At 45.0% G+C, this 72,089-nt stretch overlaps 2 protein-coding genes and 1 long non-coding RNA gene across 7 annotated transcripts; 1 reads left to right on the forward strand and 2 right to left on the reverse strand.

Annotated features, from left to right (window-relative positions):
* The first annotated feature begins 7,410 nt into the window (after positions 1-7,410).
* On the forward strand, positions 7,411-11,995 carry LOC127301086 (aspartate carbamoyltransferase, chloroplastic). The gene is made up of 5 exons (XM_051331300.2): positions 7,411-7,914; positions 9,393-9,532; positions 10,575-10,748; positions 10,853-11,089; positions 11,629-11,995. The coding sequence occupies exons 1-5, from the start codon at positions 7,506-7,508 to the stop codon at positions 11,734-11,736; spliced, it is 1,068 nt and encodes a 355-aa protein (XP_051187260.1). The 5' UTR covers positions 7,411-7,505; the 3' UTR covers positions 11,737-11,995.
* A 6,281-nt stretch (positions 11,996-18,276) lies between these two features.
* Positions 18,277-19,813, reverse strand: LOC127298079 (transcription factor MYB36). The gene is made up of 3 exons (XM_051328051.2): positions 19,472-19,813; positions 19,226-19,355; positions 18,277-19,117 (listed from the first exon to the last, which is right to left on the reverse strand). Exons 1-3 carry the CDS (start codon positions 19,605-19,607, stop codon positions 18,472-18,474), a joined length of 912 nt encoding a protein of 303 aa, XP_051184011.1. The 5' UTR covers positions 19,608-19,813; the 3' UTR covers positions 18,277-18,471.
* Positions 19,814-26,296: 6,483 nt separating this feature from the next.
* LOC127301087 (uncharacterized) lies at positions 26,297-51,287 on the reverse strand. Of its 5 annotated transcripts, none has more exons than XR_007851844.2 (4): positions 50,572-51,287; positions 47,135-48,048; positions 28,477-28,569; positions 26,297-28,395 (listed from the first exon to the last, which is right to left on the reverse strand). It is a non-coding gene; the product is annotated as an uncharacterized lncRNA (long non-coding RNA). The 5 variants fall into 5 exon arrangements; XR_007851843.2 differs by having other exon boundaries at positions 26,299-28,569; positions 47,135-47,254; positions 47,563-48,048; XR_007851842.2 differs by having other exon boundaries at positions 26,298-28,569.
* Positions 51,288-72,089: the final 20,802 nt, after the last annotated feature.

Genomic DNA, 72,089 nt, shown 5'->3' on the forward strand with positions numbered 1-72,089 from the left:
TCCTATGTCTTCTGCGCCATCAACTGCCGAAGCTTTTGCTGCCGAAGCTTGGGCTACCGAAGTTTGTGCTGCCGAAGCTTCAAGGGCGAGGTCGGCTAACTTCTTCTTTGCTCCTCTGACGTGTTCTTCTTCCTTGTTACCGCGCGACGATGTCTTTGACGGAAGGTTAGCAACTTCCTGCCTCAGGCCAAACTTAGCAGCAATCCTCTGAAAGTCCCGATCACAATTGTTCGAGCGTGAGAAACTTCCATAGACTGTAATGTTTGTCCCGTTGTTCCCAGGCATTTTCAGCTTGAGGTATGCATAGTGCGGTACAACCATGAACTTGGCATAAGCTGGTCTCCCGAGTATAGCGTGATACTGTGATTCCCAGTTCACAACTTCGAACTCGATCTTTTCCTTCCTGAAATTGTCGGGTTTGCCAAAGACGACATTCAGGTAAACTTTGCCAAGAGAGTACGCCGGTAAAGTGGGGAGGATCCCATGAAAGCGAGTGTCTGATTCTTCTAGCATTCTCATGGTGATCCCCATACTCTTGATTGTGTCGAGGAATATCAGATTGAGTCCACTTCCACCATCCATGAAGACTTTGTTCATCTTGAATCCTCCGACTTGCGCCTCCACTACGAGGGCAGCGTGTCCTGGTTTTGGTATAGTCATCGGGTGATCTGCTCGGCTGAACGTGATGTTCTGAGACGACCACTCGACATACTCAGGGATGTTCGCCATGATGCTTTCTGCCAGGTTGATTTCTCGAGTGAGCTTCTTCATTTCTCTTCTTGAAACACTTGTCCTATGGATCATGCTCATCTGCCCACGTGGTGGTGGAAATGCCTCGTTGGGTTGATGAGGTTGAGCCTGCTGGACCTGATGTTGTGGTGGAGGTGGTGGTGGTGGTGGCGGTAGTCATGGCTTCGGCCCTTTCGCCGGATGAGTTTGTGCATGTCAATGAACTGCCGACAGTCCCTGAGCAGGTGGCTTGACTTCATTTTGCCATCCTTGGAATCGGTATACGAGTGCAAGTAACAGGGAGCGTTGATCTGCTCAGCGTAGGGTAGTTCGGGAGTCCTCTGTTGTCGTGGTTTATAATTGCCACGGTTCCCAGAGTTATTCCGATTACCGTCCTGTCGATCATCTCGTCTGTCGTCATACCGATCGTCCTGCCGATCAGAATACCCTGCAGCTACCAGGTTGTTGTCGTCATAGCTGCGGTTCTTCCTTCTCTTGTTGCGATCCCTTCGACCACCCGAGTCATGCTTCGGCTGGTCATCGTCTTCGTCATCAACTTCATGGCCGCGGCTTTCGAACGTTGTCCTCGCCATCGGCCCAGCTGTTGGCGATTTCCATTAACTTGGTTATGGTTTTCGGCTTCTTGCGTCCGAGTTCTTCTATGTAGCTTTCACGTCGGATGCTGGCGCTGAAGGCGTCGATTGCTCTGTCGACAGATACGTCTTCTGCAGCATTCAGGAGTTTGGTGAATCTCCCGATGTATGAGCGCATCGACTCCTTCTGCTTTTGCTGGCAGTGCCGTAACTCTTCGATCCCGACGGGCCTTTTGTATGTTGCTTGGAAGTTAGCAACGAAGGCTTCTACTAGGTCGTCCCATGATTTGATGGAACCCTTCGGCAGACCTCTTAACCAGGCTCGCGCTGAATCCTTTAGGTAAAGCTGCAAGCACTGCATTGCTGCTATCTGGTTCCCCTTTTGCAGAATCACAGTCTGCAGATAGTCATCTATCCAGGACCTGGGCTCCTGCTGCCCATCGTATTTGGCAGCGTCAGTAGGCGTGGGTTTGAACTTTCTGGGAGGCATTGCCTCACGGATTTTGTAACTCAAACAGTCAGCTCCCCTAAGCTCGCCGTCGTTCTCCTGACTCTCATCGAGTCGCTGTCGTATTCCTCCCGAGCGGCACGTCGTCGTCTTGCCTTGTCGATCCTGCTCTGGGTGATTTCATCCCGAGCATCTCTCGCATGATGCTTCGAGCCACTAGCTTGCAATGTGGTCTTTTCCTTTCTCGGGACCAGATTGTCTCCCAATATTGCGAGACTTTCTAGGGCACCTCGATGGGCTTGAGCCATGGAACCTTCAGGGCACTGATTGATGAGGTATGCAGCGAGGTTGGCGGTTGCTCCCGCGACGGTTTTCGGCCGTGGCACGCCCGCGGTGTCCGTGGTCATAAAGGACTTGGTCAGGTTCGATGTTATTTCTCTGGCATCGTCTTCCGAGAGCCTGGACATTCTTGATCGATGTTTGCCTGGACCGTGGGTACTTCGAGAGGCACTTCCTTGCGAGCCCCTTCGTCGCTCGCTGGATCGGTCTGCCGCAGACAAGCGTCTCTCGAGGGTGGCTTGTTCCTTGGACAGTCGCTCCCGATTTTTCTCCAATATGGAGCGGTAAGCATTGAGAGTGCCAACCGTGGTTCTTGCCGGAAGTGGCGTGTTGTTAAGCACGGCTGCCTTGGCTGCTGCCCACTCCTCCTCTGCGATGGTGTGGTCGCTGTTGTTGTTGCTGGCGCTGTTCTCAAAACTAGCTCGCCTGCTGGAACGGGGGGTGCGATCTCCGTCTCCCCTGTTAGCAACATAAACTTGGTGTGGCGCCGCTCTTCGGGTGACTCCTCGGGCGATGCTGTCGATGCTGTCCTCTCCCGATGAATACTGGGCATTGCAGATGAACGGTGTGTCGCTCGATCCCAGCCCGTGCCTGTGTCGCAGTTCAAGCAGTAGTACGAGGTTAGCTCCGAAGATGCGGGATTGTCAGATCCAACCGACATGGACGATGCTGAACGGGGAGTCGAGGGCGCGGGCGAACTCGGCGGGCTTGTCAGGCCAGCCGAAAGGTCGAGTGATGACGATGCGCTTGGGCTCGTCGATCTGGAGATGGGCGATTCCAGCAGCCGAAGGATTCCTTCCGAGTTGACGTTGTAGTGGACGCTCCCGAAGGTCATCTCCATGTTGCCTTGCAGATTGGAGAAGGTCGAGCGAGACGAGTCGCTGTGCGGGGTGAATTCATAGGAGCCGAAACGAATCGGGCTTCCCAGATGAGGCGATGATGGTGTTGATGAAGCTGCTGATGACATGACGGGTTCCACCGATGTCCGATCTTGTGCCGACAGGGTTCCCACAGACGGCGCCAATTGTCGAGGGTACTCCTCGGCAATGCCCTCCGTTTGGGGCTTAGGGTTGACGGAATCCTGCAAGCTGACACGAGACATCGGTTCACAAACAAGCGGGGAGAGCGATTTACCCAGGTTCGGGGCCCTCGATGAGGTAAAACCCTTATGTCCTGCCTGTCTGTTCTTGATTATGAAGATAATGGGTTACAATGGGGTGCCGAATAGTTCGGCTGAGATCTCGTCGAGAGGCTAAGTGCTGCGGTGACCTAGCTCTAGACTTTTGGTGGCTATGGCTGCTAAGATTGGTTGTGTCCCTCGGCAGCCCCTCTCCTGGCCTTTATATAGGAGGCCAGGTCTCAAGAGGTCTAACCGAGTACGACTAGGTTTACAGCAATTTCAGATCTATTCTTCCCTTGTTCGGCTGCTTCCTTGTCTTGCCCGTCAAGGATTCCTCTGGTGCGCCGCCCAGGTGGCCCATCTCGCCTCCGAGTGTCTTCATGGGCCTCCAGTTAGTCAATACAGGATAGGGCAATGTCGGTTACCCGAAGGGTAATACCCACGTCATCAACATTAGATCTACCATTAACAAGCATAGACATAATAACATCAATCTTATCACTCAAGGAGGAGGTTTCTTCAACAGAATTTACCTTCTTACCTTGTGGAGTCCTTTCAGTGTGCCATTCAGAGTAATTGATCATCAAGAAGCTTTGTTGCGGCGCCCAAAGTGATGGACATAAAAGTACCTCCAGCAGCTGAATCCAATAGGTTCCGCGAAGAAAAATTCAATCCTACATAAAAGGTTTGGATGATCATCCAAGTAGTCAGTCTATGGGTAGGGCAATTCTTTACCAAAGATTTCATTCTTTTCCATGCTTGGGCAACATGTTCATTATCCAATTGCTTAAAATTCATTATGCTACTTCTCAAAGATATAATTTTAGCAGGAGGATAATATCTACCAATAAAAGCATCCTTACATTTAGTCCATGAATCAATACTATTTTTAGGCAAAGATAGCAACCAGTCTTTAGCTCTTCCTCTTAAGGAGAAAGGAAACAATTTTAGTTTTATAATGTCACCATCTAAATCCTTATACTTTTGCATTTCACAAAGTTTAACAAAATTATTAAGATGGGCAGCAGCATCATCAGAACTAACACCAGAAAATTGCTCTCTCATGACAAGATTTAGTAAAGCAGGTTTAATTTCATAAAATTCTGTCAGAAAGCAGTGAAGCAATAGGTGTGCATAGGAAATCATTATTATTTGTGCTAGTGAAGTCACACAACTTAGTGTTCTCAGGAGTACCCATTTTAGCAGTAGTAAAAATAAGTAAAGCAAACTAAATTAAATACAGTAAATGCAAGTAACTATTTTTTTGTGTTTTTGATATAAAGAAAGCAAACAAGACAGAAAATAAAATAAAGTAAAGCAAGACAATAAACAAAGTAAAGAGATTGGATGTGGGAGACTCCCCTTGCAGCGTGTCTTGATCTCCCTGGCAACGGTGCCAGAAAACAGTCTTGATGACGCGTCAAGCACACGTCCGTTGGGAACCCCAAGAGGAAGGTGTGATGCGTACAGCAACAAGTTTTCCCTCAGTAAGAAACCAAGGTTATCGAACCAGTAGGAGATGAAGGTCATGTGAAGGTTGTTGGTGGAGGAGTGTAGTGCGGCGCAACACCAGGGATTCCGGCGCCAACGTGAAACCTGCACAACACAATCAAAATACTTTGCCCCAACTTAACAGTGAGATTGTCAATCTCACCGGCTTGCTGTAAACAAATGATTAAACGTATGGTGTGGAGAATGATGTTTGTTTGCGAAGAACAGTAGAGAACAATGATGGCAATAGATTGTATTCAAATGTAAAAAATGGACCGGGGTCCACAGTTCACTAGTGGTGTCTCTCCAATAAGAAATAGCATGTTGGGTGAATAAATTACAGTTGGGAAATTGACAAATAGAGAGGGCATAACAATGCACATACATATCATGATGACTAATATGAGATTTACTTAGGGCATTACGACAAATAACATAGACCGCTATCCAGCATGCATCTATGCCTAAAAAGTCCACCTTCGGGTTAGCATTCGCACCCCTTCCAGTATTAAGTTACAAATAACAGACAATTGTATTAAGTACTGTGCGTAATGTAAACAATACAAATATCCTTAGACAAAGCATTGTTGTTTTATCCCTAGTGGCAACAACACATCCATAACCTTAGAACTTTCTGTCACTGTCCCAGATTCCATGGAGGCATGAACCCATTATCGAGCATAAATACTCTCTCTTGGAGTCACAAGTATCAACTTGGCCAGAGCCTCTACTAGCAACGGAGAGCATGCAAGATCATAAAAAACACATATATGATAGATTGATAATCAACTTGACATAGTATTCCATATTCATCGGATCCCAACAAACACAACATGTAGCATTACAAATAGATGATCTTGATCATGATAGACAGCTCACAAGATCTAAACATGATAGCACAAGAGGAGAAGACAACCATCTAGCTACTGCTATGGACCCATAGTCCAAGGATGAACTACTCACACATCAGTCCGGAGGCGATCATGGTGATGTAGAGTCCTCCGGGTGATGATTCCCCTCTCTGGCAGGGTGCCGGAGGCGATCTTCTGAATCCCCCGAGATGGGATTGGCGGCGGCGGCGTCTCTGGAACTTTTATCGTATCGTGGCTCTCGGTAATAGGGTTTTCGCGACGGAGAGTTTAAGTAGGCGGAAGGGCAGAGTTGGGAGGCGCAAGGGCAGAGTTGGGAGGCGCACGAGGGGCCCACACCCTAGGGCGGCGCGGACCCCTTCCTGGCCGCGCCGCCTGGTGGTGTCGCCACCTCGTGGCCCCACTCCGTATCTCCTTCGGTCTTCTGGAAAGCTCCGTGGAAAATAAGACCGTGGGCTTTTGTTTCGTCCAATTCCGAGAATATTTTCTGTGTAGGATTTCTGAAACCAAAAACAGCAGAAAACAGGAACTGGCGCTTCGGCATCTTGTTAATAGGTTAGTGCCGGAAAATGCATATAAATGATATAAAGTGTATATAAAACATGTGAGTATTGTCATAAAACTAGCATGGAACATAAGAAATTATAGATACGTTTGAGACTATCACACCCCTAGTTTTTTCGAGGATAGTAACTAAATTCAACTAATTTGAGGAACGCTGCAGACCAGTTAGGCCTTGGTGAGGGAACAAACCAATCTAGCTGATCGTACAAAAGACTTTTGAAAAATATGAATACGAATCGAGCCCATATATCGTCTCCTACGAAATTTATGTCGAAGAAATGCATTTCATAGGATCCGGCGATTAGATTCCTCTGTTCGAAAGAGCTTGTAGTGAATCATGCACCCTAAATCTCACTTTACACCTTTGTTTTCCTTCCTATACCCTTAAGATCCTATATGCTGAGGATATTGCATTTGGGTGATTCACAACAAATGAACACATGAATTAGGGTGAAAGGTTGATAGAAAGAGAAGTTTGTTGGACCTCGCAAAGGAAAATATACAAAAGTAAAATTTGAATTTGGGTTAGATTTGGCATGAGTTCTAATGAGGTAATTCCGCAAGAAAGGAAAACTTACAACCTTTATCCCATCATGAGTGTTGTGGATTTGTCTAGGTTCGCATGTATCTACATGCTAGGTTTGGGCGTATCTACATACTTAGATACATACGAATCCTGATAATTTGGAGTCAATTATTATGGAATGGAGTATGTCTATATATATATATATATATATATATATATATATATATATATATATACATACCTAAGGTATACATACCTAAGATATGCATACTTAAGTGATACATACCTAAGGTATTGCATACCTAAGGTGTACGTACACTGATACGTGTATATATATGTTAGGTATGTGTAAGTTGCATGTGTGTATGTTAAGTATGTAAATGTTAGGTATGTGTAACTTGTATGTGTATATGCTAGGTATGTAAACCTTAGGTATGTGTAATTTAGACACGTACACTTCAGGTATGTACGAAATACACGTTTGGTACCCGGACACCATGGTGCCCCAATTGAGCAAAATGAATCTAGATAATTCAGAGCCAATTATTATGGAATGGAGCATGTCTATTTTTTTTTTAAGATACACTCTGCCTGGAGTCCTATAATAATCATTTTGCTAATACGGAGTAGAAAATTATCCTTGGCCACACTGTATTTGGTCCGGCCAGTCGCGGTCGGTAGATCCATTCTGACGTTGAAATAGCAGTCATCGGGAGGTCCAAGCTCAGGCGACACCCGACCGGAGGAACAATCCAAAGCCCGCCCCGCACGGACGGACAAAACTCCTAAAACCTTACTAAACCCTAGCTCCCGCTCCCCCCATCCCATGGCGGCCGCCCGGGCCACGCTCCCCCACCCCCTCCTCCCCACCCCCTCATGGAGGCCGCAGCTCAAGCCCTTCCCATCCATTCCCCGCCGCGCGGTCGCCGCCTTCGCCGCGCCGCCGCTCACGGCTTCCCTGCGCCTCGGCGACGTGATCGAGGCGCAGCAGTTCGACCGGCCGGCGCTCAACGAGATCTTCGAGGTGGCGCGGGAGATGGAGGCCGTGGAGCGGGCCTCCCACGGCTCCCGGAGCCGCGTCCTCGAGGGCTACCTCATGGCCACGCTCTTCTACGAGCCCTCCACCCGCACGCGCCTCTCCTTCGAGGCAGCCATGCGCCGCCTCGGCGGGGAGGTGCTCACCACCGAGAACGCACGCGAGTTCTCCTCCGCCGCCAAGGGCGAGACCCTCGAAGGTGAGCTCACTGAAAATATCTCGGTGCCGGGTGACCTTCACTTGGAACGGAAAAAAAACTGAAATCTTGGCTATAATTGGAGCGATTTGGGGAACTGGATGAGGGTGGGTGGTGGTTGAGCACATGACAGTAAATGAGGTACTAATTTCAATTTTCTGCCTTACGGGAGAACATTGGTTTTGACTTTGGAAATTTGAGATCCTAACTAGGCACTACCGCACTAGTCGTGCAACAACCGTAACTTGTAGAAAATTATGAATCTTTGGGGATCTGGGATTATCTGGAAATGGGTCTCATTGGGTGAGCTGGTTCTTACTTGTTAGTTCAGTTGCATCGCGGAACAGGTTGTGACATTGAGTATCGAAGTAGAAATCTTGTTTCATTTTGTGTACTGTTAGTATCCGTACTTCCAGTTTTGGATGTGAAAGCAGCTGTAGGAGCAACTAGTTGCAAATTTAAAATCTTTTGATGGTTTAAGGTTTTCTCAGGAATATTTAAGGTGGTCACTGTCAGTTTCTTGGATCTGCAAAATCTCTGGGTAGTCTATGACTTGAAGGTAAAACGGACAGGAGTTCTCTGTCATTTAGGGTGATGCCATCAAGAAAGGTCGCAATCAGGAGTATCTGGCTTTCGAGCATTGTTATTTATCCGCTGAAAAAGTCTACTTTCCTCCCCTAAATTATTTGGTTGGGGTGAAGTATATTGATTGAATTTTTTGTGTGTAAAATATGATTATTTTGCGATCTGCAAAAGAAAAGTAATATGTTTTTTTAGCCCACAGATGATTAACCACACAACCTATATGTATGATTTTTTAAATATATTTTTTAGGAGCTTTTGTCTTCCGAGAAATCGGCTAGGGGTAACCAGTAAAGCACTCCAAGCTATGATAGTTTAAGGGGTTAATTGAGCCAAAAACAAATTGAGGGGTGAAATTGAGCAAACCTAGTCGTTTGGGGTAGTAAAGTGGACCTTTTCATTTATAAGATGTGATGTGGTGAATGATCTACAGGATGGTGTGGAATGCTTATAACAATTATTATGGACCGTGTTAGGGAGGTTGCTAAATACTATCAGTTGACTGCTGTTTGGTGTTGTTGCTTCACTAGTTACCCCTCAATTCTGATGTTATAAAGACTGGGCCACCCTGACTACTGGTTGGCTACCTTGTTGCTTGTTTGTGTCGTTGCATCACTAGTTATTCCTTCAATTCCAATGTTTTAAAGATAGGGCCACCCTAAAGACTTCAATGATAGTGAATCATGCATATTTATCTTGATTGCAATGCCTACTGGCTTTCATGTAGCAACCACATAGTTGATAGATAATAAAACAGTAATCTGTTATGTTGTAAAAAGAGCATTTCTCAGATACCTCCAGAAAAAATATTTAAGTTCTTACTCTTACCAACGTGATTTGAAATTGTGCTTGTTTTTAACCGAACATTAGGTTACTAACGCCGTGTAACCATACTGCAGATACCATAAGAACTGTTGAAGGCTATTCTGATATTATCGTTCTGAGACATTTTGAAAGTGGAGCTGCCAGGAGAGCAGCTGCTACTGCAGACATTCCAGTTATTAATGCAGGTGATGGGCCAGGGCAGCATCCAACTCAGGTAAATATTATATTGGGGAAACATTATCCACATGCTTGGAATAACAAAGTTCTTGGGACAGAGAAATAGCAACTCTTCTTAAGGTTAGGTGCGTAAAACTGTATTTTAATAAATAATGGTGTAGTCAGGCAGTCAATATTCACCGTGCTACATATTTGTTCATGTGGAACTGTGAACCATGTGACGACATTCCTTTTTTTTGGCAGTTTAAGTTGATCAGTTATTGTCAATTCATATACTACTGTAGATTGCGATTCAAATATGTTTTTGCCATTAAGCTTTCCTTGGGGCATCGGTTGATGAATGATGCTTCATGGTCCATGATGATGGCAAGTTTTTTGATATTTCTGTGCAGAATTTTTTCATCTGTGTCGGTGTTAGTCCTTAGTATTTATGCCCTCCCAGTTAGGCATAGCATTGGAAGAATAATTGCAGAAAATGACATAGACCAGTCATGAATATAACTCTTTGAAATAACTTACTGCCATGTACTTTTGAAGCCTTGTGTGTAAATTGAGAACATTATGTTGGCACCATCATGCAGGAATTTTTGTCTAACATACTTGTGTTCGTCTTTTTCATTTTTATGCTGTATTTTGACTTGGTATATGTATTAAGGAGGAGGTTATTTGGCTGGGAAAAGCAGAGGTTGACAGTCATAAATTCATAATACCCTGTATTGATGTGTAATGAATACGAGAGAGGAAAATTACTCAGAAATGTTGTTTTGAGAGGGAAAAATACATTGTGAAAAAGAGAGGAAACATCATTAAACTCGCCTGCACGCCTTATATTATGAAATCGTATCTATATTCCCTGCTAGTTGGGACAGAATTCAGCAGAGTTTCACCTCATTGTTTGTGCCTATCTATCCGCACACACACAGACCTCTTTATATGCTGGATCATAATTGGTTTGTGCTCATGTGCTCTTTGCTTTTTAGCTGATACTTATAGAGTAGGTGGAATCTGTTTTCTGTTGTTACATCATGCTGAAGTATCAGTGGTGCATTTGTAATTGATATGTTCATTCTTTCGTTCAGGCTCTGTTGGATGTATACACAATAGAAAGAGAAATTGGTAGGCTAGATGGAATCAAGCTTGGTTTGGTTGGAGACCTTGCTAATGGAAGAACTGTCCGTTCTCTGGCATATTTGATCTCTAAATACCAGAATGTTAAGATATACTTTGTATCTCCGGATGTTGTAAAAATGAAGGTACTACTGTCCCGAATAAATATCGCCTGTGGTCTTTCTTTCGAATTCATGTAGTCTGATGTAGTAATAAATAGATTGATGTTCGCATTTCTGCTGTTTCGAAGGATGATATCAAGGAGCACTTAACTTCGCAAGGTGTTGAATGGGAAGAAAGTTCCAATTTGTTGGAGGTGGCATCCAAGTGCGATGTCATTTATCAAACACGCATTCAAAAAGAAAGATTTGGTGAGAGGATTGATCAATATGAGGCTGCTCGTGGAAAATATATTGTGGATAAGAAGGTTTTAAGTGTGATGCCAAAGCATGCTGTCATCATGCATCCCCTTCCAAGGCTTGACGAGGTTAGCAATTATCCTTTCAAAACACCAAAGAACTGAGTTTGTTTCTTATTGGTGCCACCTTGTCCAAATATCACAACATCAGTAGAAAGAGTTTTAGGTTGTTGATTGCTTAGTCCAACATTTAAGAAGCTTTTGAATTGGTGTGCTGAAGCTATCTGTTTTGGCTAGTTAGTAGTTACCATGCCAATTGGTATGGCTTGGTGTAGGCAGATGTTACTGTTAGTTCTCCTTGAGTATGTGAGTGTACTGGTCCAATTACCTATGTCCAATCCATTGGGGAATAGGTTAGCCAGAAGTGGTTCCTGAATCCAGTTGCCGTGAGATCAGCTGGAGATGTTTGTGACATCTTGAAAGTTGTGAGATACAATAGTACACTAATATCTTATCAGAATTGGTAGTAGACTAGTAGTTGATATGTTCTTGGTTGGCTGTGTGCAATTTCCTAGCAATACTTGGGCCTAATACCAGCCAAGATTTGTTCCTCGCTCTCGTGGTCAGATTGAAATATAATGAGATGCATTTTCTTTTTCGTTTTGCAGATCACTGTAGATGTTGATAGTGATCCAAGGGCTGCATATTTTAGGCAGGCTAAGAATGGGCTCTACATAAGGATGGCACTGCTTAAACTTCTGCTTGTTGGTCGGTGACGGTTTTCCTAGTGCCTGAGCTAGTGGCGTGTCGAAGGATCATAAATACACCCTTAACTATCTGGCTCCAAATTCAACTGCGCTGTGCTGTACTAGGCATAAAAGGTTGGATCCTTGCTAGAATAAAGCCATGTTTTCATGCGTAATCTCCAAAGTGAACATTATCTGTTATAAATGTGGTTTGAATGAAGTGTGTCTGCGCGGCCTTTGGCCTGGGAAAAATATCCTGCTATTTATGCTATAAGTTCACTTCTGACCATGTTCCGCTGAGTAGCAATATTCATGTGCATGACATTCACATTGTGTTTTTGGCTGCCGAAGATTGATATAGCTTTTACCCTTGAAAAGAGTGCTTCCTCTTTTGGCTGCATGGTCAAGATCAATAAACTATCATCTGAAAGCTGTTTTAAGTACTCCTTTGACTGCGTCCAGATTCTCCTAGGACTTACTGAAATGCTCTAAGACCCATGCATTGTGATGCTGTTGCACATGTCAGATACTGGCATAATTACTGTCTTCCGATTTAACAGTAATAGTAATCCAGCTTCGGCAGTACGTTCTTGCATGTGTCGTGAACGATACTAGAACGTGCTCCCATGGATTCTATGTTGACTCTTTCTTTATGTTGGTGATACGTCATACGCGGTTGTGTCAGGTCGACTCAATACGCTGGAAGGAGCATATTCCTGGTCAGCGTGCTGACATAGGCACCACAGAACCGGTCCACACGCACAATCCATGCCGATCTTCCGTGATGAAGCTGGGCCTTCAATCCTTCAGGTCTTGACTAGCAGAAGTGCCCGTGCGTTGCACCGGAACAAAATGAGTTCTATATAGACATGTGTTGCAAAAGAGAAAAAAAAAATCCATGTCTTATTATTAGTCCCATTGTGGTTATCAACCGATCTCGTCGCGTGGTACCTCGTTGAGGACCCCGACCCTCCAAGGAAGTGTAGCCTATAGCCCTGGCAATATATCTTTTCTTTTGATTTTTTGTTCCACACTTTCTCTTCGGGTTCGCCTTATTCCTCTTGCCCAAAGGACAGATAAGCCCATCTCCTTCCATTTAGCTTTCATTCAATTAGGTAACCGACAATTCTTAGTTTAATTAGATCACACCCCGTTGTCGATGCCCCTGCCCTGGCCGCCCCATCCATAGTCAGGAGGTGCACACAGAAATGCAGCCATGGCTGGCCGGCAGCTTCAGCTCGAAATCGCACCTAATTGTGGAGTTCCCGGGAGCCCGATGTGTGTGTAGGAAGAGCCAGCTTTAGGAGCTCGGACGGCCGGTAGAGCGGAGCCGCTAGACACACATCGAGCCGCGTGAGTACCCGGGGTCGTGCGCACCTTGGGCCATGGTGTCCAGATCGCCGAAAAAAAAACTTACAAGCAGACTTGAACATACGAATAGTCCCCTATATCATGAAACCAAAAGAAAAAATAATCAAGATTTGAACACGCAACACATGAAATACCCTATTTTGTTTTGTTATTTTATTATAACGTTTTATAAAGGCCCCTTCCATATTATTATTTTACATAGAACTAAAATAATAATATTTTTTGGATATGTTGTATTTAAAAAAACATTACAAAATTTGCAAATTTTTGGATACGTTTTTTTCCTTTCCCCCAAACACCCTTTGCTTCCTTTGTTTGCTTTTCTATAAACAAATCGGTGGAAAAAAGAAAGGTAGAAAGAAAAAACAGAATGCATAGAAAGGCCAGCTCCCGTAGGCCGGACCTGCCCAAGGGCCCAAGTAAATCCTCTTCCGATCTGCTGCCCTAGAGAGTCAGCACGAGACCCCGTTCACTCCTTTTCTCAGGCGCCGCACACCCACTCTGTTCGTCCCCTTCCGAATTTCCTCCGCCCATCGTTCCGCTCCAAAGATCGGTCCCGAGCTCGCTGCCCGCGACTCGAAGCAGGCTTCATCCGTCGGAGAATCGAGCGCTCCCCATGGCTCCACCCATCTCTTTTCCTCCAATCTCCCCGACTTGGAGCAGGGGATGGCGCCTCTCCGTGGTCGTATCAGCTTCCTCTACCGGAGATCTAGGAGCCGCTCCCCACGCCGGCCTTCCCTCTCTTTTTTTCCCGCTTGACCGCCTCTCCGCTTGATCTAGTAGATTTTTCCTCCGGTCTTGGCCAGTTGGCCTGCGGCTCTTTCGTTGTGTGCCGGTTCGGGCTCGATTCTCTTTTCATTGGACAATCCAGCTAATTGCTTCCTTAGGATTTCTGTTCTTGTTCTCGGAGGCGGCTTGTTGATTCCAGAAATCTTACGTATATAAACCGGCGAGGCAAGTTATAATGGAGCGAGGTGGGACTATCCAACACACAGAATCCACCCGTATCATGTTTTGGTCGTGCATCATACCTATTATGATCGAGATTGTAGATTGAGACTTGGGCCAGGCCTTTTTTTTTTGCGCTCGGCAGGTAGTAGCGAGGCGGAAGGCTCGGGATGTGCGGGCGGCCTGCAAAAGCAACGAACCGGGTGGCAATTGCCGATAAATACTAAAACATTATACTCCTTTCGTTCCAAAATGTAAGGCTCCTAAGGTTTAGCCAAAAGTCAATATCTTCTAAGTTTGATCAAGTTTATACGAAAAAATATATATTGAGAAACTATATTTTCTGGTGGGTGAATGTATTGATATTACGTTTTCCCAGCAGAGTCCAAGCAGAATGAGGTAAAATCTCCAAACTCCATCTTGTCCTCAAAGTTCCGTGGAGCACTCTCTAATAATTAATCAGCCAGATAATTTCAGAAATAAATTGCAAGTGTAGAATTCACTGCATTACGTTTTCCCAACAGAGTCCAAGCAGAATGAGGTAAAAAAGCTCCAAACTCCATCTTGTCCTCAAAGTTCCGTGGAGCACTCTCTAATCAATAATCAGACAGATAATTTCAGAAATATAAATGGCATGGGATGCTAAACACGAGTATTCGTTCCAGTCCTCCCACCACCACTCTCTCTCTCTCTGCTCACGCGAGGAGAGGCCCGAGTCCCCGTCGCCCTCCTTCGGTCCTTTTGCTCCTCGATCCCGTCCTTACCACACCGTGAGGAGAGCGACGTCGCCTCCCCGTCTCCTGGCCGCGCGTCCATGTCTCCTCCTCCGCTCCGCGGCGCTCGACTCCACGACGCTCCCCGGCCTCAGGCGTCCGTACACCTTCCTGTAACATTCCTTAACCCCCGCTTGTCCCCAGCCTCGCGCGTGAACGCACTACCCCGCAATTACCCGCAGAAACATCTCGCCGGGGCAGGGCGGATTCCCCGCCGAAACATCTCGCGACCACCTCCATGCACGGCGGGTACGGAAGCTCCAGGCCGGTTGATGTACGCGCAGGCGAGGTCGAGGATGGCCTAGAGGAGGAGGCAGGGACATGGCGCCGGGTCGCAGAGGTGGTCAAGGACGCGCGGTCGACGGCGGTCGAGCCTCTAGGCCAAGCTCATGGAGGCGCGGAGGCACGCACGAGGACGAGTAGGTGAACGGCGCCACACGGAGGTTGGGGGTTGGGGGGGGGGCAGGTGACGGCACGGCTTGGCGCGGCCGCGGGCGTCCAGAAGGTGGTCATGGACGGGCGGAGCAGCGACTGACGGTGACTTGAGCTCGTGGAGGAAGCGGGTCGAGGCGGTTAGCGGCGCAGAGCAGGGAGGAGGTGGAGCTCGGACGCGGGCCGTCGGGACGGAGACGAGCGGCGTGCGCCTCGTGCCTGCGGGGAGGAGCGGCAGCTGGGACTCGGCAGGGGAGAGGCGCCCGGCCGGGGAATGGACGTCGGAGGCTCGCCGGCCGGCGGCGCGGTAGGCAGAGGCGAGCGGGCGCCGTTCGTGCTGGAATCTGGATCGATAGCAACGTGTGGGCCGGCGTTGCCACGGGATAAATTTATTTAATGACCCACCACTTATTTAAAAGGTTAATTAAAATGGCCTATCTCGCACGCACTATTATTTAACTAAATCCTATCCATTCGAAGAAAACCCTCTCGCTCGCCCTCCAAGAACTCTATCTACGATCGTCTAACCTCCTCGCTAGCTCTCGCCCGATCCGTTACTTCTCGCCTCGCTCCCCACCACCAATGTTTATTGTGCTGCCCTCCCACGGATCAAGTTAATTAAAGTGGCCTATCTCGCACGCACTATTATTTAACTAAATCCTATCCATTCGAAGAAAACCCTCTCGCTCGCCCTCCAAGAACTCTATCTACGATCGTCTAACCTCCTCGCTAGCTCTCGCCCGATCCGTTACTTCTCGCCTCGCTCCCCACCACCAATGTTTATTGTGCTGCCCTCCCACGGATCAAGTTAATTAAAGTGGCCTATCTCGCACGCACTATTATTTAACAAAATCCTATCCATTCGAAGAAAACCCTCTCGCTCGCCCTCCAAGAACTCTATCTACGATCGTCTAACCTCCTCGCTAGCTCTCGCCCGATCCGTTACTTCTCGCCTCGCTCCCCACTACCAATGTTTATTGTGCTGCCCTCCCACGGATCAAGTTAATTAAAGTGGCCTATCTCGCAAGCACTATTATTTAACAAAATCCTATCCATTCGAAGAAAACCCTCTCGCTCGCCCTCCAAGAACTCTATCTACGATCGTCTAACCTCCTCGCTAGCTCTCGCCCGATCCGTTACTTCTCGCCTCGCTCCCCACCACCAATGTTTATTGTGCTGCCCTCCCACGGATCCTGCACCGAGTTGCTTCCGAAGTGGTTCCTCCATCGTGCGGGTGCCTGTTAGATTTTTCGATGAAAATTAAAATACTTTCTTTTGCACGGTACTGAAGGTGATTTTTCAATTTTGTGTTTTTCTATCGGATGCCCCCAAAGGTGCTCCACTTTTTTTTTGGAAAATGCTTAACTGAAAATGAGAAAATGAGGAAGAAAAAGAAGCAGGTCCCAAACGTGTACATGTATTCAGTTTTTTTTTTAACAGGTACATGTATTTGGTGGGATTGCTCTATTGCGATGGAATGTGTATAGAACAAGAAGCAGGTCCCATACGTGTGATGGAAAATGGAAAAAAATAGTCGTGTGGTGCTAATGTACAAGCCACCAATTGTGCGTTATTACAAATGCTCAAAATAAAAAGCTGTGCGTTATTTTTTTACGGAGAAAAGGATAAGGCGCTGTCCTTCTTCGTTGCAACGCAGAGATAGGCAGGAAAGGGGATCTCGTTTTGTTCCAGCTCCCGCTCAACCGCCATCTCTGCCTTACCGTCCCGTGCCATGAATCCTACTGCTCGAGCTCGCGATCCGCCCGCATCTCGGCAGTCCCCACCGAGCTATGAACTTTCGCTCGATCCGAGCGCATCATGGCCACTCAGGCCCCTTCCTCTTCTGCCCGCCACCGCCAGCGTGCCTCTAATCTTGGTCCGTCCTCCCCGTGCTTCACGGAGGAGCGCGCTATGGTCTCTGATTTCCTTTCTTCCTGACAATTACACATCTTGTACCAAGCTTTGCGGGATGTTTTTCTCGGAGGCAACTTGCTGACTCCACCAAACTTTTCGTATATAAACCAGCTCGTCTCGGCTTAATTGAGCGAAGTGGTATTATTCTGGTCACAAAATATCCAGCTTGTTGTGTAGGTTTTGGACCGGACTGACTTCATGATAACGAATTTATCCCTCTTTTCGCTGATTCTAGAAAGCCCACTGCTCAGGAACAAGGCCTACCAGGCACAGGGCCTGCCGACGCACGCTTCGATGATGCCTGGACCGACGGGTTCCTCTTCGGATCGCAAACGTTATAAACTGAACCGGTACTGGGGCAATTAAGTGTATTATGTGATTTGGTGGGAGGGTAAAACGGTCCAAAAAAAGCGTTGACGAAACTTTTGGCAGAAACCTTAGCTCCTTTATTATTAGGTATAGATATAGACTAGGTTTTTGCTATTTCCGTCATACTTCACACTCACTGCATGCCCCTTGAGTTTTGCTGACCACTGGTGTTGAGATTTTTTTTCGCTGTTCTTCATTCGATCACATAACACCTATTTTGAGGAGGAATGATCTCTGTCTCCCATGTGGTGCATCGCGAAGATGATCTTTCAGACAGACATAATTGGACTAAATTTATACTCGCTTTAGATTCTATATATGAAAGTTTACATTATTGAACAGAGGAAGTACTATTAATTAAACTGCATATGGCTTTGCCATCTTCGCCTTCAGTTTTCTTGTAATAAAAACATAAAATTACAACTTGCAAGCACGTACACACACACGCACGGTCGCACACCACCACATACTGCAGAAATGCAGAATCTCTGTGAAGGCTGAAGTCCTCGCACACAATCGCACATGCACATTCAGACTGTGCCAACTAATGTTGGACTCGCCGGAGTTTGCTGAGGCATACCTGGGGTTTGCTCCCATGGTCAGGGGCAGAGGCACTAATACCTGCTGCACCAGTTATTCCTGCAAAATCTTGATTTTATCCATGTGCTAGGCTATAGCCATGCTCTTATCAGAAAGGTTAACCTGTTGGTGCACAAAAAAGAGCATCATCTTCAGCAAGGGGATCACTGATGTCAGAGTTTAGTCATTCTAGACAGAATGGTGCCGAGTTACATTAATTTGTTCGGACCTGGTATTCTTACATACCTTTATTATGCCTTACAGCTTACTACTGATTTCTTACAATAAGTTCCTTACAGTTTTTTTTGTAGATTCTTACAAGAACCGAGCCTACACAATCCCTATTCCCTAGTCTTTACCTTCACAACCTCTTCACACTTCACATGTCATACACCACAGACGTGTAGTCCTGGTACACCGAGCTGGTTTCAGGGGTGAAGTCCCAGCAATTCACCGGGGACTTGCCCTGCTGATCATAGCTCCACCAGTCCACCTCCCCTTGCTGCGTGGTGACGACGCTGTCGGTCGTCGTCGCGCTGTAGAGAAGCTCCTGAAGCTCGGCCTCGATGGTGACGACGTTCGAGTTCTCGACGCTGGACGGCGAGGCCAGCTGCTGCCCGCTGAGGTGCTGATCGTTCAGGGAGCTGGACTGTCCCTGCTCAGCCACTGTTACATTGAAGCTGCTATCGCTGCTGTTGCTGTTGTTGCTGTGAGTGGCGGCCACCTGACATGTGAGTTTAGGCTGCCACAGTTGCAGGGGGTTGTGGTGGCTGACGCCAATGGGGTTCTGCATTTCCTGCAGTTGCATACAGAGTTGGATCCTCTCCATCGCCGACGCGCTCAGTGGCCGCTCGCCGTCGTTGGCACCGTCTAGCTCGTTAGCGGCGCCGGGACCCTGGCGGTGGTGCGTGCCGCGGCTGTCCTTGCGCCGGCCACCGAGGAGCTTCTTCTTGAGCTTGGTGTTCCAGTAGTTCTTGACGTCGTTGTCGGTCCTCCCTGGCAGCTGCGCGGCTATGATTGACCACCTGGTGAATTATGTCAAGCAGCACACATTGGATTAACACATTTGTGCTGGGTTTATCTGCAGAAGCCATATATTAAGGGAGTGGTTGGTTTGCTCTCAAAAAACATACCTGCTTCCTATGCTAATGTACAGTTTGCAGATGGTGCTGTCCTCCTCCGGGGTGAAGTCCCCATGCTTTATGTTGGGCCTCAGATAATTGAGCCACCTCAGCCTGCAGCTCTTGCCACATCTCTTCAGCCCTGTTGCGCACTCAAGCTTAGTTAACCATGAACGATCGATGACAAATCCCTGAAAATTCTAATGCATTCCTGGAAATTCTAACGAATATGATTACATGGAGAAGATCATTACTCACCAATCTTGTGCGGCAATGCAATCCAGTTGTTCCCGGTGCCGCGCTCCTCAATGTAGGTCTTGAGCATAGCATCCTCCTCTGGTGACCATGGCCCCCTCTTCACCGTCGCCTTGTCGCAGCAGGGTGCCCTCCCCATCTCTCTCTCTCCCTCTTATGTTTCTCTTATTTCTCTAAGCGTGTGCAGCCTGTGTTGTGTTGCCTTGCGTAGTTGCGCTGTGTGTCGATGGATGAGTGAGTTGAGTTGGTTTGGGTGATGGAGGGTATGGTATGCGCGGGAGGGCCAGGATTTATAGGAGCAGACATGATGGACGAGGGGGGCTTAGAATATACGGATATGGTTTGACTTGATGGCGATGTGTGCTCATGACATGACACACCGGCTCTGAGTTTGTTCTGGTGTACTTTGGAGGCCCTCCACCTATGGTGTGCATGGAGAAACTTATGATTACGGAGAGATTAGGAATGCACGAACCTCGAGCAGAGGGACACTCAGTACTCTCCCTAGGTGCTTAACTTTGGTTAAGGAGGAGCACTGAAGCAGGGCTCACATACATAGCCCGTGCATAAACACCAGCTTATGACTAGGGTATCGAGTCATTCAGAAGACGATGCTACTTTACCACCACCTGTTACCTGTACATTGAAAACCAACTCCGGTGAACATGTAGTTAGATTGACTTAGAAAACAGGGTCTAAGCTAGAGTGACTACTTTTGCTAGATCAACAAGACAAGCCGAAGGATAAGAATGAAACGCAATCACCTCACTTGCTTCTTGTCTTCAAGCATCCATTAGAATCGCATGCCAAGGAGATATGCATGACCGGAAATCAATCCATATGAGCCAATTCTCGATGCAACCCTCAGTGAAATGGTGAAATCAACCAAAATGTAATAAAATATCACCCATAATTCTCTTAAAATGTATATCATATTTTTTTGAATCTCTGACAATGATCTAAAACTTAAGTGCAAAGGGTTAGTTTGTGCGTAAAAGCTAAAGTGGCTACTTTTGCTGGATCAACAAAACAAGCCCAAGGATAAGAATGAAACAAAACCTCACTTGCTTCTTGACTTCAAGTATCCATTAGATATCACCGGCAATTCTCTTAAAATGTAGTGATACATCATGTCTTTTTTAGAGAACTTCCGACGATGACCCACAACTTAAGTGCAAAGGGTTAGTTTCTGCGTAAAAGCTAATTAATTATTAGGGGATCTTTACTGATACTAGTAAATTTACTATTTATTTACGGCTCGGTAAATTTTTAATTGTTACACCTTACATGTAGAAAATATGCTTTGAAAGTTACATAATGTCAAGATCCAACTAGGTCATGGCAGTGCCAAATGGAGCCTCCCTATCTCAATTTGGCCCAACAAGCTAAAATTTGAAAATTTCTTGCAGGTAAGGTTTATTACACTATGTAGTATGTTAGAACAAAATACTCGATCTTGCTCTCACAGGAAACTACACATCAAGTGCCATGTCAATTGCTACTATAGACACTCCATATGCCAGAAAAAGGAACCGAATTTACACTCACAAGTAACATGGGGTGCTAGAGAAGTGAAAAGCGTCACCAAATAATGTAACTAGCAAGTACATAGTACAGGGACAACAAGTGTACTCTACAATCAACACGCCCGCGTATAGAGATCACAAGCCTGTGACCCTAGACCAGTCCAAGTCCACCATCCAGTTATTTCTGTCCTACCTCCTTCTAAGTCAAGAACCCTAACTTAGGCTGGAACATGGTGGAAAGCAGATACATACCAGGCTGACCTACCAAAAGTCCATGGGCAGTTGTAACTGACAATGCATCAGTATCCTTCTGGATGGTGTCATCCATTTTGACCCTCAAGACCAACATATAAGAAATTGTTCCTTTTTGTCATGTCAATTCTTACGTGTGCAATCATACTAGACTTGTAATATCCTCCTCTTTGCATAAGTACGTGATCCTGGACGGCAGTGTTAAAATATTATATATGGAGCATGTAACTTTGTGTTTATGTTACTAGCTCATTGACCTTGTAAGGTTTATGCTCTTCCTTTTTTCATATGTATAAAATTGATCATTGCATTTTGGGGTGGTTGGTTTTAGAGTGGGTTCTTGTTGTGTTCTGCTAAGGTTTTTCTTTGATAAAGTACTCAGAGTATGAGATGATGTGCTGTAGGTTGAAGATAATAGGAAGTGAAATATTGCAATAAAAGCAATAGCGGAATAGTGAATTGATTTTAATTGTTTGGAGGCAGTAATCTGAATTTGTGGATCGGAGAACAGAATGAAGTGTGAACATTTACTTACTTGCTGGACAAATTCGTTGTTTTCAGAGTATTTATGATTCAGGCAAGTCGATTGTGTTCCAGTTGTGTCTGATAGGCTGATTTAGCTGGTTTTCTTTCGATTTTGCGTTTTTCAACTATGTACCGTAGAAGAATACCTCTTCTGAAAAGAAGATATGTATACAATTAGAAGCTATAAATTTCCAATTTCCTAGCACGAAGCAAATTTTTTTTAAAAAAATCAACGAACTATTCTACTAGTTGCACTTGCTAAAGCTGAGCCGCATGTTCAATTCTTCTGATCTCTAGGCATAGTACACTGCCTGTACTGTTTGATCAAGTAGCCTCATCACGTGGAAGCTTGAAGCATGCACACTTGTTCCGCATACCATATTGTCTGAACCCTCTATCTGGTCAGAGAGAAGCAGGTCTGGGCACTACACGGCACAGATGTACACTTTTGACCAAGTGTATGAAGTTGTTGGAGCTTCAGTGTGGCCATAGTATAGTACGTTACGAGTCTGTATCTTGCTAACAGAACAACAAGCAATGAAGAGAAGAGCCAATGGATTTTATACAGTATGCTCTCTGACGATGGCTCATATCGAAAGGTTGATGATCAAAATGATATCACATGTCTACTTGTCTAGTTCTACCCATAGCAGTAGATGTGATTTTTTTTCGAGAAATCATATGCTAATTTTGATCAAGAATGCAGTGGAATGAGTTGCTGTTGTTGTTATGGAAATGATATCGAAGATGCTGTTATAAAAGGATTGGCATCAGTAAGCAAAACAGAAAAGGAGCAAAAGCTTAGACAGTCGCAATTGTCTATCCAATTAATAGTCTAAGTTTGGGCGAAGAAAAATATAGCATGTCCAAACTTTTTTTTTTGACAGCAAGATTGTATGGACAACTTCGATTATGCGGATCCCAGAAGAAGTTAATAAGTTAGTAGGAAAGGATGCAGCATCACAACTCTGCCATTAGCCTCCAAGCAGACGCAGTTCACTTCTCATTTGAGTATCTGACACCATGGAGTAGACTCACCTAAACAACTTGCAAAAACAAGGGCATTTAGACCTTCATAAGACCCTCTGATTAATTAATCTAATTAACTAAGGCCTATGTGCCCTCTTGTTTAATTAACTTTCTTCGGGATAAGGTTGAGTTGACCACATTATTCAGGGATCTCAGGGCAGTAAGATAAGCTGTAGTGGCGTTGTTGGCTGATCAAGTAAGTACACTTGAAAGAGCTTTAATGCAATTAACTGTTTTGTTGTCCTATGAAGAACATTAGTTATATATCTCAAGCCTTTTGACTTATGTTTCCTCAATTATTAGTATTTCTTTATTAGTGGATTACAGGAGGAAATATAAGGAAATTGTGTGTCATGTCATTGCACCTGCGCGTGAACTGGCCATGACATAATCCTAGATTTCTTCCGTCCGAGTTTATTTTAAAATTAGGTGCTGTTGGAGGGAAGAGTAGTTCTATACGACCTTTAGTTTTGTTGGTCGTAAGATGAGCATTACAACATAAGGTTGTTGCAAATTAAGAGCCATAAATTTAGACGTAGTATATTCGCAACATAGCTGGTCCCAAGCTCGGGTAAAGGAGGAGGGTTGTGATAGGCTTGGCGAGCCAACGTAAAAAATCCAGCCACTCTTATGGAGATGAAACCCAAAAGATTTTCGTTGGGCTTAACCCTCTTAATGACGCGCCATATCGAAACCCGGGTGTGGTGTCAAATGGGCAAGGGCCGTGTCATCACCCCCTAGGTGGCGCGCCTTATCTTGATCTGGATACGGTGGCAAGTGAGCAAGGATCGGGTCGTCGCATCCTTAGTGGCGCGCTACATTGGCGTCCAGGTGTAGTGGAAAATGAGCAAGGGTCTTCGCATTTTACTCGACGAGTGCGAAGGGTGCCGCCTCCGCCGAGCTCTCGCAGGTGAGAGCTAGCCCGTCTTCCTCGTCGTCGTCCCTATCACCGCGCGGCGGAAGCGCCGACAGCGGCGGGCTGCACGAACTAGCGGGCAGCGCGTCGGCTTCCCCGTCGCGCGCCGGCCGGCGCGCGAACTTGCGCGGCCACATGCGGGCCCTCCGTTTCCAAGCTCCATCGGAGCGCCCCCGCCTCGCGCGGTCCGCCTCCGACCGCACACCCGGCGGACGCGACGGTGATCTTTCGCCGCCGATTCAGCCCCCTCCCCTACCGGCCCGTCGTGCACGTGCCATTGCGAAGGGAGGGGTGGTGGCGGGGGAGCGAAAAAGCCGAAGACGATGAAGAAATTTCTCGCTGGAGGTGGAGCGGAGACGCGGCGGGGGCGTAGGGTTTTGGAACCCAACTCACCCCCACGCCATGTATAAATACGGGGCGGCCGTCTAGTTTCTCGGGCCCCTGAACTCATTTTACGGGCCAAGCCGCGAGTTCGGGCTCCGTTCTGGGCCTCTTTTGGCCCAGACCCGTATTATCGCCGCGAGTTGCTCTAACGCAAGAAAAGTAAAGTGAGGTGAAGTGGAGTAAGATGAAGTAACTCAAGGGAGTTAGTGTTCTGGCAAATTGCTATTTCATATGTGTGGTCGTCACAATTAGTGTAGCACAATATAGTCTTTTTTGTGTTTCTTCTAGAGTGGAGTCATAGATAGGTGTAGCCATATACATGAGCAAATACACCACTAGTGATTGATCCCAAGGCCAATTAAGAGCAAGCAAGGGGTGGCCAACCACCGCTGTAAGTTTAAAGGTCCCCATAGTTATACCCCCGTTGATTAAACATGAATATCTCAAAATTGGGACATGATTTCTGTCAAGCTCCAGCCGTCCCTCCTCCTATCATCATGCAATGGTGACAACCTCATGCGTTCCCCAACATATGTGTGCACTCATATATCAGTACAAAATATCATCATAGAAGATAACAAATACTTATATGCAACCATCAAGAAATTATCTCACAATTGCCAAGAACAAGTCATTACTCAAACAAAGACATAGAGGTACAATACATCATGGGAAAACAATATATTGCCTCACGCATCATGTTTGCCAAGATATTAGAAAGGGTAGATGAAGATGGTGCTGAGGTTATTGAGGAAGGTGTTGATGATGACCACGCCGAAGGGGGTGGAGTCCACCAAAGGAGATTCCGGTAGCGGTTCCCCCTCCGATCTCCGTCAACAACAGCCTGCTTACTTTGTTTACGTGTTTTTATCTCCGCCGCATTTTCTTCGAGGAAACCATGCGGGGTCATATATAGGGGTTTTTAGGCCAAACAAAGTCCATGGGAGCAAGATTGAGGCTGATCGGACGGTCGAGGGGGAAACTAGACCCGGTGGCGCGCCCTAAGAGGGTGGGTGCAACACTGGGACTAGTTGCCATCCCCTTGAGCCGGCCTTGACTTCCATGTGTCCCACTTTAGCTCATTTTGTCTGTGTCGAAAATTTCGAAGCGTGGCCCCTGACCTTGCACTTTATCGAGTCCCGTAGCTCCTGGAAAGTCAAAAGTACTAATAGAAGGTGTTTTATGCCAGACAGAGTTAAAATCAGAGGAGAAGATATTGTTTAGGAAATCCCCGAAAACAATATAAAACATGGAAATAACATTATATAAGATGCAAATATGTGGGAATATGTGGCAATAAACTACAAAGTTCATGCATGCATGCATTTTGCATGCATCAACATCCCCAAGCTTAACCTATGCTCGTCCTCGAGCATGAAGGTGATAAAGCTAACATAGACTTTGGAGTTTGTTGCATTGCTTCTAAAACACCTGACAAGAACTTTGCTCTATGCATGCATAACAATTTAACATGACAAGTATTTGAAACATAGATTTATCAATGAATATCAAATCGTTAATAAAGATCCACTATGTTGGTGTTCTGTTGTTTATACATGGTGCAAGGGAGATAATATATGGCAACACTACTTGGGCATGATTAATTTATAGTAGAAACAAACAGATTTTTCACATCGCATTGATTGAATGATGAGTAAGATTTTTGAGACCTTTGATTCCTTCAGTTGTTGACTAATAATTCACCATGTTTGCATTGCAAACTAAATAATTGTGTGATGTCGCATCCTTCCAGTCCTTTAACCTTTAAACACCCATAGGAGACTCATACATGAGTAAGTGGCTAGTATCTTTAGTTGACCAAAGGGTGGAGTGGAAGTGGGATAGGTGCTGGCTTCTTAGCTCTAACACCTTATGTGAGTGGCTGTGAGCTTTTCTTAATCTCATTTGTGACATTCTTGATTTGCGTTCGGGCACTTCTTAGTTTTTGTCCTTTCTTTGGTGTTTTCATAATAGCTAACTCATCTGGTTCTTTCTCTTTCTTTTCTTCTTATTTTTTCGTTTTATTTGTAATTTTGTTTTTGTTCTCGGGTAGTGGCTCATTGGTTCAAAGGCTAGCAGAAGGCTAGTTGGTCAATTAAAGATACTATCAACTATCTTACATATGATTCAGCGATGAGGTTCACCATTTAAAATACTGGACCACCACACAAACATCAACCTTCATATTTTAAAGACGCATAGGAATATAAATATTCATCATTGAATATGTGCCACATCCGCAATAACAAGCATAATGGGATTCATAGACTTTTATATAAAATTACTACCTCTCAATCAAGTCTGAGTAATGTTCCTCAATAGTATCTCATTTGCCTCATTATATAGCGAGAAGAACACAAACTAGGTTAAACATCTAGTATCATTTCCCTAAGTATTAATGAAACTATGCATAAGCACTTGCTATTGTTAAAGTGCACACATAAATATAGCAAAGGTGTCATACTTCTTTTATATATTCCCACCTAAGCATGCAAATTATTTATTATGATGGTCTCATTTATTTCAAAGCAAAACTAGACATAACAGTAATAAAGGACGCTCCAAGTTTTTGTGATCATTCTATGTTGCTCAAAAAATAAAGTTTAGGGGTGTGCAAATGGAGAGTTTAGGATGGATCCAATGGGGTGACTTTTGCATCCCCAAGCTGTCTTCAGAATTCTTGGATAGCTCTTGGTGTGGTGTTTCTCTATTTCCTGTGAAAAAACATCAACGTAAAAATTTCTCCCATTTCTTTTCTATGGAGTGACATTAGCGGTACAAAAATATCATGCTTGTTGCCATATTATTCAAACACAAAATTATTCCTTTATAAACCATAGATAAAATAATTTCCTACACATTCCTAGCAAATCAAAAGATTCAATAAAAACATTTTTAAACCCAAAAGAATGGTCCAAACATTAGGGGACATAATCTGTCAAAACTTTTAGCAGCAGCAAAACAGATTTTTTTTTACCACTTAGACATGTCATGAAATTTTTTCAATTTTTGTGCATATGTAGGATGAAAATTTAAACTTCAGATATTTTTTCAATATTTTAGGAGTTGCAAAAAAACCCAGAAAAATCGTGCAGTAAAAAGTATAGTGCAGAAATCAGAAACTCCCATTTTGTTTCACAACTTTAAACATCCAAATGGGTAAAATTTGGTACTTTATTCTTGGAACATGCAAACTTAAGCTAAACAACATATTATAATAGAGAATAAGTTCTTAAACTAACAAACCAATTAAGATCATGGTTTCCACAAATAATACAAATGAGAACATGAAGGTAAAACTAAAAACATGAGTTTGAGATGATATTACTTGAAATACTTGAAAGAAGAGGGAGATGCATGGGTATCCCCAAGCTTATGATCTTGCTACTTCTATTTCCTCTACTTATTACTCATCATATCATGTTACTCATCTCAGACAAAGAAATATTCTCATCTCCATGATTCTCCAATGCCTACAAAATGGTTAGTTTTCCAAAACAGATAATAGTTTTTACCAAGATGTAAACTCCAGTAATTATTGGGAAACCATTTTATCCAAAAAGAAAACATATACAGAAAGGAAACACTCTTTTTTATTTTTCTTTAGTGTAGTAAGAGTTTTAATGATATAGACTTTGCAATGGTTCCATTGACATGAATAACACATGCTCAAGGTCGACCCCAACTTCTCCATTGCTCATCCTTCTCATTTACTCTTCAATAGTTTACTAGATGGTCCACGCGCGTCTTGCCACGCCGACTTCCGATGCTTCAGTTAAATTACTTTGCGCGTGTTTTCCGCATTTTAACTTCAAAACCAATTTATAAATAATTAGTGAACACTTGAACGTGAGCTCTGCTCAACCATAGCGCCAACAGAAACATGAGCAGCACCAGCCGTGCACCGCTTGTAGAGAGCAGGACAGCAGCAGGAGCAAGATGCTTGGGCGAGGCGGCCACATGAGTTTAAGATGGTGTCACCTAGTCTTGCTGTGACGCACCTGAAGAAGAGCATGCTGATACAAATTCCATGTTTTGTGATTCACCGTCCGTGTAAAACTTGGCGACTTGGAAATTAATGATTTCTCGGCGAATAGAGAAGTGAGATACCACCACATCCACAACATAGCTCCTTCCAACCAGCCTCAAGATATCTGAAGGGAGTACTCGCTAAGAACTCATTGATGAGTACATCAGGGGGCTTGCCTATTAAATCCGTGGCAACATCTCCAAAAAAGAAGCATGCAATGCCAACCACCGCTTCACCATCTCCCACCTTCACACAAAGCGTGTACCTCAAAACCACAACAATAATTATGAGAATTGCAAACCATAGACAACGAACAAGGAAAAATTCATCAAACAGATGACGACACCTGAGAATGGCGCTCCCGATCACATGATCAAAACTACCAATTATGATTACTTGCAATGGCCTGCACTTTCATCCTACACCTGAACATCCTAACCTGTAGTTTGAGGCAGACATACAGTAAAACAATGTGACGTGGGCATTACCCTTCGAGTAACCAACGTTGCCCTATCCTATATTGACTAATTAGAGGCCCATGAAGACACCTGAAGGCGAGATGGGCCACTAGGTCGGTGCACCAGAAGGTTCCTTGACGGGCAAGGCAAGGAATCGATCGAACAAGGAAAGATTGGATCTAAAACTACTGTAAACCTAGTCGTACTCGGTGAGACCTCTTGAGACCTGGTCTCCTATATAAAGGCCAGGAGATGGGCTGCCGAGGGACACAATCAATCTTAGCAATCTTAGCCAGCAAAAGCCTAGAGCTAGGTCATCTTAGCAATAGCAATCTCGACGAGATCTCAGCCGAACTATTCGGCACACCATTGTAACCCATTGTCATCGTAATCAAGAACAGACAGGCAGGACGTAAGGGTTTTACCTCATCGAGGGCCCTGAACCTGGGTAAATCGCTCTCCCCGCTTGTCTGTGAACCGATGTCTCGTGTCAGCCTGCAGGATTCCATCAACCCTAAACCCCTATCGGAGGGCATTGGCAAGGAGTCCCCTCGACAATTGGCGCCGTCTGTGGGAACCCTGTCGGCACAAGATCGGACATCGGCTGAACCCGTCATGTCATCGGCAGCTTCATCAACACCATCATCGCCTCATCTGGGAAGCCCAATTCGTTTCGGCTCCTACGAGTTCACCCCATACAGCGATTCATCTCGCTCGACCTTCTCCGGTCTACAAGGCAACATGGAGATGGCTTTCGGGAGCGTCCACTACAACGTCAACTCAGAAGGAATTCTTCGGCTGCTAGAATCTCCCATCTCCAGATCGACGAGTCCGAGCGCATCATCGTCATCTACCCTTCGGCTGGCCTGACAAGCCCGCCGAGTCCGTCTGCGCCTTCGACTCCCCGTTCGGCATCCTCCATGTCGGTCGGATCCGATGATCCCGCGTCCTCGGAGCTAACCTCGTACTACTGCATGAACTGCGACACCAGGCACGGGCTGGGGTCAAGCGACACGCCGTTCATCTGCAATGCCTACTATTCATCGGGAGAGGACATCATCGACAGCATCACCCAAGGAGACACCCGAACAGTGGCGCCCCTCCATGTTTATGTCGCTAACAGGGGAGACGGAGATCGCACCCCCCGTTCCAGCAGGCGGGCTAGTTTTGAGAACAGCGCCAGCAACGACAACAGCGACCACACCATCGCAGAGGAGGAATGGGCAGCAGCCAAGGCAGCCGTACTTAACAACACACCGCTTCCGGCGGGAACCACGGTCGGCACTCTCAATGCTTACCGCTCCATATTGGAGAAAAATCGGGAGCGCCTATCCAAGGAACAAGCCACCCTCGAGAGACGCCTATCTGCGGCAGACCGGTCCAGCGAGCGACGAAGGGGCTCGCAGGGGAGTGCCTCTCGAAGTACCCACGGAGGAGGCAAATATCGATCGAGAATGTCCAGGCTTTCGGAAGATGATGCAAGGGAGATAACATCAAACCTGACCAAGTCCTTTATAACTACGAACACCGCGGGCATGCCACGGCCAAAAACCGTTGCGGGAGCAACAGCCAACCTTGCAGCATACCTCATTAACCAGAGTCCCGAAGGATCCATGGCTCAGGCTCACCGTGGTGCCTTAGAAAGTCTCGCGATATTATGACATAATCTAGTTCCCCCGAAGGAGAAGACCCTGCAGGCCAGTGGTTCAAAGCATCGCGCAAGAGACGCTCGTGACGAAATTACTCAGAGCAGGATCGACAAAGCAAGGCGACGACGCGCCGTCAGAGAAGAATTCGACAGCGAATCTTCGGATGAGACCCAGGAGAACGACGGCGAACTTAGGGGGCCGATTGTTTAAGCTACAAAATTCGGGAGGCGATGCCACCTAAGAAGTTCAAACCCACCCCTACCGACGCCGCCAAATACGATGGGCAGCAGGAGCCGAGATCCTGGATAGAAGACTATCTGCAGACAGTAATTTTGCAAAAAGGGAACCAGATAGCAGCAATGCAGTGCCTGCAGCTCTACCTGAAGGATTCAGCACGAGCCTGGCTGAGAGGTCTGCCGAAGGGTTCCATCAAGTCATGGGACGACCTAGTGGAAGCCTTCGTCGCCAACTTCCAAGCAACTTACAAAAGGCCCGTCAGGATCGAGGAGTTACGGCATTGTCAGCAAAAGCAGAAGGAGTCGATGCGCGCATACATCAGAAGATTCACCAAGCTCCTGAACGCTGCGGAAGACGTATCTATCGACAGAGCAATCGACGCCTTCAGTGATGGCATCCGACGTGAAAGCTACATAGAAGAGCTTGGGCGCAAGAAGCCGAAAACTATAACCAAGTTAATGGAAATCGCCAACAGCTGGGCCGATGGCGAAGACAACGTTCGAAAGCCACGACAGCGCAGTGACGACGAAGAGGATGACCAGCCGAAGCATGATTCGGGTGGTCGAAGGGATCGCAACAAAAGAAGGAAGAACCGCAGTTACGATGACAATAACTTGGTGGCTGCAGGTTACTCTGATCGGCAGGATGACTGGTACGATGACAGGCGAGATGATCGACAGGACGGTAATCGGAACAACTATGGGAACCGTGGCAACTATAAGCCACGACAACAGAGAACTCCCGAACTACCCTACGCCGAGCAGATCAACGCCCCTTGCTACCTGCATTCATATACCGATTCCAAGGATGGTAAAGTAAAGTCTAGCCACCTGCTCAGGGACTGTCGGCAGTTCATCGATATGCATAAACTCATCCAGCAGGCAGGCCAGCAACAGTTACCACCGCCACCACCACCACCCCCACCACAACATCAGGTCCAGCAAGCTCAACCTCATCAACCCAACGAGGCATTTCCGCCACCACGTGGGCAGATGAATATGATCCACAGGACAGGCGTTTCAAGGAGAGAAATGAAGAAGCTCACCCGAGAAATCAACCTGGCAGAAAGCGTCATGGCGAACATCCCTGACTATGTCGAGTGGTCGTCTCAGAACATCACGTTCAGTCGAGCGGATCACCCGATGACTATACCAAAACCAGGACACGCTGCCCTAGTGGTCGAAGCACAGATAGAAGGGTTCAAGATGAGCAAAGTCTTTATGGATGGAGGAAGTGGACTCAACCTGATATTCCTTGACACAATTCAAAGTATGGGGATCACCATGAGAATGTTGGAAGAATCAGACACCCGCTTCCATGGGATCCTCCCCACTTCACCGGCGCACTCTCTTGGCAAAGCGTACCTGAATGTCGTATTCGGCAAACCCGACAATTTCCGGAAGGAGAAGATCGAGTTTGAAGTCGTGAACTGGGAATCACAGTATCACGCCATACTCGGGAGACCAGCTTATGCCAAGTTCATGGCTGTGCCGCACTATGCATACCTCAAGCTGAAGATGCCGGGGAACAACGGGACAAACATCACAGTCTATGGAAGTTTCTCACGCTCGGACAATTGTGATCGTGACTTTCAAAGGATTGCTGCAAAGTTTGGGCCACAGCGAGAGACTGTCGACCCTCCGCCCAAGCTTACGATACGAGAAATCAAGGAGGAAAAACTCGACAGGGAAATCAAGAAGAAGCCAGCCAACCTTGCTCTTGAAGCCCCGGCAGCAAAAGCTTCGGCAGCACAAGCTTCGGCAGTTGTCGATGCAGAAGATATAGGAGGCAGCAAGGCACTGACAATCGCTGCCCAAGCCCCTGGCGAAATCAACAACGTTGCAGCAACCACTAGCATGACGAAGAAATCGGAAGATGCTGCTGAAGATGAGAAGAACCCCTTCCTTGACAAAGCACTTCCTTCGTTTTTAATTTTTTCCCCTTTACTTTACACAGGGCCTCCCTTTTTCGCCCTCTAGTTTCGTATTTACCCTATCAATGAGCACTTAAGTTTTGATTCTTGTTAAGCATTGCAGTAATTTAAAGCATTTATGACCGCGCCACCGTGAACCTTGCTTACAAGTAACGGTACAACGTAACGCGCGGCAGAAGATCGCGCCCCAAGGGAAAAACTTCTACGAGTGCTGCAAAGAAAAACAAGGACATTAATCCTTCCCTCTGCTTCAGATTCCTCTACGAGTGCCGCAAAAAGCAAGAGTTTGGAAAACATAAAACAACCCACGTTCGATATTTCACTTATGGAAATATCAAAGAACAACGGGCTCATTGGCAGAATCATTGCACCCGAAATATTCGGGAGTGACTGTCGAAACTTACAATCGGTTGAAAGCAAAGTTGCGCATACAACAGGTTTAGCAAAACCTGCAACACGAGCTGATCACTCATAATGATTTGCTGACCAACCAGTATACATACATATAACGGGCAATTAAAATTTGCTCCTTTAAAAATTTGCCAACGGCATGGTAAAAGTACATATTCATGTATTTACCAGATAAAAAGTTTCGGCTTAACAATCCTAACACTTGGATGGACTAGCCAATGCAATTTACAAAAGCAACTTTACACCCTGATATCACCCTTGCGGAGTTTCCCTTTCTTCAGGTACCTTTGACTCCTCCTCAAGCCTGTCGACGATTATACTGGCGGGCACTAAAACCTTCGGGTACAGTTCTTCAAAATCACCAATTGCGTTGGCGATAGATAGCAAACATGCTGAGGGATAACGAGCAAGCACAAGGGCAAGCGTAAACTTGGCCCCTGCAAAAACTTGAGCTCTCACCAGCTCCCGAACCTTCTTGGCGTTTCCAAACTCGGACATCAAAGTCAAAAGCGTGGGGGGAACTGCATTCAAAGGAAACATTGTCTTCCAAACCACCATCATAGCTTTGTAGCACTTATCAAAGAATTGGTGGACTTGTTGGACCCGATCCTGAAATTTTGCAACAGCCGAAGCCTTCGAGTGCTCCCGCCAGAAAATCTCTTCGGATGAGGAAAGCTGGGTTAAAGCATGCACCCGCTCGTGTATCCGCTTGTTCTTGATACGGGGTGGCCATCGGACACCACCGCCTCAAGACCGACAAGCCCTCCTCGTGGTCCAATGACACGAGCTCGAGCTCAAGCCCTACACCAAGAGGTGAATTCGCTCCTCTCCATGTATGCTTTTGACACCCCTTTGGATGGCTTGCTACTTCATGCCAATACCCTATGTTCAATCAGGTACATCGACCAAGAAGCGAGCCATGAAGACCAAGCCAATGGAGAGAGAGCTGGAAATGATGAAGATGGAGCTTCAGCTGCCAGGCCGGAACTTCCGCCCTCCAGGACCGGAACTTCCGCCCAGATGCCCTCCAGATTCCCTCCAGATGCCTTCCAGCGCCCAGAAGACAGGATCAGGCCGGAACTTCCGCCCCGAGGGACCGGAACTTCCGCCCACCGGAACTTCCGCCCAAGTTCCGCCCAAGTTCCGAAAGTCGGCGAAAACCCCCCTGGATGTTACTGTGGGACAATGGTGCAATTCCGGAACAAGGCCGGAACTTGGCCGGAACTTCCGCCCCGACCGGAACTTCCGCCCCTCCAGACCGGAACTTCCGCCCCTGGCCGGAACTTCCGCCCAAGTTGACCGGAACTTCCGCCCCATCGAACTTCTCAAAGACGACAAAGACTTTTCAGCTTGTAACTTACCCCTTCGCCCCCACCTATAAATAGGCTGTTTGCCTCAGATCTGAGATTAGACTTGATGTGAAATTAAACCTGAGCTTAGCTCACCCTTGTGGGAACCCTACCTAGATCTATGATCTTGTACCCACCCGGGCTCCTTATCGACTTGTCAAGATCTCTTTGGTGACTTCTACCGTTTGTTTGATCTTTTGCTTGCACTTCTACCTATTTGGTCTTTTGCTTGCACTTCTATCAACCTTCCGGTCTTTTCACCCTTCTAGATCTTGCGAGCTTCGATTTGTCGATCTCTTTGCGGGACTTCTACCGGAAGGTCTTTTCTCACAACCTCTATCGAGTAGGTGTATCGGGCCTACGAGGGAAAACCGGTTTGTGTGCGTGTGTGTGTGTGTATCCCCACGATTCCCCCTCACGTTCTTCGTGTTCATCGCGTTCATCCACCTACCCCCACGAGTTCCATCCAAATCCGTGAAGATCGGGCACATCCTTGGACTTAGTCCACAACATATGGTATCAGCAGCTCTTTGGTTGCCACGGATTTGACCCCCACATCCCCCAATTCCACCAATTTCGCCCAAAAAATTTCCAAAATTTTTTCCCAAAAAATAGCCCCAAATTGGCCTTGGATCGATCTCTCAATTTGTTGAGTTATTTGTGGTTTTGCTCCAATAGAAACTTGCCTTTGGTGTTGATCTGCAATTCCCCACCTTCCCACAGCTTTTGGTGCCAAATTTTCCTCGAATTTGAAGGATTTCGGCCCGGATTTCCGCCCAAATCGACGAACAGCCCGCAGATCTGATTGCGACCGGAAGTTCCGCCCGGAACGACCGGAAGTTCCGCCCGGGGACCGGAAGTTCCGCCCCTCAGGACCGGAAGTTCCGCCTGGCCGAAATTTTGACAGCAACCTTCGTTTTTCGTTTTGGTACTAACCCCCTTGTGTTTGGACTTCGGTTTGAGTGCCATTTCAGCTACCACAAAGCTTCCGCAACATCGACAACGACGACGGCACCCCGAGGATTCAAGCGGTTCATTTGACACCTCCACCATAGCAAGTTCAAGATCGTCGGCCACCATCATCAAGTGGTATAACTTGCTCCCAACTTGTAACCCTAGCCTCTTTTGCGTACCTTTCCTATCGAGAGTGGTTTTCTAGTGTTGCGAAGCATTGCGCAAGCGTCCCGACCGTGAGGGTGTGCGTGTGTTGAGCAAAGCTTTGAAGCAAGCTCGTGTGAAAAGATAAGCAAAAGAAGTGTGACATACTTACATAGATAGTAGTATCCTTACATAGTGAGAAAAAGAAAAAGAAAAATACAAAACGAAAAAGAAAAAGTGTGTGAGTGACACCTATACACAAAAGAGTCCAAAGCTTTTAAGCAAAAGAGAGAAAAGAGAAGAGAGGCGTCTTGCGCAAATCTTGTTGCTTCTCAATTTTGCAACCAAGCCACGGTCTCTCTTGTGTTGGCGTGACACCGAGCTAGTAGTCTTCGTTAGGACCATTTTGTTCTTGCTCATTTTCCAAGTCGCGCTAACCCCATTTTGTCCCACGCGTGTGTTCCTCATTGTGTATGCCTTTTGTGATCACCGCCTTTGACTTGTGACTTTTGGATCTTACCCACTTTTGACAATAGACTTTTCGTTTGGTTCTTCCATTTGGCTTTCCACATCCATACCTAACACCATATAGAGTTTTTGTTTTTGTGTGTGTAACCGGTTGGTCCTCAACTTGATACACCCTTTCGATTTTGGTTTGCAAGTTTTGACATTCTTGGTAGTCTTTCCTAACCACCCATCACATAGTTCTTGTTTTAGTTGTAACCATGTCTAGTGGAGAAGGGAACCAACTACCGATGACACGACACCAACATTGGATAGCTACTCAAGCCGTCCACGGCAAGCTAAATCAATTTGAAGCCATGCTCAAGGATACCAATGTCCGCTATGAAGAAAGAGCTCAAGTGCAAAGGAATGACCTCAACAATCAAGTGCAAGACCTCAATGAGAAGATTGAAACTCAAGGCAATGAGTTGAAGGCCACACTTGCCATACAAGGTCAAGAGACAAGGGAAATGAAGACGGCGTTGGACCATATCCTCCACACACTCAATCGTCAAGAGGAAAGAAGACACCACTCAAGGTCTTCGCGCTCTCATAGCTCAAGGTCAAGAGCTCCTACACCGTCTCGCCATGATTCTAATGAAGACCCACGCCACCATAATGTGGATGTCCAAGTGCTTCACCAACAAGCTCAAGAAGCGGAGCAAGCTCGACTTCGACTTGTCCAAGAGCGTCAACGCCTTGAAGAAGAGCGCCTTCACCAAGAGGACCTCAATGCTCAATTCCAACAAGAGCAAGACCGCCTTCGCCATGATCAAGAGCTAGTTCGAGCAAGGGAACAAGAGCGCCTCCGCAATGAACAACAAGCACTTGAAGAACAAGAGCGGCAACAACAAGCACAAGAAGCTCAAGCTAGAAGACAACGCCTTCTTGAAGAGGAACAAAGGCAAGCGCACCAAGGGCGCCAAATCATCAATGTTGTTCGTCCTCAACGCCCTCAAGGTCAAGATAATCGCCGCCATCATGATGATCGCCCTCATGCTAGAAGACCTCCTCCAAGGGCAAGAGATGAAGAATCAAGTCATCACCAAGCATCAAGTGAAGAAAGTGTGATGCCTCGACGCCGCCACAACAATGATGATCAAGATGAAGGTCATGGAAGACCACCTCCTCGTCCACAACATAGCAACAACAATAGAGATGCTCACGGTCCACAACATCCACCTCAACAACGTCAAGACCTTGGTGAAGAAAGACCACCTCCTAGACGCAATGATCGCAATGAAGAGGAAATCTTTGGGAAACTCAAGTTCACCATGCCTAAGTTCCATGGAGAAGAAGACCCCGATGCATACCTCTCTTGGGTTCTCAAGGTTGACAAGATATTCCGCATACACAACTTCTCCGAAGCAAAGAAAGTGGCCATGGCATCACTAGAGTTTGAAGGGTATGCAAATGTTTGGTGGGAAGAAGTGAACAAGAAGCGTGACAAGGAAGATCTAGACCCCATTGCTACATGGGAAGAGATGCAAGAAGTCATGCACAAACGCTTTGTGCCCAACCATCACAAACGTGACCTCTTCAACAAGCTTACCCAACTCAAGCAAAGCTACAAGTCCGTTGAGGAATACTACAAGGAGATGCACATGACAATGATGAGTGCAAATGTGGACGAGCGAGAAGAACAAACAATGGCACGATTCTTGAATGGATTGAACATTCCCGTCAAGAGAATAGTGGAATTCTTGCCTTACACCAACATGGTTGAATTGCTTCATCAAGCTACAAGAGCCGAGCGCCAAGTGCGAGAAGACATAGCAAGTGCAAAAACAAAGTCCTTCTTCGCCGCGCGCAATGCAACAAATACCTCCCCAAGCATCAAGAACACAAGTGCTATTGCTCCCAAGGATCCTCCTAAGCAAATGAAGAGTGCCTTCAAGACAACAAGCTTCAAGCCGGATCAATCAACTATGTCCTCCAAAGCTTCCACGGGATCTAGTAACATCACATGCTTCAAGTGTGGAGCTCAAGGACATAAATCCTTTGAATGCAAGAACACAAGAGTTATGATAACTCGAGATGATGGAGATGTGGAGTACTTGAGTGAAGGCGAATATGAAGCCTTGGTACAAGCCGCAACCAATCATGAAGATGATGACTTGGAAGACCAAGAGCAAGTCTTATGTGTGCATGATGCAAGTCCATCCCTTGTGGTGACCAAAGTGTTGACAACCCATGCACTACACAATGAAGATCAAAGGTGCAACATCTTCTAAACAAGAGCCGGAATCAATGGCAAATCAATAAAGGTTATCATCGATGGAGGGAGTTGCCACAATCTTGCAAGCACCGAACTATGCTCCAAGCTCAACCTCACACTCCGGAAACACCCCCATCCTTACCATGTTCAATGGCTAAGTGACAATGGAAATGTCAAGATACAACACACCGTCTCCGTATCCTTCAAGATTGGCGCCTATGAAGACACCGTTGATTGTGATGTAGTGCCCATGACGGTGTGCCACATGCTACTTGGTCGCCCTTGGCAATATGACAAAAGAGCAAGCCATGATGGCTACACAAATGCCTATAGCTTCAAGGTCGGCGACAAGACATACATCCTACGCCCAATGACTCCTAGCCAAGTGATTGCGGACAATGCAAAGGCTTTAGCGAGGGCTAAGGAAGCTACCATCACTAGTGAGATGAGTGGTGAGAGAGTGACCCACCAAAAGGAAAGTGAGCGCCACAAGCCATATATGAGTGAAATGAAGAGTGTCCTCATAGCTACCAAGAGTGAGATGAGAGAATTGCACCACAACCCATCCACCATATTGCACTATGTGCTCATTTGCAAGGGGCCATCCTCGGAGACTAACAACTTAACAACTCTTCCTTCGTCTTTGTTGTCTCTTTTGAAGGAGTTCCAAGATGTCTTCCCCGACGAGCTTCCTCATGGACTACCACCGCTTCGAGGGATTGAGCACCGCATCGACCTCATACCCGGCGCTCCTCTACCAAACCGCGCCGCCTACCGCACCAACCCCGAAGACACAAAGGAGATCCAACGACAAATACAAGACCTCCTCGAAAAAGGGTATGTTCGTGAAAGCTTAAGCCCTTGTGCGGTTCCCGTAATCCTTGTGCCTAAACCGGATGAGACGCAACGGATGTGTATGGATTGTCGCCCCATCAATGCCATTACCGTCCGTTACCGCCATCCCATTCCGCGTTTAGATGACATGCTTGATGAACTTAGTGGTGCCACGATTTTCTCTAAGATTGATTTGCGTAGTGGTTACCATCAAATCCGCATGGCTATTGGTGATGAATGGAAAACGGCATTCAAGACCAAACTCGGTCTCTATGAATGGCTCGTTATGCCTTTCGGTCTTTCCAATGCTCCATCTACTTTCATGCGCCTCATGAATCACATCTTGCGTCCTCTCATTGGCAAGAGCGTGGTTGTCTACTTCGATGATATTCTTATTTATAGCAAAAACCTCGAGGACCATGTGCAACATGTGAGAGAAGTCTTGTGCATCTTGCGACATGAAAAGCTTTGTGCTAACCTCCCTAAATGCACATTTGCTCAAAACAAATTGGTTTTCCTTGGCTTTGTGGTTTCCGCTAATGGTATTGAAGTTGATTCTTCTAAGGTTGAGGCCATCCACAATTGGCCCACTCCTACCAATGTTGCTCAAGTCCGAAGTTTCCATGGACTCGCCGGTTTTTACCGCCGCTTTGTGAAAGACTTTAGCACCATTGCTTGCCCTTTGAATGAGCTTACCAAGAAGAATGTTCCGTTTGTTTGGGGCAAGGCCCAACAAAATGCTTTTGATGAGTTGAAGAAACGCCTTACCGAGGCACCACTCCTTGTTCTTCCAAACTTTTCCAAAACTTTTGAGATTGAGTGCGATGCAAGTGGACTCGGTATTGGTGGAGTGCTTATGCAAGATGGAAAACCCGTGGCATACTATAGCGAGAAGTTAGATGGCGCACGCCTCAACTATCCTATATATGACAAGGAACTTTATGCTTTGGTTCGTGTTCTTGAAGTTTGGCAACACTATCTTTGGCCAAAAGAGTTTATTATCCACTCCGACCATGAGTCTTTGAAATATTTGAAAAGTCAACACAATTTGAACAAAAGACATGCAAAGTGGGTTGAGTTCATTGAGTCCTTTCCATATGTGATCAAATACAAGAAGGGCAAGGACAACGTTGTGGCGGATGCTCTTTCCCGCAAACTCACCCTTTTACTCACTCGTTTGGACATTAGTGTTTTGGGTCTTGATGAAATCAAAGATTTATATGCTTCCGATCCTTTCTTTGGCCCAATCTTTGCAAAATGTTCTAGTGATAAGGGCATCGATGATTTCTATTTGCACCAAGGATTCTTTTTCAAGGGCAACAAACTTTGTATTCCCACGTCTTCGCTTCGCCTTTTGCTCTTACAAGAATCGCATGGTGGTGGTCTTATGGGACACTTTGGACGAGAGAAGACATATGCCATGCTCTCCACTCACTATTATTGGCCAAGAATGTACCGCGATGTGGAGCGCCTTTGCCGACGGTGTACAACATGCTTACAAGCTAAGTCTACCTCCAACCCTTATGGTCTTTACACTCCGTTGCCTATTCCATATGCACCATGGACCGATATTAGCATGGATTTCGTTCTAGGCTTGCCTCGCACTAAGCATGGTCATGATTCTATATTTGTGGTAGTGGATAGATTCTCTAAGATGGCTCATTTCATACCTTGCCATAAGAGCGACGATGCTTCACACATTGCTTCATTGTTTTTCAGGGAAATTGTTCGCCTACATGGAGTACCGCAAAGCATTGTGTCGGATCGAGACGTCAAGTTCATGAGTTATCTTTGGAAGTCGCTCATGGCGAAGTTTGGAGTGAAGCTCTTATTCTCATCATCCTCGCACCCGCAAACGGACGGCCAAACGGAAGTGGTCAATAGAAGCCTATCCTCTCTTCTACGCATCCTCGTGAAGAAAAACTTGAAGTCATGGGAAGAGTGCCTCCCACACGCGGAGTTCGCTTACAACCGCGCCAAGCACACGACTACGTCAAGGAGTCCCTTCATGGTCGTCTACGGGTTTGAGCCGCTCACGGCACTCGACATACTACCACTTCCACTTCATGAGCGGACAAACATGGACTTCGACAAGCGCACCGCCACCGTGAAGAAGCTACATGAAGATACAAGGGCAACAATCGAGCAACAAGTTCTTCGTCAAGCAACACGCCTCAACATGAAGAAAAAGGCACGGATCTTCAACGAAGGGGACCTAGTGTGGATACATCTTCGCAAGGACCGTTTCCCTCAAGAAAGAAACTCCAAGCTCAAGCCCCGAGTTGATGGTCCCTTCAAGGTCCTCAAGCGAATCAACGACAACGCCTACGTCATCGACATACCAACATCCAAGTACTTGGTGAGCAACACATTCAATGTGTCCGACCTCTCGCCATACCATGGAGATGAAGAGACGTTAGAGTCGAGGACGACTCTTTCCCAAGGGGGGGGGGAGATGATACGGGGTGGCCTTCGGACACCACCGCCTCAAGACCGACAAGCCCTCCTCGTGGTCCAATGACACGAGCTCGAGCTCAAGCCCTACACCAAGAGGTGAATTCGCTCCTCTCCATGTATGCTTTTGACACCCCTTTGGATGGCTTGCTACTTCATGCCAATACCCTATGTTCAATCAGGTACATCGACCAAGAAGCGAGCCATGAAGACCAAGCCAATGGAGAGAGAGCTGGAAATGACGAAGATGGAGCTACAGCTGCCAGGCCGGAACTTCCGCCCTCCAGGACCGGAACTTCCGCCCAGATGCCCTCCAGATTCCCTCCAGATGCCTTCCAGCGCCCAGAAGACAGGATCAGGCCGGAACTTCCGCCCCGAGGGACCGGAACTTCCGCCCACTGGAACTTCCGCCCAAGTTCCGCCCAAGTTCCGAAAGTCGGCGAAAACCCCCCTGGATGTTACTGCGGGACATTGGCGCAATTCCGGAACAAGGCCGGAACTTGGCCGGAACTTCCGCCCCGACCGGAACTTCCGCCCCTCCAGACCGGAACTTCCGCCCCTAGCCGGAACTTCCGCCCAAGTTGACCGGAACTTCCGCCCCATCGAACTTCAGCACGACAGCACTTTCAGCTTGTAACTTACCCCTTCGCCCCCACCTATAAATAGGCTGTTTGCCTCAGATCTGAGATTAGACTTGATGTGAAATTAAACCTGAGCTTAGCTCACCCTTGTGGGAACCCTACCTAGATCTATGATCTTGTACCCACCCGGGCTCCTTATCGACTTGTCAAGATCTCTTTGGTGACTTTTACCGTTTGTTTAATCTTTTGCTTGCAATTCTACCTATTTGGTCTTTTGCTTGCACTTCTATCAACCTTCCGGTCTTTTCACCCTTCTAGATCTTGCGAGCTTCGATTTGTCGATCTCTTTGCGGGACTTCTACCGGAAGGTCTTTTCTCGCAACCTCTATCGAGTAGGTGTATCAGGCCTACGAGGGAAAACCGGTTTGTGTGCGTGTGTGTGTGTATCCCCACGATTCCCCCTCACGTTCTTCGTGTTCATCGCGTTCATCCACCTACCCCCACGAGTTCCATCCAAATCCGTGAAGATCGGGCACATCCTTGGACTTAGTCCACAACAGTTCTCTTCCGCACGGTTCAAAGCTATGACTGGCAAAAGAATCAGTAAAGAGTCAGACAAGGTGTTGTTGACAAAAGGGCAAAGGAATCAGGAAACTTACAGTTCAAACTCTCGGTAGCTTTATGCAGCTCAGTAAGAGTGTACCGTTCCACGTCGGCTGCAATCTCGCTCTTTTTATTGACAATGGCAGCTAAGGCATAAGTGCTGCGCAGGTCCTTTTCCATCTGCGTAACCCAATCCTTCATACGTTGGATCCGATCACTTTCAGGAAGGGCACCCGAAGAGTCATCAACAAACGAGGGCACTGGGAAGACCTGCAGGAAACACCGTTATAAAAGGATGATGGCTATGGTACAGCCGAGCATCCAAAATAACTCCCATCGGGAGAAGTGCAAGAAGAAATATCATAACAAAAGTGTGCTAACAACATTGCTAGCACGGAGTTTATTACAAGCATAAGTTTTGCGGCAGAACAATGTTTCACATCAGCTCAAGCACAAGTTTGCTACAAGAATCAAGGGACTCGGGTCTGAGTCGATAAACTGGGTCCAGCCAACGACTTCCTTGATGAAACCAGTTCAAGGAGCTGGCGGGCACAAGTAAGGGCAGACGCTTTAAAGGCGCTTAAATCAACAAGCTGCCCGTCTTGCTCTTTCGGTAACTCCTTAGTCATTTCCTCGATGTCACCCTTAAAGCCGTAACCCATCATAAGCTGGAAGGCAAGGACAACACCAAAAGTGCGTGATGTACGCTTGAATACCTCGATAACCTCCTTGGTGTCAACCGCGAAGGTATCGATCAGCTGCCCCAGGGTCTTCTCTTGCTTGATCTTGGGGAAAATCATCGAGTGCATCCACGCCAGGGCACCCTTCCCCTTTACAAGAAGCTCTCGCGTAAGCTGGTGAGAAGCGAGAATCATTGACATAGCATTTGCTGGACAGTTATTTGGAACTCTGTCCAGGGCATCAGCAGGGATGTTCGCCGTCTCTGCAGGAGAAAGGAAGAAAAAATACATTGGCAAAATGATCGAATCCATAGGTGCGTCAATCGACAGAGGTGTGTTAAAAATTACCAAGCAAGGCCAAAGAAGACTGACGAAGGACTTCATCCTTTTCGGCTGCCCGAGCTTCAGCCACCAGCCTGGATGCTTCCTCTTCCTTCAGCTTCTCTTTCAGCTTGCCTAGTTCCTCCTTTAGAGAATCGATCTCTTGGCGAGCCGCAGCAGCTATCTTGACTGCGCCATCCAAATTCGATGAGGAAGATTTGACTTCCTCTTGTAGCCGAGCCTTGACAGCTTCTAGAGAAGTGAATCGGGAGGTGAAGGCCTCCAGAGAAGAAATAACGCCTCGCAGGTCCTTAAGAGAGAAGGATAGTTCACCAAAAACTGTTAAACAAAGCACGCTCCAAGAAATCTGCATCACAATCAGAAAAAGACTTACAGAAGGAGGAGGCACGGTGGCAGTAATTGGAGAAATGTCTTTCCCTTTGGAAAGGGAAGAAGCAGTCGATGCTTGAGCCAAAGGGGCAGCCTTAGGAGCTGAAGCTTCGGAAGCCACCACGACCGGCGAGGCAGCATCAGATTTGGCCTTTTTAGACGGAGGTTCGATAAAGCCTTCGTCGCTGCAAAGATGAATGGTCGACAATGATTATAAAAAGGGTATGAAAAGTAAAAGGGCAAAGTATAACCTCTGGAAAGAAACTACTTACATGTCAAAGAGATCATCTTCATCGGCAAAGCCGCCGGTCGATCTCTTCACAGGTGAAGCTCTGACCTCCTCCGCAGCTGCATCAACAAGGGAATCACGATCAGCGTCGTCATTACGCACTGATCCATCCGCGACACCAGCGTCATCGGCTGAGGAAGGAAGGTCGGTGTGGGCAACTTCGAAATCTATCGGACCATTATATTCATCCTCTAGGCTTGTATGACCGGCAGTGTGAAAATCTACGGGGACTGAGGAGCCTCTCCCCTCAGAAGTATCATCTGGCGAATCATGCGTATTTCCAGAAACTGTGGGGATCTGTCGAAGAAAATAACAAGTAAGAACAATGGTAATTATGTCGGCTAAGAAAAAACAGCATAATAGGCACGTAAAGAAAGAAAAATACCTTTGATGATGGATGATCAACGTCAAGGGGAGCATAAGAAGAAATCAGCGGAATCGAATCTTCTTGGTTAAAGGAAGTGAGGCGACGGACTTCATCAAGCAACTCCTTTTCCGATAGATCGGCAGCATTAATCCTGGTTTCATCCTTTGGACCTGAGTACAACCACATCGGGTGAACTCTGGCCATGACTGGTTGGACTCGGCGCTTCAAGAATACCGCTGCCACCTCTGTGCCGATCATAGTTTGGCCGTCAGCCTCTTTGATTCGAAGAAATTTGGCAAATAATTCTTCGGCTGATGCTTTTTCGTCGGGTGAGAGAATATTCTTCCAAGAGTTCTTGGGTTTGGCTTCGGAAACGTCGGCATAGCAGGGAAGCCGAGATTCGGGTGACAGAGAGTCCTTGATGTAAAACCATTTCAGCCTCCACCCTTGCACGGACTCTCTCATTGGGAAATTAAAGTAATTAACCTCCGAACGAGCGACAAACCCTACTCCTCCGGTGACAAAATATCCATTACTACTGCTGTATCTCTTCACATAGAAGATCTTTTTCCACAGCCCGAAATGAGGTTCGATACCCAGAAATGCCTCGCAAAGGGTGATGAACACAGCAACATGGAGGATTGAGTTGGGGGTAAGTTGCCATAGTTGGATTTCGTACGTTCGCAAGAGATGGAGGAGGAATCCATGAGTGGGGAGTGAAAGGCCTCGGTGAAGGAAAGATAAGAACATCACAGTAAAGCCAGCAGGGGGATCAGGCCGAGAAATCGCACCTGGAAGGATCACGTCTCCCACATCAGAGGATATCAATCCTAGGCTTCGGGATCTCTTCTCGTCACGCTTGGTGACGGTTGATGCCACCCAATCTCCGGGCTTGACCGTTGAACTCGACGGCGCTGGCGGTGCCGGAGCTGGAGGTGGAGCGCTTGGAGCGCTCCCCTTCAGAAGAGAAGAGGAGGACTTGGCGGCGGCGCCTCCGCTGGTGGAACTGGCGGCGGCGCCTCCGCTAGTGGAACTGGCGGCGGCGGCAAGATTCTTCTTCTTCACCATTGTGAGATCTGATTGAAAAAGCAGTGGTGGCGGCGCAGCAGCGGCAAAGGAAGGAAGAAGGGGAGATGCTACAGAAGCCGTGGAGGAGATTGGGGATTTTTCGCCCTTTGGAGATTTTGAGGGGAAGTTAAGAGCTATGTGAGCACGTGGCGCTTGAAAAAGGGGTGGAACCGGCGGCCCATTATTCCCACGTTGTGCGAAAATCGAGGAGACACCTCGATCGCTTTGCGTGCACTGGTCAAACCCTAAAAACTGCCCGCGCAGAGCTAGGGTAAGCCCGTTAGGTCAAGTCCTGTCAATCAGCCCACAGCAGTTACACGTCAACAGTGACGTCGTAAAAAAAAACTCTAGAAGCATTCGAAGGAAAAAAATGAAAAGTTATTGGGTGAAGGACTTGAGTCTACGCACGGATTGCAAGCATCCGTACCTAGACTCGGGGGCTACTCCCATCGGGAGCGCTGACGCGCACCCGATAAAATGAAGACTCGACAGAATAAGCAGTCGAAGGAAGAAGGTTTGAGTCTGCACCCAGACTTGACAATTACTCCCATCGGGAGAGCGTGGCGCGCACCCGATAGAAGTTTTTTGCACTCCAGGATCATGCCCGGGGACTTGATTCTGTGTAGGGTAACGTTGTTTTTCCATCGACAGTTAACCAACAAAAGTTGGGCACGTTACTCATTATCCTTTGCATAAAGAAAATATATCGAATGACTTATGAAGACCTGTGGAAAACATCGGCAGAGGAGAATATTCGAGTGGTACAACTTGAGTCTACGCACGGATTGCAAGCATCCGTACCTAGACTCGGGGGCTACTCCCATCGGGAGCGCTGACGCGCACCCGATAAAACGAAGATGGAGCAGATTCAAGATGAACAAGGACAATGAAGGAGAAGAACATCAGGAGAAGACATGCATTAGTCTCTACCCGAATTATCTTCGGCTAGATACTCGGGGGCTACTGACGTGGGCATTACCCTTCGAGTAACCAACGTTGCCCTATCCTATATTGACTAATTGGAGGCCCATGAAGACACCTGAAGGCGAGATGGGCCACTAGGTCGGTGCACCAGAAGGTTCCTTGACGGGCAAGGCAAGGAATCGATCGAACAAGGAAAGATTGGATCTAAAACTACTGTAAACCTAGTCGTACTCGGTGAGACCTCTTGAGACCTGGCCTCCTATATAAAGGCCAGGAGAGGGGCTGCCGAGGGACACAATCAATCTTAGCAATCTTAGCCAGCAAAAGCCTAGAGCTAGGTCATCTTAGCAATAGCAATCTCGACGAGATCTCAGCCAAACTATTCGGCACACCATTGTAACCCATTGTCATCGTAATCAAGAACAGACAGGCAGGACGTAAGGGTTTTACCTCATCGAGGGCCCCGAACCTGGGTAAATCGCTCTCCCCGCTTGTCTGTGAACCGATGTCTCGTGTCAGCCTGCAGGATTCCATCAACCCTAAGCCCCTATCGGAGGGCATTGGCGAGGAGTCCCCTCGATACAATGATCAACCCAAAATGAACATGAACAAAGGACAAAGGAAACCAGCATATACCATGGCCTCTTTTCGAATGAGATCTGCAAGAAAGTCCATAGAAGAATTTTCAACATTAAGTGCAGCAAGGCGACGACCCTTTTGCGTGAGGCGTTCAACCATGTAGTCAGGCCCAGTGACCTTCAAGAATTAAACAGAACATGTAACAATACCACAGACAGGCATAGTAACACATGCTGAAAATATCTAAAGAAATCTAATTCACAACAACCACTGTTTCAAAAGGGCAGAAACATGTGGATCCACATGATTAATAAAAATCATCGAGCCATATCTTGGGGTCAAATTAAGCATGGTGCACACAACGAAAACATACTAAGGAGCATTTTTACAAACAATGAACTAACAAGTCAATACCTTTAAAGTAGTAGAGACTAAACTGATTAAAACAAAATAGAAAAGATATTAGTAAATCCGGTAGAACATACAGTCCTGCAGCTTGAAAGTGCAGCCCAGTATGAGAGGCTCCATGTTACTCCTACAAATCAGTTCATCCGCATCAACCTGCTTAGCAAGCTCTCCCCGTAGAACAACAATAGCGGTGAGTCTACAAAAAAATCAAAAAGTAATGAGCCTCCAGCCGTCACGACCAGAGAATCCGAACAAATGATCTTCGTACATGTAAGATTGCCGGACAGAGAAGAATAAAAAAGTGCCTGGAAACATGGTAGCAACTAGCTGAAAAGAGCTAGTGAGCAATTCCTCCAAAAGTAAGCAAGAATCAAGCAGCACAATATGGCCATCCATATCCGGAAGGAAACGACATTCCAGAAAGAAGGCAATAGCTTTCAGTAGTAAGATGAAAAACAAGAATGAAGAAGCACATCTCTAAGTAAGCGGTCGAAGCACTCAAAAAGCACCTCCTATGAGTCATCGGCCCCTCATCCCCTATATATCCCAAGAGTCCGGACGACCTGAAACAAAACACTAACTAATTATATGTCACCCCAGTGACAACATACAGAGCTGTATATCAACATATGACGGTCTAACTCGGTAAAATACATATGGTTCTTTATGTCATATACACCTATGGCACAATTGACTTTTGAATAAAACCTAAATGAAATAAATCGAAGAATACAAAGGAGTACAAATCTTTCTCGAAAAGGATAAATAAGCATTCCAAAGCATGCAAGATAAGGCAAGTTGCATTTTACCGTGCAAATATTATGAACTGGTCAACACTTTTTTGGCAGCATACTTGAGTGACTTTGTAGCCTCTTAAGAGTCAATCTATTTTATCTATACTCTAATAGGTTTGCCAATTGAACTAAATGAAATGCATTACCAATGGCTTTGATTTTTTGCGCAGTTGTGCTTTACACATGTCCGTCCTAGGGAACTATTCTATAGACCTCATTGCAAGTAATTTCCCAGTATTAGAGGAGTCAGTATGTTCCAAGGCCCATGCTATTTTCCTATAAATTTTGTATAAGTTCCTGCTACCCAGTACCTATTCTTCCTTCTCCTGCTAAAAAAGTGGATATATATGTTTGCACCTTGCAGAGTACATTTTTAGCGACACTGGAACGAATGGCTGAAGCAGAAAGTGATGACCACCACTCAAAGTGCTAATTTATATTGTAGATAATATACTTTTAGTGCCATAATAAGGAAGACGTCATGTAAGGAACAACCCAACCGAATTACAACATGGAAAGCACCATACACGATTAAGAACTAATCTTCATACTAAACCCGTGCTAGGTAAAATAGACCATAAATCTATCATAGATCAAACAATCACTGCAATCCATGCTGAACAATTAAACCTGAATGCTAAACCTGCAGTAGGAAAAATCGATCCAGGACAAAGCAACCAAGAGCCATCGCTGATACGACATGAATCTGAAAAACCGCATAGCTAAATGCATTGCATATTTCGGCTCTAGGCACTTAAATCCCTAGCTCACAAACAAAATCCGGAAAAGCATCTAGGTGTATACCAAGACGTACAACGTCCAAACCAAAAATAGCCAGCGTGCCCACACACGCCTAGAAAATAACGAACACAACAAAGCGGCGGCACCGGCCGAAGGAAGCCTAGCAAGATGTGCCCCAAATCGACGAATCCACATCAACGCGCCCCGATCACGCGCAGATCGAGCACAACCCCAAAGCAGCGACCGCACACACTCCCAGATCACTTCTCAGCCAAAAGAGAGAGCTTATGCTTGAAAGAGAAAACAGGGGAGGTCTGCATCAAGCACACGGCCTGCAAGAGGACATGGCATCAATCAGGAGAGCTAATCACAAATACAATGGACATGACTTGCACTTAAACATGATTGGATGGTCTGCACTAACTGCAGATATCTAATGCAGTGCACAACTTCAGTTTTAGTGAAGCTATGTATACACTTCCATTCAAATTAGATAAATTAATTACTCTCGTGATGTTGCATTGGCACAAAGATGAACTTCTAACCTTGGACAGACCAAATCATGTCAATTGGCACGCACAATCTATCAAAAAAAGCATTCCTATCCATCTATCAAATAAATGGCACCTTGTTCGTGGTTGCCTATAGACCATAGTCTTTACTATTATTTGTAGCTAGGTTTGGGTATCAGGCTTTCATGATCTGTTGTCTATATATGTTCAGTAGATTAACTTAGTTCCAAGTAATGAGGTTATCCAGTTTATTTATATTTCATTGTCACAACCTTGCAACTATTTGAAAAAGTTAAGAACAAACTCAAGTAGTTTTGTCAAAACAATTGATGTCACAGCTTCCAGTTAAGTTAGATAAAAATTAATTACTCTAGTAGTGCTGCATTGGCACAAAGATGAACTCAAACCTTGGATAGACCAAATCATGCCAAATTTCATGCAAAATCCATCAAAACATATTTATTCCTATCCATCTATCCAACAATTGGAACCTTGTTCGTGCTTTTGCATAGTCTTTGCTATTATATTCGTAGCTGGGTATCAGGCTCTCATATTCGATTGTCTGTATAGGTTAACATAGTTCCAAGTAATGAGATATGGAGATTATCCAGTGTAATTATATTCCATGGTCACAACCTTGTAACTATTGAAAACCTGAGGAAAGGTTCAGCTGAGTTCCCTCAAACTACTGATGTCACAAAAGTGTGATTATAGTATTACAAAGCCAAATTGTGGATTAAAATACTCAATACCAGATAACCAACTCTGCAAAAAAAGAACTATCGGCTGCTGCTCAAACTATGTGAAAAAAGTAAATTGACCAAAGCATTGGCTTGCATTACTGCAGTTATATAAAGCTGAATCATTTCTAAACTAAACCCCTCCGCTATTTATGAAAACTATAGACAACAGTTGGACTTGATCTCTGCATCATATCACACTCAAACACCAATCATCGGCAAATAATAGAGCAGTAGTACACAGTGTGAAACTTGTCATAAAGAAATAGATATTGATGTGAGGGAGGTGGTGGCCTCACCTTGTTGCACGAGAGGAATTGAAGGCACACGAGATTGCTGCCATAGCTGCAGAAGATTCAGATCTAATTACCCGTGTCGTTGTTGCGGCAGCGGCGGCTGATTCGCCTGGAAGGATAGGAGATGGCAAAACGGGTTAGGAGCGTGCATTTTGTTCCCTTCTCGAAGAGGATGTAGATGTCAGCGGCGCGGGTACAGAGACGGGGACGGCGCAACACATGCATGGACTGAGGCAACCCAGTCGACAACGGTAGTACAAACACAATGAAGATGTTGAGCAGGGCAAAGCCCGCCGTCGGCGGAAGGGCCAAAGCTAGCCGCCTCCCTTTTCTTGTTTTGAGTATGCCTTCTCTCTTGCCCTTTCCTATGAACTCGAATCTAGCCCCCTAGTGAGAGAGATCGATAAAAATCAGGCCGAGAGAGGAATGAAGAGGAAGAGACGAGGACCTAATCGAGAGAGGAGGGGTCGAGGTAGTCAACATAGAGCGGGAGGTGAATGCCCCTGTCCAGCGCTGTCGCACACCGTCCTCTTCAGCTGTGCTGCGCACCGCAAATCCCGTGGAAGCCTCCTGCAGCCCCCGCAGCTCCTCGGCGGTCGTCGCCTCCTTCTGCTCCAGGGACAACGAGTCGCTGGCGGTCTAGTGCTTCGCCGCGGGAGAGGCAAGATAGAGATGCCCGATCGGCAGATCGACACCGCCTTGCTGCGAGGAGTTCTTTTTTTTCTTGCCTTTTCACGTGTCTATTCCTCAGCAGATGAGACCATAGAGATCAACGACGCGGTTTAACAAACACACACGTTCCCAGTGGGGCCGGCGACATTTTTTTTGAACAGGAGAGGTCCAGAAGGATCTAGAACTTCATTGCAATATCAGCGGTGGAGTTACATTTTACATAAAGGATCATGAAGAAAACAGAAATTACAACTCGACCCAAACTTTTTGCACTAAGAACCTTTGACCAGTGAAAGAAAACGCGATCCAAGCCAGCTCTAGATCCACCACCGTCGAACTCACCGGAGCCAACCTCCATGTCGCCGGGGACAAAAACACTTGGGGCATGGAGGCGGGAGCTAACTCCAACGAAGCTGTTGAGCCTCCGTCTAGATGATTGGAGGTTGAAGAAGGCCTGAGGCCGACGAACAAGCGCCGTCTCAGGATGGAGGGGCCGCCCTACGGCCAAAGAAAACGACGATAGTGGCGCCGTGGTAAACCTCCAAGGGTGGAGGGGCTGCCCTTCAGCCATAAGATACGGTGACAGCGGCGCCGTGAGAAGCCTCCGACGAGAAGCCTGCAAACTCCCCTGCTGCGGACACGGCGAGCAGGCACGAACAACAGAAGACTCAACCTCTCCTCTGTCACCACCACGATGATGAGAGAGGAGGGAGTCACCACTGCATCGGCTGCCGCCAGATCCACCCGACCTCCACATCGTCGATGCCGAAGACGAAGCCCATCGGAGCTTCTCCCCCTCGCCTCCACGGTCGTCCAGGAGAAACTCCACCGAACTATAGCCCACAACCCAGCGCCCCTCCGCCTCGCCGCCACGGCCGGCCAGGAGGAGCTCCGCTTTGAAGATCCCGCGCATCTGGATGTGGTAGATGATACGTCTCCAACGTATCGATAATTTCTTATGTTCCATGCTACTTTTATGATGATACTCACATGTTTTATACATACTTTATGTCATATTTATGCATTTTCCGGCACTAACCTATTAACGAGATGCCGAAGAGCCAGTTGCTGTTTTCTGCTGTTTTTGGTTTCAGAAATCCTAGTAAGGAAATATTCTCGGAATTGGACGAAATCAACGCCCAGGATCTTATTTTTCCACGAAGCTTCCAAAAGTCCGGAGGAGATACGAAGTGGGGCGACGAGGCGCCCACACAACAGGGCGGCGGGACCAAGGCTTGGGCCGCGCGGCCCTGGCGTGTGGGGCCCTCGTGGCGCCCCTGACCTACCCTTCCGCCTACATAAGCCTTCGTCGAGAATAGTTCCAGTACCGAGAGCCACGATACGGAAAACCTTCCAGAGACGCCGCCGCCGCCAATCCCATCTCGGGGGATTCAGGAGATCGCCTCCGGCACCCTGCCGGAGAGGGGAATCATCTCCCGGAGGACTCTTCACCGCCATGGTCGCCTCCGGAGTGATGAGTGAGTAGTTCACCCCTGGACTACGGGTCCATAGCAGTAGCTAGATGGTCGTCTTCTCCTAATTGTGCTTCATTGTCGGATCTTGTGAGCTGCCTAACATGATCAAGATCATCTATCTGTAATGCTACATGTTGTGTTTGTTGGGATCCGATGAATAGAGAATGCTATGTTATGTTGATTATCAATTTATTACCTATGTGTTGTTTATGATCTTGCATGCTCTCCGTTATTAGTAGAGGCTCTGGCCAAGTTTTTGCTAATAACTCCAAGAGGGAGTATTTATGCTCGATAGTGGGTTCATGCCTCCATTAAATCTGGGACAGTGACAGAAAGTTCTAAGGTTGTGGATGTGCTGTTGCCACTAGGGATAAAACATCGATGCTATGTCTAAGGATGTAGTTGTTGATTACATTACGCACCATACTTAATGCAATTGTCTGTTGTTTGCAACTTAATACTGGAAGGGGTTCGGATGATAACCTGAAGGTGGACTTTTTAGGCATAGATGCATGCTGGATAGCGGTCTATGTACTTTGTCGTAATGCCCAATTAAATCTCACTATACTCATCATATCATGTATGTGCATGGTCATGCCCTCTTTATTTGTCAATTGCCCAACTGTAATTTGTTCACCCAACATGCTTATTCTTATCGGAGAGACGCCTCTAGTGAACTGTGGACCCCGGTCCATTCTTTTAATCGAATACAATCCCATCGCAATACTTGTTCTACTGTTTTCTGCAAACAATCATCATCCACACTATACATCTAATCCTTTGTTACAGCAAGCCGGTGAGATTGACAACCTCACTGTCACGTTGGGGCAAAGTACTTTGGTTGTGTCGTGCAGGTTCCACGTTGGCGCCGGAATCCCTGGTGTTGCGCCGCACTACACTTCGCCACCATCAACCTTCAACGTGCTTCTTGGCTCCTACTGGTTCGATAAACCTTGGTTTCTTACTGAGGAAAAACTTGTCGCTGTATGCATCACACCTTCCTCTTGGGGTTCCCAATTGACGCGTGCTGTACGCGTATCAAGCTCTTTTTCTGGCGCTGTTGCCGGGGAGATCAAGACACGCTGCAAGGGGAGTCTCCACCTCCAATCTCTTTACTTTGTTTTTGTCTTGCTTTACTTTTATTTACTACTTTGTTTGCTGCACTAAATCAAAATACAAAAAAATTAGTTGCTAGCTTTACTTTATTTTGCTATCTTGTTTGCTATATCAAAAACACAAAAAAATTAGTTACTTGCATTTGCTTTACTTAATTCATCATGTTTCCTCCTAATTTTACTTTAAAAGATATACATGTGGGACAGGGGTCTATAATTGGAAGAGATAATATAGAAGAGTTTTTCACCCATGTTAGTATGCACGAAGATCTTAAAGATATACCCCTGGCAAAAGCTGTCCCTACTTATGAAGATGCCTCTGTTTGTTTGGTACGCATGATGGAAGCTAGATTTATTAGTCTCAACCTCATGATACAACACATGTTTCTTACACTTTCTGATATGGAGAGGGAAGAAAAGAGAGATTTTGTTTTAAAAGTCCTTGTGCGAGAATTGGAGGATATAGCTAAAGAAGCTAGAAAAGTTTTTATTAAGCATAAGAGGCTTGGTATGTTCACCGATTTTAAAAGAACACTTGAAAAGATGGATATGGATAGAATTAAGTACACTAATAATGTTAATGATGGTGGGGAGATTAAAGCACCAATACCTTGTAAGCTCCTAGCAATGCATGAAGCTCTAGATGATAACTATGCTTGGCTTGTTCCTGAAAATTTGTTTGATGAGAGTAGCAAGCCCAAGATTAATGAAAAGGGAGCCTCTGAAACTTATGTATCCAAAATACAATGCATGGTTGAGAAAACTCCAAACCCCGCTGTAGATGCATCATCTCTTGATAATACTTGATATACACTTTCTGCGCCTAGCTGAAAGGCGTTAAAGAAAAGCGCTTATGGGAGACAACCCATGATTTTACTACTGCACTTTTGTTTTATATTTGAGTCTTGGAAGTTGTTACTACTGTAGCAACCTCTCCTTATCTTAGTTTTGTTGCATTGTTGTGCCAAGTAAAGTCTTTGATAGTAAGGTTCATACTAGATTTGGATTACTGCGCAGAAACAGATTTCTTTGCTGTCACAAATTTGGGCCTAATTCTCTGTAGGTAACTCAGAAAATTATTCCAATTTATGTGAGTGATCCTCAGATATGTACGCAACTTTCATTCAATTTGAGCATTTTCATTTGAGCAAGTCTGGTGCCTCAATAAAATTCATCTTTACGAACTGTTCTGTTTTGACAGATTCTGCCTTTTATTTCGCATTGCCTGTTTTGCTATGCTTGATGGATTTTTCGATTCCATTAACTTTCAGTAGCTTTGTGCAATGTCCAGAAGTGTTAAGAATGATTATGTCACCTCTGAACATGTGAATTTTGATTATGCACTAACCCTCTAATGAGTTGTTTTGAGTTTGGTGTGGAGAAAGTTTTCAAGGATCAAGAGAGGGAGATGATACAATATGGTCAAGGAGAGTGGAAGCTCTAAGCTTGGGGATGCCCCGGTGGTTCACCCCTGCATATTTCAAGAAGACTCAAGCATCTAAGCTTGGGGATGCCCAAGGCATCCCCTTCTTCATCGACAACATTATCAGGTTCCTCTAGTGAAATTATATTTTTATTCCATCACATCTTATGCACTTTGCTTGGAGCGTCGGTTTGTTTTTGTTTTTGTTTTGTTTGAGTAAAATGGATCCTAGCATTCATTGTGTGGGAGAGATACACGTTCCGCTGTTGCATATGGACAAATATGTCCTTAGGCTTTACTCATAATGTTCATGGCGAAGGTTGAATCTTCTTCGTTAAATTGTTATATGGTTGGAAACGGGAAATGCTACATGTAGTAATTGGTAAAATGTCTTGAATAATTTGATACTTGGTAATTGTTGTGCTCATGTTTAAGCTCTTGCATCATATACTTTGCACCTATTAATGAAGAAATACATAGAGCTTGCTAAAATTTGGTTTGCATAATTGGTCTCTCTAAGGTATAGATAATTTCTAGTAAGAGTTTGAACAACAAGGAAGACGGTGTAGAGTTTTATAATGTTTACAATATGTATTTTAAGTGAGTTTTGCTGTACCGCTTCATCCTTGTATTTGTTTCAAATAACCTTGCTAGCCTAAACCTTGTATCGAGAGGGAATACTTCTCATGCATCCAAAATCCTTGAGCCAACCACTATGCCATTTGTGTCCACCATACCTACCTACTACATGGTATTTCTCCGCCATTCCAAAGTAAATTGCTTGAGTGCTACCTTTAAATTTCTATCCTCTACCTTTGCAATATATAGCTCATGGGACAAATAGCCTAAAAACTATTGTGGTATTGAATATGTACTTATGCATTTTATTTCTTATAAGTTGCTAGTTGAGCGATAACCATGTTCCTGGGGACGCCATCAACTACTCTTTGTTGAATATCATGTGAGTTGCTATGCATGTCCGTCTTGTCTGAAGTAAGGGAGATTTACCATGAGTTGAATGGTTTGAGCATGCATACTGTTAGAGAAGAATATTGGGCCTCTAACTAAAGCCATGATCCATGGTGGAAGTTTCAGTTTTGGACAAATATCCTCAATCTCATATGAGAAAATTAATAATTGTTGAATGCTTAAGCATTAAAGAGGAGTCCATTATCTGTTGTCTATGTTGTCCCGGTATGGATGTCTAAGTTGAGAATAATCAAAAGCGAGAAATCCAATGCGAGCTTTCTCCTTAGACCTTTGTACAGGCGGCATAGAGGTACCCCTTTGTGACACTTGGTTAAAACATATGTATTGCGGTGATAATCCAGGTAATCCGAGCTAATTAGGACAAGGTGCGGACACTATTAGTATACTATGCATGAGGCTTGCAACTTGTAGGATATAATTTACATGATGCATATGCTTTACTACTACCGTTGACAAAATTGTTTCTTGTTTTCAAAACCAAAGCTCTAGCACAAATATAGCAATCAATGATTCCCTCTGCGAAGGGCCTTTCTTCTACTTTTATGTTGAGTCAATTCACCTATTTCTCTCCATCTCAAGAAGCAAACACTTGTGTGAACTGTGCATTGATTCCTACATACTTGCATATTGCACTTGTTATATTACTTTACATTGACAATATACATGAGATATACATGTTACAAGTTGAAAGCAACCGCTGAAACTTCATCTTCCTTTGTGTTGTTTCAATACCTTTACTTTGAATTGTTGCTTTATGAGTTAACTCTTATGCAAGACTTATTGATGCTTGTCTTGAAAGTACTATTCATGAAAAGTCTTTGCTATATGATTCAATTGTTTACTCATTGCATTTACATTGCTTCGAATCGCTGCATTCATTACATGTGCTTACAATAGTATTGTTCAAGATTATGATGGCATGTCACTTCAGAAATTATCTTTGTTATCGTTTACCTACTCGGGACGAGTAGGAACTAAGCTTGGGGATGCTGATACGTCTCCAACGTATCGATAATTTCTTATGTTCCATGCTACTTTTATGATGATACTCACATGTTTTATACATACTTTATGTCATATTTATGCATTTTCCGACACTAACCTATTAACGAGATGCCGAAGAGCCGCTTGTCATTTTCTGCTTTTGGTTTCAGAAATCCTAGTAAGGAAATATTCTCGGAATTGGACGAAATCAACGCCCAGGATCTTATTTTTCCACGAAGCTTCCAGAAGTCCGGAGGAGATACGAAGTGGGGCGACGAGGTGCCCACTCAACAGGGCGGCGCGGCCAAGGCTTGGGCCGCGCGGCCCTGGCGTGTGGGGCCCTCGTGGCGCCCCCTGACCTACCCTTTCGCCTACATAAGCCTTCGTCGAGAATAGTTCCAGTACCGAGAGCCACGATACGGAAAACCTTCCAGAGACGCCGCCACCGCCAATCCCATCTCGGAGGATTCAGGAGATCGCCTCCGGCACCCTGCTGGAGAGGGGAATCATCTCCCGGAGGACTCTTCACCGCCATGGTCGCCTCCGGAGTGATGAGTGAGTAGTTCACCCCTGGACTATGGGTCCATAGCAGTAGCTAGATGGTCATCTTCTCCTAATTGTGCTTCATTGTCGGATCTTGTGAGCTGCCTAACATGATCAAGATCATCTATCTGTAATTCTACATGTTGTGTTTGTTGGGATCCGATGAATAGAGAATGCTATGTTATGTTGATTATCAATTTATTACATATGTGTTGTTTATGATCTTGCATGCTCTCTGTTATTAGTAAAGGCTCTGGCCAAGTTTTTGCTAGTAACTCCAAGAGGGAGTATTTATGCTCGATAGTGGGTTCATGCCTCCATTAAATCTGGGACAGTGACAGAAAGTTCTAAGGTTGTGGATGTGTTGTTGCCACTAGGGATAAAACATCGATGCTCTGTCTAAGGATGTAGTTGTTGATTACATTACGCACCATACTTAATGCAATTGTCTGTTGTTTGCAACTTAATACTGAAAGGGGTTCGGATGATAACCTGAAGGTGGACTTTTTAGGCATAGATGCATGCTGGATAGCGGTCTATGTACTTTGTCGTAATGCCCAATTAAATCTCACTATACTCATCATATCATGTATGTGCATGGTCATGCCCTCTTTATTTGTCAATTGCCCAACTGTAATTTGTTCACCCAATATGCTTATTCTTATCGGAGAGACGCCTCTAGTGAACTGTGGACCCCGGTCCATTCTTTTAATCGAATACAATCTACTGCAATACTTGTTCTACTGTTTTCTGCAAACAATCATCATCCACACTATACATCTAATCCTTTGTTACAGCAAGCCGGTGAGATTGACAACCTCACTATCACGTTGGGGCAAAGTACTTTGGTTGTGTTGTGCAGGTTCCATGTTGGCGCCGGAATCCCTGGTGTTGCGCCGCACTACACTCCGCCACCATCAACCTTCAACGTGCTTCTTGGCTCCTACTGGTTCGATAAACCTTGGTTTCTTACTGAGGGAAAACTTGCCGCTGTACGCATCACACCTTCCTCTTGTGGTTCCCAACAGACGCGTGCTGTACACGTATCAGTAGACGACCATAGCTTTATTCAAGGAGACTGTGGTCTCCTTCTCCGCCGCCAGCTCCGACCGGAGGAGCACAAGAAGCAGAGAAAGACACCCTACGAAGCCCTGGATCTGGCCACCCTGATCCCTAGCTCTGCTCCGACTACCGGGCATAGAGCCCAAAACAAACCTACTAATGGTCCTATCTACACCAGCGCCCCTCCTAGCCTAGCTCCGGCCGGCTAATCCGGCGGAGAGGGCATCGGAGAGGCCCAGGCGGCGGTGAGAGCCACTCAGGTACTGTTCACGCGTGAGAGCTAAGAGGGGGGGATGAGAGACACTTTCCACCCATTCCCCCCGGTGACAATGACATGCCGATTGTCCAGGGGAGAGCAGAACCCTGGGAGCTTAGTGCTCTTAGAAGATTTTTATTTTTATTAAAAATTATAAACTAATTACTTATGTGAAGTTATTTTACAATTTAACAAGGACATAAAGGTGTGCTCAAACTAAGTTTTACTTGAAAGCATATGGAGCACACCACAAGATTTAAACCCATTAAGTTTTAAGTCTCACCATCTACCTGTGCATTGGCATTTCATATATGAATAAATAACAACAACTTAGTGGTAGACAATGCATATAATTATCAGTAGCTTGACTTTTAAATAACATGGAAACATAAAGAGGGATCTTATCTCTTCCTCTTTCATAATATTTCAAGCATCAAGAGTAAACTCAACAACATAGTTGTAAATAGAATCGCCACATAATGATAAATCCCCAACTTGTTCTTCTTTATCCTCTTCACTTGTGAATAGAATCTACCCCATTATTCCTCAACTTGTTCTTTTTTATCCTCTTCTTGGGGTTGCATGGGCATCCCCAAGCATATGCTTTTGTTATCATATTCCTTCTTCTTTCGTTCTTCTTTCTCTTCCTATCTGGTCTGCATGGGCATCCCCAAGCTTATGCTTTCATCATCTTCTCCATGCAAAATATTAGTGATCTCTTGGGAAGCCCTAACCCTCTTATTAAAGTCAACAACATAGATATTTTCAATGAAGTTGGTTATACAATAATTAAGGATACCAATAATTGGAATTTTAAATTTAGCAGCTACATGGAAAGTTTCATATTCATAAATGAAGGTGTCTAATTCAGAGGCTGCTATAGAAATAACAAATTGATCTACTTGTTCCATCTGTAAATGAGCATAACAAACCTATGCTAAGATGCAATAACATATTCTTCATGGGATCAACATTGGAATTGAAAGTGTCTATTTTTTTCCAGAGCAACAGTTTTTATCATCATAATAGTCAAGCAACTCAATATCAATAGAATTTAATATTCTAAGAAAATGTTCTAATCTTACCCCTTCATTTGATTCTCTATGTTTCTTAGCAATCTCAGCAGCATTCAAGTACATAAACAAGGTGTAATTGATATTCATACTTGTGCTCATAACATGAGTATATTTGATATTTTCCATTTTATAATTTTTTGGGGTTTAGTTTTATAAAAAAAAGTTCTAAAAGTAACTAGCAATGCAAGCAAGAATAGAAGTCTAGTGCTATGCTCCCTGGTAACGGCACCAAAAAAGTATCTTGATAACCCCAAGTGCAGGGGATCACCGCAGTACAATTCGATAAGTATTTGAGTGTCGAACCCACGGGGATATGAAGGTAAACTATATATTCTCTAAAGCACTATAACCCACATATATGTCCTAGTATCTATAGTGTGTGTGTGTGTGTATGTGAAGAGGTTTCTACTATAAAATTATAAGTGCCGAAAATATAATGCAAGGAGTAAAACTAATGCAAGAACAGTAAAGTGAGGTTAAGTGGAGTAAGATGAAGTAACTCAAGGGAGATATTGTTCTGGTAAATTGCTATTTCATTTCTGTGGTTGTCACAATTATTGAAGCTCGGTATAGTCTTTTTAGTGTTTCTTCTAGAGAGGAGCCATAGATATGTGTAACCATATACATGAGCAAATACACCACTAGTGATTGATCCCAAGGCCAATTAAGAGCAAGCAATGGGTGGACAACCACTGCTGTAAGTTTCAAGGTCCCCATAGTTATACCCCCGTTGATTAAACATGAATTAATACAACATGAATATCTCAAAATTGGGACATGATTTCTGTCAAGCTCCAGCCGTCCCTCCTCCTATCATCATGCAATGGTGACAACCTCATGCATTCCCCAACATATGTGTGCACTCATATATCAGTACAAGAGATCATCATAGAAGATAAAAAATACTTATATACAACCATCAATAAATTATCTCACAATTTCCAAGAACAAGTCACTACTCAAACAAAGACATAGAGGTACAATACATCATTAGAATACAATAGATTTCCTCACACATCATTTTTGCCAAGAGATTACTGATACGTCTCCAACGTATCTATAATTTCTGATGTTCCATGCTTGTTTTATGATAATACCTACATGTTTTGTTCACACTTTATATCATTTTTATGTGTTTTCCGGAACTAACCTATTGACGAGATGCCGAAGTGCCAGTTCCTGTTTTCTGCTGTTTTTGGTTTCAGAAATCCTAGTAAGGAAATATTCTCGGAATTGGACGAAATCAACGCCCAGCATCTTATAATTCCACGAAGCTTCCAGAACACCCGAGAGGGACCAGAGGAGAGCCACAGGCCCACCACACAGTAAGGCGGCGCGGCCCAGGGGGGCGCCCCCTGTTGTCTGGCGGCTCCAGACCCCCTCCGACTCCGATTCTTCGCCTATTTAAGCCGTCCTGACCTAAAAACTTCGGAGGAATAAGCCACGGTACGAGAAACCTTCCAGAGCCACCGCCATCGCGAAGCCAAGATCTGGGGGACAGAAGTCTCTGTTTCGGCACGCCGCCGGGACGGGGAAGTGCCCCCGGAAGGCATCTCCATTGACACCACCGCCATCTTCATCACCACTGCTGTCTCCCATGAGGAGGGAGTAGTTCTCCCTCGAGGCTAAGGGCTGTACCGGTAGCTATGTGGTTAATCTCTCTCCCATGTACTTCAATACAATGATCTCATGAGCTGCCTTACATGATTGAGATTCATATGATGAGCTATGTATCACTATTCATCTATGTGCTACTCTAGTGATGTTATTAAAGTACTCTATTCCTCCTTCATGATGTAATGGTGATAGTGTGTGCATCATGTAGTACTTGGCGTAGTTTATGATTGTGATCTCTTGTAGATTATGAAGTTAACTATTACTATGATAGTATTGATGTGATCTATTCCTCCTTTCATAGTATGATGGTGACGGTGTGCATGCTATGTTAATACTCGGTATAATTGCGTTGGTCTGTCATGCACTCTAAGGTTATTTAAATATGAACATCGAATGTTGTGGAGCTTGTTAACTCCGGCATTGAGGTGCTCTTGTAGCCCTACACAATTAATGGTGTTCATCATCCAACAAGAGAGTGTAGAGTGGTTTTATTATGTGATCAATGTTGAGAGTGTCCACTAGTGAAAGTATGATCCCTAGGCCTTGTTTCCAAATACTGCAATCACCGCTTGTTTACTATTTTACTGCATCTCTACTTCCTGCAATATCTCCCACGTCAACTGCACGCCAGCAAGTATTTTCTGGCGCTGTTACTACTGCTCATATTCATTCATACCACTTGTATTTCACTATCTCTTCGTCGAACTAGTGCACCTATACATCTGACAAGTGCATTAGGTGTGTTGGGGACACAAGAGACTTCTTGTATAGTGATTGCAGGGTTGCTTGAGAGGGATATCTTTGACCTCTTCCTCCCTGAGTTCGATAAACCTTGGGTGATCCACTTAAGGGAAAACTTGCTGCTGTTCTACAAACCTCTGCTCTTGGAGGCCCAACACTGTCTACAGGAAAATAAGCGTGAGTAGACATCAAGCTATTTTCTGGTGCCGTTGCCGGAGAGGAAAGGTAAAAGGCACTCACACTCTGGTCCCAGGTAACTAAGTTATTTTCTGGTTCCGTTGTAAGTGCTCGAAGCTATTTCCTTTAGATCCTGCAATTGCATCTTTTTGTTTCTTGTTTATTTCACTAGTTAGGCATAATGGAAAGCAACATGGAGCTTTTTAATCTTTTTCCTGAGATAAGACATGGATGGTTTGATGCGAAAATTAAAAAACCCATGGAACATATTAGTATGAACACTTTGAACACCATTGTTGCTAATAACATGGAAAATTCTAAGCTTGGGGAAGCTGGTTTTGATGAGCATGATATTTTTAGTCCCCCAGGCATGGAGGAGAAAATTTTCTTTGATGATACTTTGCCTCCTATTTATGATGATTATAATGATAGTGGTCTTTTGGTGCCGCCTACTACGGAGAGTAAATTTAATTATGATTACAATATGCCTCCTATATTTGATGATGAGAATAAATGATAGCTACTTTGCTGAATTCGCTCCCACTATTACTAATAAAATTGATTATGCTTATGTGGAGAGTAATAATTTTATGCATGAGACTCATGATAAGAATGTTTCATTTGATAGTTATATTGTTGAGTTTGTTCATGATGCTACTGAAAATCTTTATGAGAGAGGAAAATATGGTTGTAGAAATTTTCATGTTACTAAAACACCTCTCTATATGCTTAAAATCTTGAAGTTACACTTGTTTTATCTTTCTATGCTTGTTGCATTATGCTTCATGAATTTGTTTATTTATAAGATTCCTTTTCATAGGAAGTGGGTTAGGCTTAAATGTGGTTTGAATTTTCTTTTTGATGCTCTCTTTTGCTTCAACTCTTATTTCTTGGGAGTGCATCATTGAAATTGCTGAGCCCATCTTAATGGCTATAAAGAAAGCACTTCTTGGGAGATAACCCATGTTTTCTATTTTACTACAGCACTTTTGTTTTATATTTGTATCTTGGAAGTTGTTACTACTGTAGCAACCTCTACTTATCTTTATTTTATTGCATTGTTGTGCCAAGTAAAGTCTTTGATAGTAAGGTTGATACTAGATTTGGATTACTGCGCAGAAACAGATTTCTGTCTGTCACGAATTTGGGCAGGGTTCTCTGTAGGTAACTCAGAAAAATCTGCCAATTTACGTGAGTGATCCTCAGATATGTACGCAACTTTCATTCAATTTGAGCATTTTCATTTGAGCAAGTCCAGTGCCTCTAAAAAATTCGTCTTTACGGACTGTTCTGTTTTGACAGATTCTGCCTTTTATTTCGCATTGCTTCTTTTGCTATGTTGGATGAATTTCTTTGTTCCATTGACTTCCAGTAGCTTTGAGCAATGTACATAAGTGTTAAGAATGATTGTGTCACCTCTGAACATGTGAATTTTTGATTATGCACTAACCCTCTAATGAGTTTGTTTTGAGTTTGGTGTGGAGGAAGTTTTCAAGGGTCAAGAGAGGAGGATGATATATAATTAAGAAGAGTGAAAAGTCTAAGCTTGGGGATGCCCCGGTGGATCATCCCTGCATATTTCAAGAAGACTCAAGCGTCTAAGCTTGGGGATGCCCAAGGCATCCCCTTCTTCATCAACAATTTATCAGGTTTCTTCTATTGAAACTATATTTTTATTACGTCACATCTTATGTGCTTTACTTGGAGCGTCTGTGTGCTTTTATTTTCGGTTTTGTTATTTTCATTCTCTGAATAAATGCTTGTGTGGGAGAGAGACACGCTCCGCTGGTTCATATGAACACATGTGTTCTTAGCTTTTAATGTTCATGGCGAAGGTTGAAACTGCTTCGTTAATTGTTATATGGTTGGAAACAGAAAATGCTACATGTGGTAATTGGTATAATGTCTTGAATAATTTGATACTTGGCAATTGTTGTGCTCATATAGATCATGTTTAAGCTCTTGCATCATATGCTTTGCACCTATTAATGAAGAACTACATAGAGCTGGTTAAAATTTGGTTTGCATGATTGGTCTCTCTAAGGTCTAGATATTTTCTGGTAAAGGTGTTTGAACAACAAGGAAGACAATGTAGAGTCTTATAATTCTTGCAATATGTTCTTATGTGAGTTTTGCTGTACTGGTTCATACTTGTGTTTGCTTCAAATAACCTTGCTAGCCTAAGCCTTGTATTGAGAGGGATTACTTCTCGTGCATTCAAAATCCTTGAGCCAAAAACTATGCCATTTGTGTCCACCATACCTACCTACTACATGGTATTTTTCTGCCATTCCAAAGTAAATTGCTTGAGTGCTACCTTTAAATTTCTATCCTTTGTCTTTGCAATATATAGCTCATGGGAAAATAGCCTAAAAACTATTGTGGTATTGAATATGTACTTATGTATCTTATTTCTTATTAAGTTGCTTGTTGTGCGATAACCATGTTCCTGGGGACGCCATCAACTACCCTTTGTTGAATATCATGTGAGTTTCTATGCATGTTCGTCTTGTCTGAAGTAAGGGTGATTTATCATGAGTTGAATGGTTTGAGCATGCATACTGTTAGAGAAGAACATTGGGCCGCTAACTAAAGCCATGATCCATGGTGGAAGTTTCAGTTTTGGACAACAATCCTCAATCTCTTATGAGAATATTATTTGTTGTTGAATGCTTATGCATTAAAGAGGAGTCCATTATCTGTTGTCTATGTTGTCCCGGTATGGATGTCTAAGTTGAGAATAATCAAAAGCGAGAAATCCAATGCGAGCTTTCTCCTTAGACCTTTGTACAGGCGGCATAGAGGTACCCCTTTGTGATACTTGGTTAAAACATATGTATTGCGATGATAATCCATGTAAATCCGAGCTAATTAGGATAAGGTGTGGGCACTATTGGTAATCTATGCATGAGGCTTGCAACTTGTAGGATATAATTTACATAATGCATATGCTTGATTACTACCGTTGACAAAATTGTTTCTTGTTTTCAAAATAAAAGCTCTAGCACAAATATAGCAATCCATGCTTCCCTCTTCGAAGGGCCATTCTTTTACTTTTATGTTGAGTCAGTTCACCTACTTCTTTCTGTCTTAGAAGCAAACACTTGTGTTAACTGTGCATTGATTCTTACATGCTTACTTATTGCACTTATTATTTTACTTTATGTTGACAACTATCCATGAGATATGCATGTTGAAAGTTGAAAGCAACCGCTGAAACTTAATCTTCCTTTGTGTTGCTCCAATGCCTTTACTTTGAATCTATTGCTTTATGAGTTAACTCTTATGCAAGACTTATTGATGCTTGTCTTGAAAGTACTATTCATGAAAAGTCTTTGCTATATGATTCAGTTGTTTAATCATTGTCTTTACCATTGCTTTGAATCACTGCATTCATCTCATATGCTTTACAATAGTATGATGAAGATTATGTTGGTAGCATGTCACTTCAGAAATTATCTTTGTTTTCGTTTACCTACTCGAGGACGAGTAGGAACTAAGCTTGGGGATGCTGATACGTCTCCAACGTATCTATAATTTCTGATGTTCCATGCTTGTTTTATGACAATACCTACATGTTTTGTTCACACTTTATATCGTTTTTATGCGTTTTCCGGAACTAACCTATTGACGAGATGCCGAAGTGCCAGTTCCTGTTTTCTGCTGTTTTTGGTTTCAGAAATCCTAGTAAGGAAATATTCTCGGAATTGGACGAAATCAACGCCCAACATCTTATAATTCCATGAAGCTTCCAGAACACCCGAGAGGGACCAGAGGAGAGCCACAGGCCCACCACACAGTAAGGCGGCGCGGCCCAGGGGGGCGCCCCCTGTTGTCTGGCGGCTCCAGACCCCCTTCGACTCCGATTCTTCGCCTATTTAAGCCGTCCTGACCTAAAAACTTCGGAGGAATAAGCCACGGTACGAGAAACCTTCAGAGCCACCGCCATCATGAAGCCAAGATCTGGGGGACAGAAGTCTCTGTTCCGGCACGCCGCCGGGACGGGGAAGTGCCCCCGGAAGGCATCTCCATCGACACCACCGCCATCTTCTTCACCGCTGCTGTCTCCCATGAGGAGGGAGTAGTTCTCCCTCGAGGCTAAGGGCTGTACCGGTAGCTATGTGGTTAATCTCTCTCCCATGTACTTCAATACAGTGATCTCATGAGCTGCCTTACATGATTGAGATTCATATGATGAGCTATGTATCAATATTCATCTATGTGCTACTCTAGTGATGTTATTAAAGTACTCTATTCCTCCTTCATGATGTAATGGTGATAGTGTGTGCATCATGTAGTACTTGGCGTAGTTTATGATTGTGATCTCTTGTAGATTATGAAGTTAACTATTACTATGATAGTATTGATGTGATCTATTCCTCCTTTCATAGTATGATGGTGACGGTGTGCATGCTATGTTAGTACTCGGTATAATTGCGTTGGTCTATCATGCACTCTAAGGTTATTTAAATATGAACATCGAATGTTGTGGAGCTTGTTAACTCCGGCATTGAGGTGCTCTTGTAGCCCTACACAATTAATGGTGTTCATCATACAACAAGAGAGTGTAGAGTGGTTTTATTATGTGATCAATGTTGAGAGTGTCCACTAGTGAAAGTATGATCCCTAGGCCTTGTTTCCAAATACTGCAATCACCGCTTGTTTACTGTTTTACTGCATCTCTACTTCCTGCAATATCTCCCACGTCAACTGCACGCCAGCAAGTATTTTCTCAAGCGCGGGTTACATGCTCATATTCATTCATACCACTTGTATTTCACTATCTCTTCTCCGAACTAGTGCACCTATACATCTGACAAGTGTATTAGGTGTGTTGGGGACACAAGAGACTTCTTGTATCTTGATTGCAGGGTTGCTTGAGAGGGATATCTTTGACCTCTTCCTCCCTGAGTTGGATAAACCTTGGGTGATCCACTTAAGGGAAAACTTGCTGCTGTTCTACAAACCTCTGCGCTTGGAGGCCCAACACTGTCTACAGGTAAAGAAGCGTGAGTAGACATCAATTACAAAGGGTAGAGGAAGATGGTGCTGAGTGTCAACACCCGGATTTTTAAGTCCAGATGCCTATTATGTCATTCATCGCAATCCCAGGAATATTGTTGTTGCGAGGCATAATAGTCGAATATCATAGTCATCATTCATTACAAACCATATTGTCTTACAACTTGAATCACATGATCCATATTACACAAATAGTTGATCTATTGATCAATGAACAAACACAAGTTCATAGCGGAAGCGTAAATAGAAATGGACTCTCTAGTCCACAGGCCAACGCTTGACGTTGGAAGACTCCTAGTTCTGTTCGTCTTCATACTCTGGCCATTTGAATAGCCAGGGACAAAGCCGTGAGTACTTTAAGTACTCGCAAACTAATACTAGTGTAAGTGCTAACAATTCTAGTAAGGGGTGCTAAGCTCTAGTTTATTTGCATAAAGCCAATTTTAGTTCACAATTATTTGAGCAAAGACTTATTCATGTTCTAACTAACTCAAGTGGGAACATTAGTGTCATTCCCACAACTCAGTTGTGATTCAAAAACAAATCACCATTCACCATTCACTTCAAAAATATTTTCAAGAATCTGACACCGAAAACTGTATGGCCTTTCCAACCGTCCGTAACCGTGGACACGGCTATTCGAATAGGTTTACACTCTGCAGAGGTTGCACACTTGTGCCACAACATTTGATTTCATCCGTCGGGATAACCCCGAATCATCGTAACACAGTACGCGGATCATCAACCATAACCTTTCACTTACAAACCCTAGTATGAGCACCTCTCCCCATGAGCTTGGCCTCCCAGTGAAGACCAACTGTCAACCTGGGAACTGCACAGGGCTTGGCCGTACAATTCACCTCAATTCACATCATTTCTCAACAACGGAGGCAGCCTCGGCATAACCCCTATGATGTGTGTTCAGAGGGAACCCATACTAAGATGTATAAACTTCTAGTTAAGCCCTACCCATAATCAGGTATTGTGGGGGTACTCAAAATTGGAAACGTATCGCATTCAAACCAATATCATTTTTAATCAAAAATCACCATCTTCTCCAAGTCATATTCACCTTCACAACTCATTCAATGGAATGACTCATCATTCCACGGTTTCAAAATTCATTTCAAGTCACATGTTCCCATCTAGAGTAGTCAAGTTTTAGTATTTAGCACTAGTACTAATCATGAGGGGTGCTATCTTGCTTGGCTAGCTTTGAGACTAACTTTGCTACTCTAGTAACCTTCTTAACTTAGACCCAAGTTAACTATAGAAGTAACTCTTCAATAAGACAAGCAAAAACTTGTATGGTAAAAACTTGGGATAGGATTGTGGTAAGAAAGGTAAGACTAATGGTGCCTTGCCCCAAAGGGCTTTGCACTTTGCAAGAATATTAGCTTGCCTTGGTAGTGGTCAAAGTTCTCCTCTTCCTCCTCTTGGTAGCAACCTTCCTCCTCCTGGTATTCTTCGGTGCTAGCGTCTAAATTCGAATACGAGGTATAATCACTCAACAAGTTCAAGAGCTATACTAAGCACCACATAACTTCACACAAACTATTCTAATCACACACATAACACAATTAGGTGCATTGGGTTTCTGGATTGAGGAAAAATAATTTCCTCTCATTACATATGTAAATGATAGTTTCCATTTAGTTCTTGAGGAATAATTTCCTCTCATTGAATCTTCTTAAGATTTAACTTCTCAAACAATCATGCATGAAATCATGTTGCCCAAAGTCAACCATTCATCATCATCATTTGAGAAAATTATTAAATGAGGTAGAATACCTCATACAATTTAACAAGGCTAATTATGATTTAATATCACCAAGTATTTCATGTGAGAATATTTGACCAGTGGTCCAAACTTCATATGAAAGTACTTGGGACAATATTTAAATGAAGTACAACACTTCATATAATTTGCATAATAGTTTTGGACAATGTCACTTAACTAAACTAGCCATATAGTCCTTTATTTAAACTAGGCCATGATCATCCAAGGTGACCACACCATATTTTTGCAGAAACAATTAGTGCAAGTGAAATTTGAGCTCTTAGAGTTGGAAACAACTTAATATCATTTTTGGTTGATTTTTAAGATTTATTTGAATGTGCAAAAGTCCCTGACTTGTTCTTTTTGTCACATTATTTCCACAACATATCTCACAATGAGACCAGTGGGGTTTTGTAGATCTTTTCATTGGCTTTCCAACAATATAAAGTTTGTTAAATTTTGCCAAGCCAATTTGAAACTATTCAATTTCAAAGACAGGGCCATTATTGATATTTAAACTAAACCGGAAAAATCAAATTTGAATTAACTGGGCTGCGCGGGAAACACTAACGGGTCGAAACGGTTTAAACAGAGAAACTCAGCCCAGCAACGCATCCAGTGCGAGTGGGCCGTCTGACGAGGTGGGGGCCACCCGTCAGCGTCTCTTTAACGCGCGAAACGGTACACGGATGGTGAGCCGTTGGATTAGAGGGTGATCGTGCGGTGCACGATCATCTTCTTCTCCGGCGAGAACCCGAGGCTCTGGCGGTGAACCTAGGGGGTCGGAGGGAGTACCAGGGCTCCGGCGGTCGGCGGCGAGGTTCACGGCGATGTTGTCGACGGTGCTGAAGCGGCTGGTACAAGTGGCGGCGCTTGGGGAGGCTTGAATCGACGGCTGCAACCTCCGGGTACTGGCGGCGTCGAGCTTGCAATTCCGGCGACTCCGGTGACGATTGGACTGGCTAATGGATCGAGGAGGAGCGGTGAAGAGAGGGGAGTGAGATGGTGTGAATGGTTTGTGCTCGGGGCTGCTCTATTTATAGAATCGAGAGGGTGCCGCGGGTGCTGTGACGAGGTCGACATCGACGCGGGCGCTCCAGCGAGCTAGCGAGCTAGGCGAGGGCGGCATCCTGTTCAGAGCATCCTGGCGGTCCTCTGGGCGACGGCAGCGTGGTTGGGCGGTGCCTATCACGGTCGGCTGTCGCGAGGTTCTGGCGCGTCTGGGCGGGATGGGGTCATCGTCTCTGGTGGCGGCGGGCACGGGTCTATGTCGTGAGCGTGTCCTGCGCGTTCGCGGTGGCACGGCGAGGCTCGAGGTGAAGAAAGGGGGCCAGGGATGGAGCGAGGCGGCAGGTGGCCAGTGATGCCCGCAGCGTGCGCACGTGCGACGCCAACGACATCCTGGGAGGATCTGGGCGCGCAAATTCCGGCGATGGTCGGTGTTGTCCATGGCAATGGCGATGCTAGGCGGTGCTAGGGAGGTGAGGTGGAGCTCTGGGACAAGGTGGTCGTGGCTGGAGAAGAAGAAGGAGAGGGGTGGCTCGACATGTGGCATGTGGCCGGCATGGCCATGCCCATGGCTTGCTAGCTCCTCTCCCTAGGGTTCCAAGCTGGTCAGGAGAGAGAGAGAGAGGGGACAAGGGAACCAGGTAGAGTTGAGGGGGCACTTAGGGTTAGGCCAAACACTATTCAAAATAGTGTTTTGGATTTATCCCTATTTTAAATTTGCCAAATCTTGCCAAATTTGGTTGAGCTCAAATGGTTCCAAAATTTTAAAGTGATTGGTTTGGTTGAGTTGTAAATGACCAGAGACAAATACAAGTGGTGGTGGAATTTTAAAAATCAAAGAAATGCAAATTTGCAAAAAGTGAGATTGTTAACAAAGCTAAAAAGTCTCAACTTTGCATGAGCATAGTTTTTGATCCAAGATGATTTTGGTATGGTGGTCTTTACAAAAGTTGTTCACTTTGATGTGCTCTTGGATGAGGTGCAAAGAATTGGGAAAGTTTAGTTTGAAAAACTTGAAATACAATGGCTCAAAGTAGGGACCAGAATATAAATGGCAGATTTGACCATTATCATATGTGATCCCAATTTGAGTTTGAATTTGATTTGATTTGTGTTTCTTTGATTCCAAAAGTTGTAATAAGTGTTTAGTAACATAATACAACTAATGGATAAGGTCAAATTGGTCTAGGGTAAAGATTTGTAAAAATGGCATAAACCATATGTGAGGGTTTTAGGGTTTTCTTATTTGATTTCTTTCTCTTCTATTTTATTTGGTTTGTGATCTTCACTTGATCAATTTAGGGTTTTAGGGTTTATCACATAAACACAATAACAATCATCATGGCATATCACTCAAAATGCACAAGTCCTATGCATGGCACTATATGCAAATAAAAGTTTTTGTTGGTTCTGAATTTTGGATCTCTGGAATTCTTCTTCTTCCTTTTATTGAAATTTGGGATGTTACACTGAGTGTGTTGATGAAGATGCTGATGATGACCAGGCCAGAGGAGGGGGTGGAGTCCACCGGAGGCGATTCCGGTAGTGGTTTCCCCTCCAATCTCCACGGACGGCGGCCT

This window comes from Lolium perenne, chromosome 7 (assembly GCF_019359855.2).
Source record: "Lolium perenne isolate Kyuss_39 chromosome 7, Kyuss_2.0, whole genome shotgun sequence".
NCBI lineage: Eukaryota > Viridiplantae > Streptophyta > Magnoliopsida > Poales > Poaceae > Lolium > Lolium perenne.

Excerpts from the sequence above, each read along its gene's own strand:
- LOC127301086 (XM_051331300.2), top strand. The coding sequence starts at position 7,506 with ATGGCGGCCGCCCGGGCCACGCTCCCCCACCCCCTCCTCCCCACCCCC. Across the intron at positions 9,533-10,574 it reads CAGGGCAGCATCCAACTCAG|GCTCTGTTGGATGTATACAC; the intron begins GTAAATATTATA and ends TCTTTCGTTCAG. Across the intron at positions 11,090-11,628 it reads CCCTTCCAAGGCTTGACGAG|ATCACTGTAGATGTTGATAG; the intron begins GTTAGCAATTAT and ends TTCGTTTTGCAG.
- LOC127298079 (XM_051328051.2), bottom strand. The coding sequence starts at position 19,607 with ATGGGGAGGGCACCCTGCTGCGACAAGGCGACGGTGAAGAGGGGGCCA. Across the intron at positions 19,356-19,471 it reads TGCATTGCCGCACAAGATTG|GGCTGAAGAGATGTGGCAAG; the intron begins GTGAGTAATGAT and ends AGTGCGCAACAG. Across the intron at positions 19,118-19,225 it reads TACATTAGCATAGGAAGCAG|GTGGTCAATCATAGCCGCGC; the intron begins GTATGTTTTTTG and ends ATAATTCACCAG.